Source organism: Zosterops lateralis (genome assembly GCF_965231275.1).
Source record: "Zosterops lateralis genome assembly, chromosome: 9".
NCBI lineage: Eukaryota > Metazoa > Chordata > Aves > Passeriformes > Zosteropidae > Zosterops > Zosterops lateralis.
The window spans coordinates 280207-349518 of NC_139769.1; the positions used below are offsets into that span (position 1 = coordinate 280207).

General features: G+C 49.5%; 4 protein-coding genes across 5 annotated transcripts in view; 2 read left to right on the plus strand and 2 right to left on the minus strand.

The window, feature by feature from the left end:
- Nucleotides 1-9055: 9055 nt before the first annotated feature.
- On the minus strand, nt 9056-13763 carry TYW3 (tRNA-yW synthesizing protein 3 homolog; the record flags this gene model as incomplete). Its single annotated transcript, XM_083867335.1, has 6 exons — nt 9056-10766; nt 10954-11087; nt 11359-11430; nt 12240-12338; nt 13093-13173; nt 13605-13763. 6 exons carry the CDS (start codon nt 13761-13763, stop codon nt 10562-10564), a joined length of 750 nt encoding a protein of 249 aa, XP_083723461.1. The 3' UTR covers nt 9056-10561.
- Nucleotides 13764-13813: 50 nt separating this feature from the next.
- CRYZ (crystallin zeta) lies at nt 13814-21094 on the plus strand. 2 transcript variants are annotated; one of them, XM_083867333.1, is made up of 9 exons: nt 13814-13898; nt 14734-14858; nt 15196-15348; nt 17593-17756; nt 18343-18394; nt 19509-19658; nt 20045-20146; nt 20328-20423; nt 20685-21094. In XM_083867333.1, exons 2-9 carry the CDS (start codon nt 14748-14750, stop codon nt 20844-20846), a joined length of 990 nt encoding a protein of 329 aa, XP_083723459.1. In that variant the 5' UTR covers nt 13814-13898; nt 14734-14747; the 3' UTR covers nt 20847-21094. The 2 variants fall into 2 exon arrangements, with proteins under 2 accessions (XP_083723459.1, XP_083723460.1); XM_083867334.1 differs by having other exon boundaries at nt 13830-13898; nt 14664-14858.
- Nucleotides 21095-27263: 6169 nt separating this feature from the next.
- Nucleotides 27264-40559, plus strand: ERICH3 (glutamate rich 3; the record flags this gene model as incomplete). The annotated part of the gene is made up of 12 exons (XM_083868152.1): nt 27264-27277; nt 27706-27799; nt 28393-28518; nt 29139-29198; nt 30949-31172; nt 31741-31801; nt 33552-33761; nt 34812-34986; nt 35723-35909; nt 36735-37018; nt 38411-38635; nt 39991-40559. 12 exons carry the CDS (start codon nt 27264-27266, stop codon nt 40557-40559), a joined length of 2229 nt encoding a protein of 742 aa, XP_083724278.1.
- Nucleotides 40560-48741: 8182 nt separating this feature from the next.
- Nucleotides 48742-69312, minus strand: part of LOC310912664 (serine/threonine-protein kinase TNNI3K) — a gene marked incomplete at both ends in the record, with an annotated part of 28605 nt that continues 8034 nt past the window's right edge. Inside the window, 20 exons of the mRNA XM_083867406.1 lie at nt 48742-48815; nt 48928-49007; nt 49901-50070; nt 50436-50495; nt 52062-52171; nt 53041-53173; nt 54311-54363; nt 54529-54581; nt 58399-58503; nt 58841-59035; nt 59150-59207; nt 59292-59384; nt 60999-61055; nt 61426-61512; nt 62631-62780; nt 63355-63449; nt 64454-64558; nt 64655-64799; nt 67243-67381; nt 68366-68464. Coding sequence (XP_083723532.1) covers nt 48742-48815; nt 48928-49007; nt 49901-50070; nt 50436-50495; nt 52062-52171; nt 53041-53173; nt 54311-54363; nt 54529-54581; nt 58399-58503; nt 58841-59035; nt 59150-59207; nt 59292-59384; nt 60999-61055; nt 61426-61512; nt 62631-62780; nt 63355-63449; nt 64454-64558; nt 64655-64799; nt 67243-67381; nt 68366-68464 — 2061 coding nt within the window. The remainder of the gene's footprint in view (nt 48816-48927; nt 49008-49900; nt 50071-50435; nt 50496-52061; nt 52172-53040; nt 53174-54310; nt 54364-54528; nt 54582-58398; nt 58504-58840; nt 59036-59149; nt 59208-59291; nt 59385-60998; nt 61056-61425; nt 61513-62630; nt 62781-63354; nt 63450-64453; nt 64559-64654; nt 64800-67242; nt 67382-68365; nt 68465-69312) is intronic.

The window sequence follows — 69312 nt, forward strand, 5'->3', positions numbered from 1 at the left end:
CTGATGGTTTGTGTTCGTGGATGTGTTGAGAACTGGAAATTGCTTCAGGCTAAGCAGAACATTAATTTAATATTAGTAAGGAAGACAGGCCTCTGACTGCATTCCAATTTTTTTTTTCTACATTGGAGAGCAGGAATTTGTAGTTTTTTCACTCTTTTTAAGAAAGATTTTTAATCAGTTTTTAGGTTGGTAAAGAAAAAAAGACAGTAAATGGTCCTCTTTGTAATGTTGTTAAGTGGGGACATCAATGTAGTTTAACACATTAGGTAGGGAATTAAATAAGAGTTTTGGTTGGCAAAACTTTAGGCCTCTACTGTCTCTCAAAACTCTACTGTCTGCAGATGTTTATTCTCCTAAATACAGATACCAAATCTCTTCAGATTCTAAAGGCTCTTTCACACTTGTTTCTCAGTTTCTAGTACTACAGAAAACTCCTTATGAATATTGTCTAAAATTCTTCCGTTTTGGCCTTCACTGGCATATTTAGATCCCAAAATGTATTGATCATACCTTTGTGCGGGACTGGAAACAAATTACCCTGGGTCAAGTTCTGTTTATACAGTGGACTGCTCTCGCAGAATTACCTCCTTGACTTAATAACTTCCTTTTGGATGACATTTCTGCCAGAAGGAGGACAAATTGGCCGAGGTCAGTGTGGGATCAGCTCAGCGTGCAGGAGGAAATTGCAGCGGATCAGTGAAATTGCGCCGGGTCTGCCGAGCGTGGTGGGCACGGCCCCAGAGCCCGGAGCCTCTCCAGCAGGTCCTGCTGCACTGTGGCCCTTCCAGCCTTTCTGCAGCCGAGGGAATTCAGCTGGAGCAGTGGCTGTGAGTCAGACCAGCTCAGGGATGCTTTTGGATCTGCACTGAGGTGCAGCAGCCTTTCAGACGCCTGTGGAAAGTGCAGCGATACCCAAAGGGCACAGGGGTCCCTGCAGATGTCACACATGAGATGCTCCTGCATGTTCCTCACTCATCCCTGCAACCTTCTTGGAAATTGTTGTCTCACAAGTAGCTGGGGGCTGAAAGCCTGCAGCTGAGCCTGCTCTCATCATCCACAGCGGCAGGGGGGAGGATGCTGAATTTGCTCCCTGATGAGTGACATTGAGGCACAGGGCTGGAGGATTGGATGCAGATCCCGTAATCCCACTGGTGATGAGTGCCTTGGTGCTGCTCCTTGTAGATCTGTATGTTACAACAGGACACGTTATGGTAAATAAACACGTTATATTATACAGAACATACTATATATTTGTGATGTATTTAACATTATTTATTTTACTTATACATGTGAAGCCAAACAAATCTGAGCTGGTGAGGAGCAGCTCTGCTGAAGTCAGTGGCTTTATAATGTATGGAACTGATGGTAAGAGAGCAGTGGCAGCTGCAGGCACTGGCCAGAGTGGCACCAAAACCTTTGCAGAGCCTTTGCAGAGGTGCTGGAGAAGCTGAGCTGCCCCTGGGCCCCCTGCCCACCCCACAACGTGCCCTGTTCCCTGGGGAGGGGCAGTGGGGCCACCCCTGCAGTGCTGTCACTGCACCTCAGCCTCCTCCAAAGTGCACCCCACAGCCCAAGCACAGAGGGGAAAAGCCAACAGCCAAACTGCAAAACGTTTAAAATGGTGGCGTTTCATTTTCCCTTTGCAAATTCTTCTATTTCTTCTGTGTTCTAAAACAGAAGAAATGTAAAAGCCTCCTTTTAATTAAGCTCTTTATCCTTTGAAGTTATTTTGGATTTTTTTTTCACATTGGTGATGTAATTTATGTAAATAATCATCTATCTATGAAAGGAGTGTGTCTGTCAAAAGCTGAAATAAAAAACATCCGTCATTTTGAAGTGATTAACATTCTCCAGATGTTTAAATCATCAGATTTCAGGAGTTTCCCTTTGTTGTGATAATGATATAGTATCCAGAACAAGAATGTTTACTTTTTTGTAGGGGTCAAACATAGATTTTTCACAATCCTATTAAAGCAAGCAGTTTATTGTAATTGTATGTGCAGATGAAAGCATACGCAGTTATTATTATTTCCCTTAATTGTAAACTGCTGCTGGTAATTTTACTGTAAAGCTAAAACAAAAGGAACATACTTGAAAGGACCACCACTGCCCACTTATGTAATCAATTTATAGATGTCAAGTTTGTACCGAGATGGTTATCCCTCTCCTGGAAGCGCCGGTGACAGGCTGCCACCCTGCAGCGCAGCCGCTGCTCTGCTCGGGGCTGCAGGAGATGTAGCTGATAATGCAAAGTGACAGCTCCAACCACTGCACTCCAAACGTGCTCAGCTCCGGGCTGCAGGGAGGAAGTGAGACACACTTTCCTTCCTGGGGCTGGACCTTGGGGCTCACCGGGAGAGTTTAGCCTGTCCTGTGCCGGTGACTGGAATCGCAGCAGCCTGATGGAAAAGGAGGGGTGAAATCTTGGAAAATAGGTACACGTGAAAAATGGACCATTTCCTTTTGCTCCCATAGTCCTTGCAGAGCAACATCCCTCAATCAATTCATAAAACTGGCCAAAGCACAAGGCGTGTGGGTCTGACAAGTCACCCCACTGGCAAACTCCTCAGAGCTGACAAAATACAGCTGGAGAGGTCTCTGGGTGGGCTGGTGGGGAACAGCAACTGCCCAACCCTTCCCAGTGTTTCCTTTTAATGGAACCTCTCCTGAAATATAAATATGGAAAAATGAAATCCCTGGAAAAATAGTAGATAATTGTTTTACACAAATAACCACAGCATCTACCCCAAGATTTCAATTGGGCTGAAGCTTTAACTAAAGATGGTTCAAACAAGAACATTTTTTCAGTTGATGGAAGGTTCTTGTCAGATGAGCAGACACACCCTGGGGGATGTTGCAAAGACAGGGGGAAGTTGGCCCTGTGACCATTCTGCCTCTGTCCCCAGTGTCCCCTCAGGGATGGTTTGGCACCCATCCCCTCTCTGGCTCCAAATGGGCTGTTCTTAGAAAGAGACACAACATCTCTGAGCAATTTCTTCTGTGTCCCACCCAGATGAACTGGTGGTGGGGCTGATGTTAGTGAGGCACCAGACCCTCCAAACTGACACTTTGAAAAATGTGTCTGAGGAACAGGTGAGTTACAGACATGCACTAAATTCCTGTTCTGTTGCATTTGCAGTTTCTAGCACCAGGAAACATCACTTTTATTATTTTTTCACTGCCTGTTTTTGTACACAGCCAACAGCACTAACCTTCTAATGCAGCATCACATCACATCACATCACATGGTGCATGTTACAGCAATTTCCTCCATGGCATTGCATGGCACAGCCTGGTCCCAGGGCCTGTCACATCACTGGAGTTGGGGATTTGGTGCATTTCCATTCCCCGTGGTTGTAGGGATGTGCCAGTGGCCCGTGGAAGGGTTTTACTGAGTTATCTGACACAGCTCCTGTCTGCAAATGGACTGTGAGGCAAAACTCAGCTATTTCAGAGCAGTGACAATTAAAGGGATGAGGCTGATGCCTGTGGCTTCCTGCAGCTGTGCTGGTGTGCTCCTGAGCCCAAACAGGATCTGGTGGTTCTGTGTCTGGCCTGGAGCAGGGTGGCCCTGGAGTGGCTCTGCTGCCTTTTCTGCACAGGCTGCACCAGGAATGGGCTGGGGCCAGGGTGAGCCCTGGGGTCTGCCAGGCACCAGCCCCCTCACACCTCCAGAGAGAGCTTGGGAGGAGCTCTAAAATACAGTATGCTAGCAAAACAGGTAATTTCTGGAAATAAATGGTGTAAATGCAAATTCTTGGCTGAACTCTGAGTTTCAGGCAAACTAAACTCAACTCCAGCACCCAAACATTCACCAGTGCTTCTGGCTTACTTCAGTTCTGGAGCAAATTTCTTCAGCCCTATTTTTCATGTAACTGCAGATCTGAAATGCACCTGAAATGCACATGGAGCCAGATGACAACCAGAGCCAGCTTCAGCTGCCTTCTTTCAACTTCATTCTTGGAAGTAAAGTTCACACGATATTTTCACAGACATCTATCCCTCCCCACCTCTCCCCACCAAAAAGCCCGAAGAACCGAAAGGGGAAAAAAAAAAAAAAAAAAAAAAAAAAAAAAAAAAAAAAAAAAAAAAAAAAAAAAAAAAAAAAAGGAAGGCAATGGAAGGATAAACGACAAACACAAAATGCAGTTCACTTAAAAATATCTCTGCTTGATGGAGGCTAAAAGGTGGCAGCTGTGCCAAAGTAGTGGACCCTAAATCACTGAGCAAAAAAGAGCAGGGAAGACTGATTGCTCCCAGTACTGTGGTGAATGTGTGCTCTCAGCCACAAATCAAGCAAGCTTAAAAAAAAAAAAAAACCCAGAAAAAAAAAGACTCAATCAAGGCAATAATGGCCTCCACTTCACAATCAGACAAGTGCTTCTACTTCAGAAATCCTACCATTTATGGCTGATTGCTAACCCTGGCCTCATTTCTAATCTAAAGGGCGAGTAATAATTTGGAAGAGGAATTATAACAACTTCCCAACCATTTGGTAAATCGTCATTACTTTAAAGGGGTGTTGGGGAGCTGTTGCTGTTTGTCAGACATTTTTTTCCTGCTACTGCTCTCCCACTTCCACCACCCCTTTTCTCCTTCATCTCATACTGGAAGGGATGTACAAAGGAAATATGTGAGAAAGAAAAGTCTGGAGGGATCCTTTGGCTGTGGGACTCTGACATGCAGAAGTTTACATGGAGCACAGAGAGGGGAAATGGCTCTTCCCTTTGCTGCTGTGAGGTGCCAGGGATATCAGTGGTGCACTGAGCATTGCTCCCAGCCCAGGGGCTCCTGTGTGGGTTCCCTGGAGTGGGAAACCTTCTGCATTAGGGATTCCCAAAGGAAAGGAAGAGGATCACCCATGCAGGTGGATGGGTGATGTGGGTGCTGGTGCAGGAGGAGCTGCTGCCCCCCCAGGTCAGGGGCCACCCAGTGGGATGGAGCTGGTGCTCTGCTGTCCCAGCCCTGCCTGCCCTGTCTGGAGAAGGCAGAGAGACACTGACATTTCACCCACAGGTTGTCCTGGTGGGAAGTACCAGGTCTGGAACCTGAGCTGCATTTATCGTGTTTGTTTCCTGGTTCAAGCAGGGAGAGCTTAATCTGTAAATATTTCAGTATTTATGTGAATATTTTTTCCAACATCTTCTGCAGGTCTGTTGTGATTCTCACATGCCCATCAGAGTTGGTCTTAGAAGCTTTTCCAACCAAAGCAATTCTGTGATTCTAGGGTTTTCTAGGGAGAAAACAGCCAAAGAGAGGACTTGGACAATGCTCCTCCTGGCCATCACCTGTGTGGGCTACAGCTGCCCTGGACAGAACTGGGGACTTCCCCTGGTGCTGGTGTTCTCCATGACAGAGTGTTTAAAAACAGATAAAACTTGATGCAGAAAGAAGAACCAGGGGGGACCTGTGCTGGGGGAGACCTGTGCACAGCTTCACCTGGGTTATCTATTCCAATCCTGCAGAAATCACGACAGTGTTTTGATAATAGCAGGCATTTGTGATCAAAATACCTCTTATTCCAATGATTCAAGGGCAAAATGGGATGCCATTGTCTCCCTGGATGAATGTGAGATGTTTTGTGAAAGGTACGATCAGTGTGTTTGGAGAATGACAAAATTTCCTCCCATCTTGGGAGGTAACTGCAGCACCAGCTGTGCAGCACCGAGTCCCTTGCTCCTGGTTTGTGCTGTGCAGGGATCTGTGTCACAGTAATTTATGTCTGGGTTTTAAATATGGTTTGAAAAGAGACTGATTCAAAAAATTTTCAATGACCCAGTGAAATCTGAACTACTTATAGCAAGACAAGGAGTATAATGCTTCAATCAAAATAGCAACTTGGAATGTGTTTTATTAAACAAGAGTTCATGTAATATTACCCCAGAGTGCTGTGGATGTGCAAACACATTCTTGAATTGGAACTTTCATATCTAGGTAATAGGAATGAAGGGAAAATTGGTCATTTTTAATATTGCACATTTTGGGCCAAATTCTGATCCCGTGTAGAACTACCCACAGCATTCCTGCGTGTTTCCCAAAGCTGGTGTGTCCCTGGATCCTGGATGTCACCACGAGGTGAACAAGTTGCAGGAAAAACAAGTGGACCCTGCACAGAGCTCTAAGTAAAATCCTAACAGGTTTAACTCCCCCATCCCTCTCTCTGCAGTGTTTTCAAGGTGTTTCCAGTGAGAGAAAACAAAACAAGGCTCAGGCTAAGTGCAATTGAAGAAAACTCTCAAATAAGGCATCAAGGGATGTAAAATAACAGAAAAAAATAGATTATATGCACAAACTCTGGGCGCATTTCCCTTGTAAATATTCCTTGATTTTTTTGTTATCAATGTTATGCAAAAATATTCAAATGAGCAGATTATAAAGAGCAGCGCTGCCCGTGTAACGCGGATACCGAACCTGTCGGGGACGAGCAGTGGGAAGCGACGGGAGCGTTTCTATCTCCATTAGCGGAGAGCTGCTGATCATCCCGAGAAAACAAAAATTTCCTTGCCAGCTGCCGTTCGCTATTTCGGGCGTTCAGATTTTTCCTGCTTATCAGGCGGAGCGTGAGCGGAGAGAGGGACAAGGGCTGATTTTCCCCCGCAGAGACGTCGGGCGAATTCCCCGGGCCCGAGCCCCGGTCCCGACTTCACCGGCCCCCCGGCCCCGGGCTCTCCAGCCCCGAGCTCCCCAACCCCCGGCTCCCCAACCCCGGGCTCCCCGGGCTCCCCAACCCCGGGCTCCCCAACCCCGGGTATGGGGATTCACGAGAGTAAGACAGACTTAATTATCATATCTAGTCTGGTGACCAGGATGCCCTGGGAAGAACAAAGAGAACTTTGAGCTCATGAGAAGATGGGATTGGAAATCTGCTTAAGAGAATAAGATTCAATCAACTCCCTAGATGGATATGTTGAAAAATGTATGAGTTGTTTGTATGATCTTTTAACCTAATTGTTGTAGCAGAAATTATTAACCGTACTGAAATGGTGTGTAAGTTATTGGAAAACCTGAGTAAAATGGGATTCTGATCATGGTCAGTCTCTGATCATGGCCAGTCTCCCCGTCTCTCCTTCAATCGCCGATACCCGAGTTCCCCGGCCCCGACTTTACCGGCCCCAGGTTCCCCGGGCTCCCCGAGTTCCCCGGGCTCCCCGGGCTCCCCGAGTTCCCCGGGCTCCCCGGGCTCCCCGAGTTCCCCGGGCTCCCTGGGCTCCCCGGGCTCAGGGGCGCGGGCCCGGCGGCTGCGGGGGCTCAGTGCCCGTTCGGTTCCGCCGCCCGGTGCCCACTCTGGTCCCGACCCCCGCCCCGGGTCCCGCCGCCTCCAGACCCCCCCCGGGACATGGAGCCGAGGAGGGACCGGCGGAGCAGGGCAGCTCCCGCGGGGAGCTCCGCTCGTGTTAAAATCGTGTGTTAAAATACCATAAACCAGAACTTAGTGGGTCTTTATTCAGAGAAACGAAAAATCGCGTTCTGTCACACCCGGAGGGAACTCCGCTGCCTTAATCCATGAATCCTCACCCGCCTTCGGAGCGGGTCGTGCGGCACCTTCCACCTGTGCCCGAACCCCCGGGACAGAGGGGAGTGTCACCGGCGCCCCGAGGGATGGGCCGAGCACCGGAACCGGCCCGCGGAGCATCGCCCGCTGCCGCCGGGATGGGAGAAAGGGAGTGCGGGATGGGAGAAAGCCGAGAAATTCGGGATGGGGCAGAGCCGGGCGGGCCGGGATGGGAGAAACTGAGTGCGGGATGGGGCAGGGCAGGTGTCCTCTTCCAGCCGGGTCAAGCACTCAATAACTGCGCTCTGAGCTGTCAGAGTTACTCTGCAAAAATCGCAATCACAATTATAAAAGCTGATTCTAAGATTTCTCTTTTCTTGGGATCCTGCAGAAAATGAAAATAAGCTTTTTCCCCTCCAGTATAAAATATACCAAAACAGCCTATCTGCTCAGGAACCATAAATAAATTGCATCCAGAAAGCAGAATAAGATCCTTCATGTAATCTCTATACGGAACTTGGGAGTCATTCTCTAATTAATAATTAAAAAAAAAAAAAAGAAAAAAAAGAAAAAAAAAAGAAAAAAAAAAGAAAAAAAAAAAAAAAAAGAAAAAAGAAAAAAAGAAAAAAAGAAAAAAAGGAGCTGAGAATCCTCTGACCTTGATCCCAGGTGCTGCTGCTGTCACCACTGCCAGCACAGCATGTCTGACAGCAATTCTTACCGCCTTTATTTTCTCCTGGTATGAAGGTATGAAGTGAGCTGCTCAGGAAATTTAGGCATCTATGTAATTTTTTAGATACAAATTACTTTTTAAAGGTTCTCTCACAAAACATCCAGCGTGCTCCCCTGGGGTAGTTCCAACTATGGATAAATCAGATCAGATTTACCCAACTATGGGTAAATCAGGAGTAAAACATTTCCCATAATATCCCACTACATAAAATCAATCTGACAAGGTATTGCAAAATAATTGTGTATTTTTGGTAACCAAAAGTACTGAAGAGCTGCTAAACTTCCAGTGCATGATACATTTAATATGGTAAATTAAAAAAAACCCAAACAAACAAAAAAAACCCAACCAAACAAACAAAAAAACCCAAAAACAACAACAAACCAACAACAACAACAAAAAAACAACCCCCCCCCCAAAAAAAAAAAAAAACAAACAAAAAAACAAACCCAAAACCAAAACAAAAACCCCACAAACTTGAGACTGATTAAATTCAAGTTAAATTGAGACTTGGTTAAATTCAAGTGAAGCCCTGGCAGGAGTGGAGGCTGAGAGCTGCAAAGCTGCCCTGGTCCAGAGAGGTTTAACCCCACATGAAAACACTGATTTCACTGCCCTCTGCAGCTGTTACTGCCATGCTCTTGTAAAGCAATTTAAGTACCTGAATTTCAGAGGAAGAAGCTGCTTCAAGCAAACACTGGTGCTCCTGACATCTGTGATTTGCATGAACAGAATTATCCCAGTGAATCGGTCAAGTGACTTTGTGCCCAAGGGCAGGATGTGCTGGGGAGCACAACTGGCCCAGGACCTGTGGCACAACCAGCTGGGAACGCTGCAGTGCTGATTTGAGCAGTTCCCTGGTGTGGATGGGAAATGCTATGGGGTGAGAAATGACAATCAGTTCCCTGAGTGAATGAACCCATCTGCCTCCCCTGAAACAACTGAGTGCACAGGGAGTGAAACTGTAATTTTAAAAAAATTAACACAGTGAGAGCAAGCACAAAAATACCTTTTAGATTAATTAAGTGGCTATGCACACTTAAAAATGGTAAAGATTTCAGTTCTGGAGTCTTGTTGCTTATTGGTGAATTTCCCTTCAGCCACAACCCCCAGAATCCCCTTTTCAGGGGTGCTGCCTCTGGCTGCTCTTCCCAATGGCTCTGCACATTTGCAGCCCAACAGAATCCCATACAGCAGCTGGAAAGAAAACACAGCTCAACAAAATTAACCTCAAAATGAGCTGGTGGAACTCTGTGAGGTGGGACAAGGTGTGCTGATCCCTGGTGTAAGGGCAGAGGGGAATGGAGGAAGGGGTTGCTGCTCCCAGAACAGTGTCAGGGTGGTGAAACCACTCACCATCACCCTCTGCCACCTTGGATGGGCTGTAAAAAACCCAGAAAAACCTTGCAAAAACTGTTCTACATACTGAAGTAACATGTTTCCCTGATCTTTGTTTATTTTTCTTGTTGTAGGGTCTTGTTTAGTTTCAGTATGAGGTTCCCAACAGTCTTCAACCCTTGGAGATGAGTGGAATAAAGTAACAAGATACCAACATTTAGGGTAACGTTTTTGTGTTAAGATGCCAAGAAGTCTTCCTGAATTTTTCATCATTTTTCAGAGGAATGTGGATCACAGCACACATCAGGTCCTGACAAAGTGTATTTCTCAGAATGTAAACGCTGCAGTGCTGTCACACAGGTGATGTTTGGGCTGGTACAGTGTCTGTGGGCAGCCCCTGTGCTCGGTGCTGGTGCTGTCAGTCCCCTGGGCCATGTCCAACAGACCAGCACCGGACACTTTAAGAACTGCCAGATGCAGAGGAGGGCTCAGACTATTCTGAACAAACTCCCTGAAATCCACAAGCAACAGCTACCTCCTCTGTGTGCAAGGACACAGTGTCACTTTGGAAGGTTTCTGTGGCATTTCCCCCTCATGTACTGGCTGTCCCACAGTAGATGGTCTTCAGTCTTCAGTGCTTGTCCCCAGCACCTCTTCCCCTCCCTGAAGGAGAGACCTGCAGAGCCACCTGGCTCTGCAAAACCCAGGAAGCTGGAAATGAAATGCTGCCACAGAAAGGCTGCAGCAAACCAGTTATTCCTGGGATAACTGATGGAGTACCACATGGTTAATTCAACAGTACACGTAAAAAACTCCCAAAACATTCTGTGGCTTTGTTCTCTGTGTCCTGTAGCTACACCTGCTCACTGTTCTGTTAATGACATTTTTTTCTGGTCAATGTCCATGGGACATTACTACTGGGAGCACAGGACTATATAAATCTCTTAGAAAGAGCATTACAGTCATTTTTCAGTTCGCCATTTGCTTTCAAATGCCTTAGTCTATATCGTGATTTCAGCAAACAGATCGAGACTGCTGTCAGTATCATCCTGGGCTCCCATCTCTGTGCTGGGCCCCCCCTGTTCCCGAGCAGTCCTTCTCTTTCTCCTGTGCACGTACACAGAGTGGCTCTTCTCTGGCCCCTGGGGAAACGGAGGCTCTGCAGGGTCAGCAGCTTCCAGGGCCAGCTCCAAGCCTTTGTGGAATCTAGGCAGAAACAATTCCGTAGTTACTGTTTTCATAGATTTGCTCAGGATCTGCAAATTACTCTGAGAAACTAATGCTTTTAGAATGTAATCAAAACATGCAAGGGGAGAAAAGTGGTTACTAATGTTTTACTTAATACTGAAGAAAAATTAGATGCCATGAACAGAACTGGTGTATTCTTACAAACCTGTCAATCCTCCTTATGTTTTCTTCCATTTTCTGATTGGCTACACGTACCAGAAATTCAATATATTCTTCAGACACCATCAATCTCCCTTTGTGGCTCAATGGAACTTCTAAGCAGTGAGTGCTCCGCACAGCCTGAAAACACACACATGTTTTACCTGTTAAAAAATAACGTTTTTTAGTTTATGAAGGTTATTTAAATAATGCAGGGAGCCCATTATAGTAAAAAACCTGTCTATCCATATGATTATTCAGGTTGCTGTCACCTAAAGCAGTGAGCTATTTCTTTGCTATGGCACGTCCTGTGACAGCTCCTGAGCACCAGCCAAGTCCTGGCTCATACAAAAGTCAAGGGACACTTAACAATATGACTTTGTTACATCCCTTCCAGCAGCAGAGTCCTTACCATTGTTATTTTTCCTCCTTTGCCAACTGTAATACCAGAGTTCCTGAATCCAGAGTCAATAGCCACCGAATGCTGCAGAAAAAATAAATGCTTTAACAGGTCTTATACACTTTTTCACAGCAAAAAAAATATTTATGGATGGGTTGCAATGCAATGTACAATCTCAGTTTTGCAAAAAGCTTATTAAAATCCTCTACCCAAACTTATTAAAAAATTAATTTTAATTTTTTTAAGCTATATTAAAATACTTTTCAAGATCAAACCCACAAATGGCGGGTGGTTTTCAGAGGCCCAGGGTGGATCCTGGTTGTCTGAATGCTCCAGAGCAGGAGGGATGTAACGTCTCTCTAGGAAGTGAAGTGTTTTATCCCAGTGAGCTGGAGCTCCAGACAGTCCCCTCACAGCTGTGAGTGCCCTGCACTCCTCACGAGCTCCTCAGCTCTCCTGTGCTCATGACAAAACAGGCACAGCACACGCTGCTCTCTGCAGCCCCACTGGAGCAGCAAAGGCAGAGGCATCATCCAGTGCAGTGAAAATGGAGCCAAACAGCCTGGCTGGTACCAAAGTTCCATCTAAAATCCATCCCCTTCAGCCAGTGAGGGCAGCCCAGGCCCCTCAGGGGGTGTTCCATGCTGCACTCTGCTTCAGCTCGAGGCTGAATTGCAGGTGAGTCATTTTTCATTCTGAGTACAGTAAAACCCTCACCAAGTTTAAAGCTGTGTTCTCTCCTAAGCTTATTTTACTGTTCTAATTAATAAATATACAGAACATCTGGGACTGTTTCTAAGCACAACTGCTCACCCAGGAGCCAACATTTTTATTTTTTGCAGGCAGGAATGTAAGAGAACAACAAAGCCACATTGTATTTGAGGTGGTTTTACCAGCAGCTGTGCATCCTGCAGCTCCCGACACAGCACGTGAAGAACAAATGGCTCAAACTTGAACACAGCATCACCAGTGGCTTTCTCCAGTGCTGTCATCTGGAAAATATTTATATAAAATTACCAAAATATTTATATAAAAATCAGAATATTCCCTCTCCTTAGAGTTAACAACACCCCACTACATCCTCCTTGGCCTGAAATTTTCTGATGGAAATTTCAGCAAGCTTTGCTTTGCTGAAACAAATAGTAATGGGAACAAATATTCTGGAGGAGACTTTTGTGCATGTGTGAGAATGTGTATGTATGGTAAAATGAACTATAAATGGAGAGAGAAAATGTTGATCTTGCAACTGCTTCTTTTGTGGGACAAAACAATATATGCAAAGCACAGATTATTTTGAAAGCACACTAAAAATGAAAAACCCTGCACACTACAGAGTTTTTTAATTTCAGAGGACTTATTGATACTAAATTAACAATGCAGTATAAGAGATTCCCCATTACAGCACTTTCAGGTGTCTGTCTGCTTCCTCAGCAAGCTGGGGTCAAGGGTTTTTGTAAGTCAAGAATTTTAAATATGACTCCAGACAGTGAGAAATTACATAAGTGTCTGGAATATCAGCTGCATTTATAACTATGCAGGGAATTTGATATTGAATTTAAAAGCATTCTTTTAAAACGGGTCTGAAATATTTATTAAGCAACACATCTAAAGAAAAGTTAATTATGAGAGCAGAATATGAATTTATCTCAGTAGCAGGAATAAACCCCTTGTACACGACGTGTACTCCGTGACCCCAGGAGCATCTCCATGGACACACCTAAAGGCCGTGTCACACCGTGCCCTTACCACGTCCCCCTTGTCACACGGGTCGTGTGTCACCAGGAGCCACGTGCAGTTCTTCTTCTGCACCCCCGCGCCGCCGGTGTCCTGTGGGCAGAGACCGTGGGAACGGCCAGGTTTGATCTGCTGCTCTTACGCAAATCAATAAATATAAATATAAGGAATAAAGCGCGTTCCCGTGAAACAGCAGCGCGTTCACACCGTGCCCGGCCCGGCTGAGCCCCGGGAGCGGCGCCCTGGGGCCCCCAAAACGGCCTGGAGAATCCGGTACGGACACCGGGACACCGGGAACAGCAGCGGGAGCTCCGGGACCGCGGCCCCGGGCCGGCAACACCCCGGGAGGGGAGGAACCTCCACCCCGGGAACCGGCACCCGGTACCCATCCTGGGGCCCGGACACACCGCCACGGTGACAGTCCCGGTGCCCCCCCCCGGTCCCGGTCCCGGTCCCGGTCCCGGTGCCATACCCACCGTCAGGGTGCCCCCCCGGTCCCGGTCCCGGTCCGGTCCCGTACGCACCGTGAGGGTGACCCTGCCGTCGCAGGAGCTGGCTGTGCAGAACCGTTCCCGGGCGTTGAGGAGCCGCACGAGCCCCGCGGCCCGCGGGTCCAGCGCGCGCTTCCGGCTGGGGTCCGGCCGCGCGAGCCGCTGCGCCTTCCGCCGCGCGAACGCCGCCATCGCCGCCCGGGCAACGGCGGCCCGCCAGGGACAAACCTCCCCGCCCGCCACGGAGGCGGAGCGAATGGTGGTACGGCCCCCCACCTCGGGTCCTGCCCCCCTGGGTCCTCCCCTGCCCGGATCCGCGCTCCGCAGGTAGGCGGTGGGCACAGGGATCCCCGGCGTTCGTCCGGGGGAACGGGACGGGACAGGAAGGAGGCGGCTCTGCGCTATCCGTACCGGGCTCCACAGCCACGGCGGACACGGCCGGGCCTCAGGCGGCGGCGGCTACAGGGGCGGCCCGTAGGGGCGGGGCCTGACAGCAGGGAGCGCTTCCGGGGCATGGCCTGACATGAGACGGGTCAAGGGGCGGGGCCTGCCGGTGGGCGTGTGTTAATGGGCGGGGCCTGGAGGAGCAGGTGTGTTAGTGGGCGGGGCATAGTGGCGCAGGTGTGTTAGTGGGCGGGGCATAACGGGACAGATGTGTTAGTGGGTGGGGCCTAACGGGGCAGATGTGTTAATGGGCGGGGCTTGGAGGTGCAGGTGTGTTAGTGGGTGGGGCCTGGAGTGCAGGTGTGTTAGTGGGTGGGGCCTGACGGGACAGGTGTGTTAGTGGGCGGGGCCTGACGGGACAGGTGTGTTAATGGGCGGGGCCGATCAGTGTCCGTCATGCTAGGGCTGCATCGTGCCGGGCACGGCCCCGATCCCTCTCACCCGGCGCTGTCCCTGTTGGCTGCGGGGTCCAGGCTGTGCATTCCGTCCTCCTCGTGCCCGGGATCCTGGAGGGCGCGAGGAGCCCCAGAGCAGCTCGGGGCCTTCCCTTGCCCTGCTCCCTTCTCTCCCTCTGGTTTGGTTCATTACCCCAGGATGGATCTGCACCTGGCCCTGCGGTGTGTGCCGTGCTCCGGGCAGTGTCCGCAGGGATCACCTGGGGGCTCAGGCTCCCCGTGACGCGAACAGGTCGCAGGGATCTCGTTGTTTCCTTTACCAGATCCTCTGCTCGCCATGGCAGCCACCAGGAATGTGATGAGAGCGGTCCGAGTGTTTGAATTTGGTGGCCCTGAAGTGCTTAAACTCCAGTCAGATGTGTTAGTTCCTGTTCCAAAGGAAAACCAGGTATATGTGAGCTCTGTGAAGGGAAATCGTGATTATGAATGTTAATAAGTGCCTGCAAACAGAATAAAGGATACAACCCAGAATCCGACACCTAGAGTATGTGAGATTTGATCAGTGTGTTCATACTACTTGAGATATCATGCTTAACAAATGTGGCCTCTTTACTCTGCAGTGGACTATATATTCCACATCAAGATTTTTGTGAAATTAGCTTTGGTTTGACCCTGGCTTGTAACCAAAGCTGTTTCAGAATTCAGTAAAAATGCTGCAATGCCCTGCTGTGAATTCAAGGGCTAAATCTTTTTAGTTATTGCTTAAGAAGTGTCTTTTCTTTTAGGTATTAATTAAAGTCCATGCCTGTGGGGTAAATCCTGTGGAGACATACATTCGCTCTGGGACCTATGCCAGGAAACCGGCTTTACCCTACACCCCTGGCTCGGATGTGGCCGGGGTGATTGAGAGCGTTGGGGAGCACGTCACTGCGTTCAAGGTATTCACACACTGGGGCCTGATTCACTATTGTTTAACGGGTCCTCTTTGGCTGGTTGCTGTGCTGCTCTGCTGGTTTTGTTACTTGTTGTGGGGAGCCAGGCCCCTGAGGTGCTGCACAGGGGGTGGTGGGTCCGGCACTGCCCTGGAGGACTCGGCTCCCTGCAGGGTTGGTCAGTCCCCTGCCGAGAGAACATGCTTATTAAATGTTCCCACAGGTTATAATGTAAGTAAAGACACTGTAAAGGTGTCAGGGGCAAAATGAGAAAGTTTTACAGTTCCTGTTATTAAAGATGTGGTGATAGAAGGTGAAACTAGAATTTGGATGGGAGATGTCTTATTAGTCCCTGGGGCAGGTAGTAATTTATTAGGGAGAGATTTACAAGTAGAATTGGGAATAGGGGTCATACCACAAGAAGGGAAAATGACAGCTAAAATTTTAAAACTTGACCAAAAGGATGAGGATAAAATTAACAAAGAAGTCTGGGCTGGAGAAGGAAATAGGGGAGGATTAAACATAGACCCCATAAAGGTTACCCCAGTTAAACACTTCCTGGTACCTTCACTGTCTTGTTTGTGATTGGATGTTGCTTTGTACCCCAGTCCTGTCCCCTGATTGGCCCGTTTTGAATCCCTTCCCTGATTGGTTGGTTTCAGGTCTTTCTCTGATTGGTCCAAATTTCAATCCCCTAATTTGTTTATTAATGTGCCCTCTGATTGGTTCTTTTTCTCAACCGCTAATCCCATTGGCTGTTTATGAAACCCCGCCCCTTTTGTGACTGTATAAAACCCTGCTGAGGGAGCACCTCGGGGTCTTTGGGGGTGGAATAAAGAAGATTTTCGGAGATCATCGTTGGCTCCCGAGTGATTCCTCTGCCTGAGATCGCCTCCACCAGGGAGAGCCATTTCGGCCTAAAGCCCAGTTAGAGCTGACGGGTTTTTCCCTCAAGTAGAGCTGAAATCACTGGTCTTTGCCCTCACAACTGAGCTGAAATCACTGCCCCGGGGTGCCTGCGCCACCTGGACTGAGGTGCCTCTTTAGAGGTGACTCGCCAGGGAAGGTCGCTGCCCCCAGAAGAGCCGGCCAGTAGCCTCGGTGGGGTGGTGACAGCTTATAATCGTATATTCTTTATCAAGGGGGGAATCTCCTTCATGGCTGGTAAAAGCACACGGTGGGTTCCCATTGGCAAACCAGTCTGAGGAGTGCTGTGCCCTCCTCACGTTCAGAGGTCTCACAAGAGGCACTGCAGTCTGTCTGCTCAAAGCAGTGACATCTGGTGTGCCAAACTCGGGGTTTGGGGCTATTTTTCTGCTATTTTCATTGCAGAAGAAGTTGAGATTGGATGGTTTTTGCTGGGTGTTGTAATTACAGGCAGAACTGATTTTTTTTCTGTAAAGTATTTGGGAAATGGAAGTTGCTTACTTTCAAAGCTCCATAAATTCTGTTATTTGTTGCTCAAACTGTTCAAATACTGTATTGCTCCCGTCTAGTAATTTTACGTGGATTTCTCAGTGGGAAAGCAGAAGGCAAATATCAATTTGATAAAAGATATCTATGACATCAATTTAGTTTTTAAATTGGTTCTATCATTTAAGTCATTAGACATTTGATCTCAAACAAACATTAAAATTTTAGGTAAAATTGGGCTGTAATTTCCTGATTTGGAATTTATGTAACAATTTTCGGAGACCTGAGAGATGGGGTTGTCAAGAGAGAAGAATCATCTTTGTTCTTTTTTTTTTTTTTTTTTTTTTTTTTTTTTTTTAATGCTGTATCTGCTGTGCGTGACTTTTTACTTCCTCTGACAATTGTGATGCTCTTGGCTTGAGTGAGAGAGACATGGCTTAGGGTATATTAAGAGGATACATATTTCCACACTGAAATAATTTAGAAATGTTTCTTTTGTTTGTAAAAGCTTTTGAGGTTTTGCATTTGGAATCTATGGATGGAATTCCTGACTCCCAGTTCATTAAGGTTCATATTAATGAGGCAGTAGGTTTATGTGTTACACTGCAGGGTTATAATTATGATACTTAGATTTAGGTATAAGAAATTATATAATTTGTGTTGCATGGATGGTATGTATCAATATTTATAAAAAGTTCTTTGACAAATTAAACTGGTTATTTTTGATAGGAGAGCTGTTAACAATAGCCTAAACCTCTGTAAATTTCTTCTTAATCTTTATTAAGGAAACAGTAAGGGAAATAATTGATTTCTCTGTGTTCTTTCCCTCCATTCTAGAAAGGTGACAGAGTTTTCACCCTCGAAACCCTTTCTGGAGGATATGCAGAGTATGCAGTTGCTGCAGCCAACAGGGTCTACCCTTTGTCAGACAAACTGGACTTCAGGCAGGGAGCAGCGATTGGAGTGCCCTACTTCACTGCCTACAGGGCCCTTTTCCAGAAGTAAGTCACCAAACCCACCTTTGTGCACTTTAATCTTTGATGTTTACAGTACCAAAGTTCATCTTTTCACTGTCCTGTGAAATGGGGAGGTTGGTGAGTGGGAAATGTTTAAAAATGTTTCACTGATGGAATTGTCAGATAATTGTTACCTAGAAGCTTGTGGCTGTGTTTTCCTGTTAAGTGTTTTTTCTTGAGAAAACCTACCTGAAAAGGATTCATGGAATAAAACGTGTGGCTCCCTTGCAGCACTCACTGGTATTTTGGCTGGGGAAGAAGAAGAGCAGTGGTTATAATTTCCCCTGTAAGCAGACGGGTGCTGTGGAGCAGAGCCACTGCTTTCCTGTGAGGCCAAAGTCCTGAACTGAGGCTCTCACTGCTGCTGGCTTTGTGGTGCTTCGAGTCATCAATCACAAGATTTATTTTGCCTCCTTGTTCTCCCAGAAAGGCTTATGGTGTCTGTTTAGCTGTAAATTGGAATATAATTGGATCATAAATTGGTATCAGTGCCGAGTGAACAATGAGGTTTGATGCTCAGTCAGTACGTGCTGCAATCACAGTGCCAATATCTCTTGTGTTCTTCACTCAGAGGCTGTGCCAAGGCAGGGGAGAGTGTGCTGGTGCATGGTGCTAGTGGGGGGGTAAGTATGCCGAGGGGGCAGGTGGTGGAGAGCACTGCTCTCTGTCCTTGCTTCTTCCTGGGGTGTGAGTTATTACCAGATGAAGTTTTTATTTCAGATGCTCTGGGATACAGTTTCTCAGAACAAACCCTGTTATTCCCAGTGACTGTGGGACTGCACGAGTGCTGGTGTGAGATCCCCAGTCAGAGGATCACACACAGAACAGGTGTTTGCTGCAGGTGGTAGTTGGTCTGCAAGTTTTGTCACTGAGAGCAGAAAGCTCTAATTTTCCAAAGTGTACAAGTTGTTCTCAGTCCTCTGAGAATAAGTCACAGGTTCAGGGGGACTGTGCATTTCTGGGATGTTTTTACCCACGAGCCAACAGCTGACTGCACAAGGAAAAGTACTGGAATATATAAACCTGTGACTGAATACTGTGTGAAATTGCATTTCTAGTTCTCTTTGGGTTTTCATGACAGACTTATTTTAGATCTCTATGACACAATATTCTGCTTTATCTCCCACACTCTGCACTTGCTCAGTTTCTGGTGATGCACCAAACAACTGCTGTGAACAGGCCAAGTTTCCCTAATTATTTGTTAGACAACAAAAAGATGAATTCATATCTTATTCTGAGATACTAGAATGGCATCATAACTATTTTTTAAAAATTTTCATAAACTAAATGTAGTGCTTCTGTTCTTACTGAAGTGCAAGGCTGGTAGGAGACACTCAGAATTTACTTTCTAAAGAAGTAGTGTTAATAAAATTTGTACCAGCAGATTTTCTTAGCAATGTATAATGCTGGTATTAATAGCAGGTGATTCTGTGAAGAGAAGAATTTCCTTGGGTTTGTATCAAAAAAATATGTCCCAGCTTTGACAGATACTCAGCATTCTACATAGATGTATGTCAAATGCTGATATCTATAAAAAACCTCAAAAATCATGTCTCTGTAAATGTCTTTTCTTTTTTAAAGAGTATTTGGCTTTCTTTAAGATCCAAATTATTGGCTAAAATCACACATTACCAGACTAGCTTTTTAAATGGGGAAATTCCAAGTCACTGGTAGAATATTTGAAATTTAAAATTCTAAGAAATAGGTAAAATATTTTTTTTTTCTTTCTCCCCTCAGGTGGGACTAGCAGCATGTCAGATTGCCAGAGCTTGTGGTTTGAAGGTTTTGGGTACAGCAGGAACTGAGGAGGGCATGAATATGATCCTGAGAAACGGTGCTCACCATGCCTTTAATCACAGAGACCCAAATTACACTGAGAAAATTAAGGTAGGCATGTGTCAGCACTCAGGAATGCAGGTTGTGTTGTTCTTAACAAAATGTGAGCAGTTGCTTGCAGAAGACTTTAAAGTAGATTTGTGTAGGAGCAATAATGTTCTGCCTTTTTCATTTCTACTCAAGGAAAAACTTTCTCAGGCTGGAAGAGCCTCAGGCAGTGGCATTTAGAACTTCTTGCATTCAGCAAATTCCAGTGTGGGATCACATCATAAGTTAGCACAGCAAAATGTGCCACAATTCAGCTCGTTAGCTGTCAGCTGCAGCACAAAGGCTGTGGTGAAAATCTGAACAATAAGCTGTAGAACGGATACCTTCTGTAGTGTTTAAAATAAATGGTGGTACCCAAGGGCTGAGATAACATCCTGTGTCCTGTCCAGGCGTGCACAGGGCCGGGGGGAGTCAATATCATCATAGAAATGCTCTCCAATGTCAACCTGGACACTGACCTGCAGCTGCTGTCCTGCGCAGGGAGGGTGATGGTGAGTGTTTGTGTTCTGTGCAGGAGGGTGACAGTGAGTGTCTGTGTCCCTGGGCAGGGAGGGTGACAGTGAGTGTCTGTGTCCCTGGGCAGGGGCTGATGATGGGGCCTGTGTCACTGGTCTGTGCATTCAGCATCACACTGAACAGCTCTGACTCGCTGCTTTGGGCTGCTCTGGGCAGGTTGTGGGCTGCAGAGGACGCATCGAGATAAACCCAAGAGACACAATGAGCAGAGAGTCCAGCATAGTTGGAGTCAGTCTGTTTCTTGCAACTGAGGTAAGAAACATTTGTATTTTAAGGTATGCTTTATTGGCTCGTTCCAGCATTCCTCTCTTTATGGTTAAAATTATTTGTAGGAATGAAAAAATAATTTCACTGTAATAAACTTGTTAGTTCATTCCTTTGTGTTTTGATTCAATCTCAGAACATCATAACATATTTTCACGTTGTGGAATTTGCTTTAATTCTTGCATAGATTGTCAATACTATTCTAAAATGCAAAGACCTTGTCATAAACACTGTGTTTGTTCCATGCAGGAGGAAAGGCACGAATGTGCCACAGCAGTCCTTGATGGCATCGAAGCTGGCTGGCTGAAACCTGTTGTGGGCTTGGAATATCCCCTGGAGAAAGTGGCCAAGGCTCATGAAGACATTATTTGTAGCAGTGGTGCCCGAGGGAAGATGGTGCTACTTGTATAAAGGAGCACCTTTTCCCGTTTATTTTGTAGCTGTTCTAACTGCACCTTTGCTTACATGGCTTACTGGATGTATGTTATAAACATACCTTTGATCATGTTTGACAGCAGCAGAAAATGCTCACTTGGATGAATTAGTTAACATTTTTTCTTGTAATGAGCAGAGTTGCATTTACTGTAAAGTAATTTTGGTAGCTTTTTTGATTGATGGGGAACGAATAAATTTTCTCTGCTGGTGAGTTTTGTGCTGCAGGGGATGGTAGGGTTTGGTGTGGTCCCTGTGAAGGCAGAATGAGGCCACTGTGGGTAACACAGAATGAAGCTGCTTCTTACAGATGCACAGAATTAAATAACTCACTACATGTGTTAATTAGAACTGTAAATTCTTTTAGCCACAAAATTTGTACTCAAATTTTTACTCAAATTTCGTTACTTAATTTACTTGAAATAAAAGCTTTTACTGACAAAGTAGTTCACATTCCAGCTCAGAAGATGGGCAGACTCTCAAACATGAACTGTTTGGAGCAGAGGCAGTTCTGCTTGCCCGTGCCCCCAGGGCTGAGGTGACTGTCCTGGCTCATCCACAGGGACTGTCACCCTGGGGCTGCGTGCTGGAATTTGCCTCTTTGGAACTGATGATGGTGACTGAAGCAGCTGGTTCCCAGATGGTAAATGGCTGGTTGTGAAGATTTCAGTTCTTCCTATAACCTTTATTAAAGTCTCCTGGACTCCTGGCTGCATGGGGAGCAGAGACTGCATTTGTGGCACGGAGAGTTCCTGTGAAATTCCTGAGCTCCATCCCCTGGAGTGGACAGGGCACAGCCTCAGCACTGGGGCTCGTGTGCAGGTGTCTGTGTGGGGTCACTTTGCCTTTGGGGTCATTTCATTGTGCCTTGTTCTCATAAACCTTAAATCCATTGCACAGCAGACGGTGTTGCCAGGAAAGCTGATGGGATGTTTCTAGAGTTAATGATTTCAATTTAGTGGTTCAGTGAGTGGTTTCAGAAAGCTGCCTGGGGGGAGAAGGATGAGGCCAGCTCAGCTGTGGGAAGGCAGGGAGCCTGTTTGCCAGGGTGCACTGGAGTCCTTCCTCCCTCCAGGCTGCCCTGGGGGAATGAAGCTGATTTCCTTGTTTGTAGCACTTCCCACAGGAGTAGGGAGCTGTGCTTTTTATGTGAAGATTTAAGTGATGTGTGTCGGTAGTGTCTCAGCTGATTATCCGGGTGAAAGGTGCTGACTGCTCTGTTGTCTCAGGCAAAGTGTGGCCTGAGCAGTGGTGCCGTGTTGGGAACTTGCTGTTCCTCTTGACAACACTGCCAGAGAACGTCGAACATCCCTTAATAGCAAAGTACTAAACAGAGGCTGAAAGCAATGGTTAACGATGGATATGATTGTGGAGATGATGTGCATATCAAAGCATACACCTTTTGTCTATATTCTGTGTTTAAATATTAAATTATTATTAACTTAGTAGCGTGGTTTGCAGTGGCTGCTTTCTTGCTCAGTGCTGCCACGGCGTTGTGGATGATGTTCAGAGGAAAAATTCTGAGCAGTCTCTGTTCTGTCCTCGCTGCTGTGTCGAGGGCCGGGCTGTAACGGAGTTTGTCACCAGAAGGTGTCAGAGCAGTTCTGTGGTACCGCGCTGTCTCTGCTCTCTGCCAGCTGACCTGGCAGAACGGCCCAGCAGGACTGGGACTGGCTTCTTGGGAATATCATATAACGTTTATTCTTCTGTCCATTTCCAATGCGTTGCATAAATAGAAGTGGGTGGTTTGTTTTTTTTTTTTTTTTTTTTTTTTTTTTTTTAATTTTGGAAGAAGCAGTGTGAATAGAACTAATGAGGTCGGACTCAGGTGTGTCTGACTTGTGCAAGGCGCCCAACCAGAGAATGTGTCACCCTGGAGAGTCGTTGGTTTGGTTCTCCTTTAGGGACATGCTGCCCCTTGGCAGTGCAGAACAGGATGGAGGAAGAGATGGGGGCCACAGACCATTGAATTTGGCAGAATAATTCTCTCAGTTTGTTAAGAATCTTCTCCTGATTTGACTGGAAGGAATTTGGAGGCAGCGGTTCCCAGTTGCAGCCTGCTTGGTGCTGCCATGGGTGGTTGGAAGGGTTGAACAGGCTCTGGTGTTTGTGCTGACTTTGGCATCTGCAGGAGGGGTTTGGGGGTTCAAAGTGAGGAGCTGTGTAGAATGCAAAGTCCTGGAAGCTGTTCTGTGTGTTTCTAAACAGAAAAGAGTGGATTGTTCTGAAAAGCAGCTGCTCTTGGTTAATCGCATTGTGCCCCAAATAAATGCTGCCCACATTTTCTAGTCATTAGGAGTGTAATTACCTCTCTATTGTGATTGTCCTGTGTCTCTGTCCATTGTTCCTGACCTCTTCCTGTGCTGCAGGATGATACAATAAATTAGTTTGAGACTTTAATTGCAGAGCTGGGAAGATAAAATATCAAAGAGAATATTGATGTCGTTAATAATTGCTCCCTTTACAGAAGGCAGATCAATATTGAGTGTGGGTGGATAATGCCACAGAATACTTGGGGATGGTGAAGTCTGACACTTTGGAACAGATGCCTCAGGAGGGAAGGTTGTCCCTGCTCTTCCTCACTGCAGGGATCTCTGCTCAGATCAGTCCCTCTGTGTCCCCAAAAACATCACCCTGTGGGTTTGTACTTCAGCTGGGACTCACAAGAGCTGCAGGAAAAACGAGCACGGAAGGATGGTTGTAGCTCCTTTATTTCAGTAAATGGGGTGTCCATTGCCAGTGCACACTTTGGAGCTTCCTGTCACCTGGGCTAAGTGATGGAAACCAGGATTGATACTGGAAGTGCATCCTGTCACCTCGTGATACATTTTTAAGTTCCCGGGTCTGTGTTGTGTGAAAATGCCTTTTCCAGCCCGGGGTTGCTGCAGCACCAGTCCCACAGCCCCACCCGGCCCCACCCAGCCGGGGTCCTGTGGGCAGTGCTGGCTGCTCAGTGCAGGAGGGACAAGAAGCTGCTGCAGAGGCTCCGGGGAGGGTCTGGAGGGTGATGAGGTGTCTCCATCTGGAACACCCCCCTGACCCCGAGACCTGCCCCGGCTGGGCGTGCTGAGTCCGGAGAAGAGACAGCCGAGAGGGGCCCTCACCAATGCGAACAAACATCCCCAAGGGGGGTCAGGGGACGGTGCCGGGCTCTGTTCAGTGTCCCCAGCGACAGGACGGGGAGCAATGGCCGTGAACTAAAGCACAAGTTCTACCGCAACACGGGGAAGATCCTCTTTCCCTGGAGGGTGGCAGACCCTGAAAGAGCTGCGGGGGAGGGTGTGGAGACATTCCAAACCCGCCTGTCTGCGCCCTGTGCCACCTGTTCCAGGTGACCCTGCCTTGGCAGGGCCTTGGACTCCCCGGAGGTCCCTTCCAGCCCCGACAATTGTGTGGTTCTGTGAGTCTGTGTCCCCGCGGGGCGGCGGGCGGAGCACCGGCCCCCTCCCTTCTCTCCCTCTCGTTTCTCCCTCCCTCCTGTGTCTCTCCCTCCCTCCCTGCGGTCCGTCCCTCCATCAGTCCCTCCCTCCCTCCCTCCGTCTCCTGGCGACGCGGGGACGCGGCTCCGGCCCCGGGCAGGGCTGGGCTGGGCTGTTCCCCCGCCGCCGCCGCCGCCGCTGCCATGAGCGCCCCGCAGCCCCGGTGAGTGCGGGGGGCCGGGGGGTCCGGGGGCCGGGGGGTCCGGGGTCCGGGGTCTCCCCTCCGTGCCGGCCCTTCAGCCCCGCGGGAACGGGAACAGGGTCGGGGCCGGCGGCGGCGGCGGCGATCCTGCAGCCCCCGGGGATGGGGGATCGGGGGGCTCGGGGGGCTCAGGGTGCCCTGAGACAGCCCCGGGAACCTGCGGGCCTCCGGGGTATCCGCTCGGGAAGGCCTTGTTGGCCCAGCGGTGATGGAGCGGCGGGAACGCGGCGAGGGCGATGCCCTGGTTACCCGCCCCGGACCCTGGTTACCTGTCCCTGGTCACCTGTCCCCGGACCCTGGTTACCTGCCCCTGGTTACCTGCCCCTGGACCCTGGTTACCTGTCTCTGTACCCTGGTTACCTGCCCCTGGACCCTGGTTACCTGTCTCTGTACCCTGGTTACCTGCCCCTGGCTACCTGCCCCTGGTTACCTGCCCCGGACCCTGGTTACCTGCCCCAGACCCTGGTTACCTGCCCCTGGTTACCTGCCCCGGACCCTGGTTACCTGGTTACCTGCCCCTGGTTACCTGCCCCGGACCCTGGTTACCTGCCCCAGACCCTGGTTACCTGCCCCTGGTTACCTGCCCCGGACCCTGGTTACCTGGTTACCTGCCCCTGGTTACCTGCCCCTGGTTTCTGCCCCCGGACCCGCCGGGTCTCAGTTTACAGAGCCCCCCCGCCCCGGGCTGATGTCACAGACACAGGATCCCGCGGGTCTCTGTGACACAGTCTGGCACATCCCGTACCGCGGGCAATGCTCTGAGCCGTGCTGGGACTCGCTCCGGGGCCGCACAAGAAACCAGCAGAGCAGCCCTTGGGCCCCCAGCCCGTGCCTGGGTGTGAGGCTTTAACTTTCCTCGGGGGGATAATGACAGGTGCCAGGTGGAGCACAGGTCCCTGTGACTCTGCCAATTCATAACTTGGTGCTCTCTCACATCATTTATTTGCTGATTTAATTGCACTGTGAACTATTCACTGTGAGGATTTGCTTTACAAAACCCAGAGGATGCCTCCTGTGGCTTTGTCTTGATATCCTTCCAAATGAGTGAGAGGGGTCTTAAAATTTACCTTTTAATTTACCTTTACCTTAAAATTTACCGTGGCACACAGCTCTGGCTGTGAGTGTGGTGCTTGGGGCGAGCTGCCAGCTGAGAACAAATACACTGTTAATAAATAATAGTGTCAATGATCGTGGCATCACAGAATTCCAAATAACCCCAAATATAAAATTACTGATCTAAGAGTGACGTGTTGCCACTGGCTGCAGTGCCAGGGAAACAAACATGACACTCGTCTTGAGAAGAGCTTCAGACACACTCCAGGAATTTACAGATCAGTCGGTTTGGGTTCTGTGCCAGGAAAATTGTCTGCTGCTCTAATAAAACCCCAGCCTTTTTAGAGAGAAGGATGAACAGGATAAATGGGCAGGGGAAAAGGAGTCCCAGGATACCCAGAAAAGGGATGTGATTACTGTGACACAGTAATGTGTTTTTCACAGTTTGATGTGTTTTTTCCTGACGTGGATTTTGTCATTCTGCACTTCTGCCTGTGCAGAGGTTTTAGAGTTGATGTTTGTGTTGATGTTTGATAGAGCTGATATTCTTTCCAGTGATTTAATGGGGTTTGATTCAGGCCCAACACATTTCCTTATTTCCTCTAATACCCTTTTGAGCTTTCAGTTTAATTCAACGTTTTTGAGGGTCAGCCTGTTCATGATTTAAATGAGGAAATACATGTTCTGAGACTTTGGTGAGACAGAAATTGCCACATTGCTGTGTTCAGGTGGGAGCTGCCTTTTAACTGGTTATAGGATATCTTTATCTAACTAGTTTTGACTAGTCCAGGATATCTTAGATGGAAGGAAGTGAATGAAAAGGGGTTGGATTGAGTTTCTCCTCTGCCTCAACAGGCAGTTGCCATGTGACACCATAAATGGGTACTTAGCAAAATTGGTGAAATCTGATAGTTTCAAATGCAAACTGTGGATAAAAAAGTAACACAGAACAGTTGCTATCATACCAGGGTTTAACTAACGGGCATAAAAGGGTAACCTACATTGTTTGTTTAAAGTTTAATTTATTGTTGGCAGCTACCTTTGAGGTTATTGTGAAACCCCACATAAAATTCCTGTGAATCCATGATCGCTTTACTTTAAAAAAAAATTTCCTTTCTTGCCTTGAATATGCTTTTGTGTGTGTCAGATCAGCACAGCAATAGACATATTAACTGAATTATCCAGCTGGAAGGGATGTTATAGAGGCACAGTGCATTTAAATCTACAGCCAAAGAAAACAAGAGAGATCAGTCTCTTGTGTAACTAAAGCACATCCTGCCCAGAGAGGTCAGGCTGAGCATATCCCACAATGTGCACCTGACTGTGTAAACTGTGCAAATGTGAAAGGATTTAGAGTATTACAAACTGCATCCTAGGGTCACTGACTTCTCTATTAGTCCTGCTTTCCAGAGGGTGGAGTAAGATATGGTTGTGCTGAGAATGGTTGGAAAATATAACTGCTAATTATGGATGCTTCAGTTTTTGTGTTCAGCTTTCACATCTGAGGTTCAGTTTTTTGAAGCTCTGATCTTTGGTAACTGTGATGGTTGTAGTGAGGCACAGGCTGCCCAGAGCAGCTGTGGCTGCCCCATCCCTGGAAATGCTCAAGGGCAGGTTGGATGGGGCTGGGAGCAGTGTGGGATAGTGGAAGGTGTCCCTGCCATGGCAGAGTGGCCGTGAGCTGGAATCAGCTCCCCTGTCCTGCCCGTGGCCAGGGCTGGTCACCCAGGAGCTGATCACCCATTCCAGCTGTGTCTGTGAGCTGGAATCAGCTCCCCTGTCCTGCCAGGGCTGGTCACAGGAGCTGCAGTGGGAGCTGCTGTGCAGGAGCTGCCAGGGCTGGCCTGTCAGGTCTCATGCCAGGGTGGTGGCAGTGCTGCTCCACGCTCAGCTCTTGGCCTTAGGACAAGTCACTGATATGAATTTCCAGCAGGCAACATGATATTGCTTTTACATAATCTAATGGCTATTCATCTGACCAAATCCAAGATGATTTAATAAGGCAGCATTTTGTGTAGGAAACTATTGGGTAGCTCTGTTTACCTTAAACTGTAATAGTTTGTCAGTCAAGGGGATTATAAACATCTCCATTTTTTTATTGCAGGCTTCTTGAAACCTATAACAGCCTTACAGACAAACACCTGGTTGGATATTTCAGCAATGCCAGGATAAGAAGACATCTTCAGAAATCAGGACTGGTGAGACTGAAAAGTTTCCCTCAATTCCACATTCAGTTCAGAATGCTTTTATGCTTTTTTCCCGATATCTCCTTTTGCTGACTGGAGTTTCCCTTTGCAAAGTGTTTCAGTTTGCAGATATACAGCATCATATTGATCCACTCAGGTTTTTTATACTGTGAGATGTAAACATCTTTGACTTGCTTAAATAGCTTCAGTGTTAATTTTTGAAAGTGTTTAATGGAAAACCAAAGGGTTTGGTAAAGGTGAATATGCTGAACATTCTGTTAAACCACTCCTAGGTGTGAGTCCCCTTTGCACAGGCAGGTGCAGCAGGGAGGCAAGTGTTTAACCCTTTCCATCCCTTTGGGCAGTGGCCTGTGAAGGGTAAGGCTGGGCCCTGGGCTATCAGAAATGTGGCTGCTGCTCCTTCCCTTTGGCTGGTGGAGCTCGTGGGTCAAAGATAATACAGGGCTGGAAGGTGAGTCCCAGCACCGTGACAGGGGCAGAGGTGGAAACTAGCCAGGAGGAGGAAGTGATCTGGGAAATGGTATTGCTTCAAAACATCCTTTATTTCATCTCCTTTTCAGTAACGTTGTATTTGTGCATTGCAGATCTCCAGGAGTGGAAGGATAATACCTGAGAAAGAATATCGTCTGAATGCCATGAGGAGAGACCACCAGGGACACGTCCTGAAGTGCCTGGCTGATGCCATAACTCACAAGATCCTTGACCTGGAGGTATGTGTGCCCTTACTGAGGATGTGTGAGCCTTCTCAGGGGTTTCCTTCCTTCCTTCTCCAGGGGCTGCTCACTCGTACTGGACTGTTTCCCATCTGTGCCCTCGTGCTCCCCTGGGAGGCTCTTTCCTGCTGGGAAAAAGGACATTCTGCTTGACATTCCCCCATGAAACCTCCATGGGGCCTCTCACTGTCAGACCAGGCTATTGTGAGAGCAGGCCCTGTCCTGGCCTCCTTATTGCTTTTTGACAGCTCTCAGGTTGTGAGATGATATTCACAGGGCTAGTTTGCTTAAAAAAAATCCTGATAGAAACAGACCGGTTTGAACATGTTTATATATATTGTCTGAGCACAAAATATGGGCACATTCCTGTATGGGGAGCATCAGGAATGGAGTTGGCTCCTGCAACTTTACCAGTGCCCAGTTGTTCCCTTGGCTGTGAGGATATATGCAGGTAAAATGCAAACGGATTCAAACCTCAGCAGTTTTATTACAGGGCTCAGTGAGGGGAGTGGCCAGGGAGAAGGCATGGGACAAGCAGGGCAGAAGCAGGAGCTCCTGCACACAGTGACATCTCACAGTGCCCAGTAATGGGATTTCTCTTCCTCTTGTGTTGGCAGCGTCATCACCAGCGGGAGGCAAAGAGGAGGCTGGAATATTCCACCAGGAGCGACAGGGAGGTAAGGCTGAGCACTGCTGGTGCTGATGGGGCCTGGCAGGTTTGCCTGTGTTGAGTAATAACCATAAGCCTGACCAGGGATTCATTGAGACAAATGCTCTGTCTCTGACAAGGAAAAGTACAAGAAACAGGGAAGTAGAGGATGGTCCTGCCCCAGTTGCATCTCCTTTGTCATTTGTCCAGAAGCTCAGGAGCTTCCATTTATGCATTTAATTCCTTCTGAGTCTAGTTATTCTTTTACTTCTGCACTGTTCTTGGTTGGGTGATTTAATCATGAGTTGCATGAAATGGTACCTCCTTGCATTTCTGCACAGTAATAAGTGTATGTGCTGTCTGATATGTCTGCGCGATGCTCCTTTGTTCTCGGCATGACAAAAGTTATTAAATGTTCTCTTTTCCCAAGGCATCTGTGGTTTTACATACATTCTTCACATTCCTTCTCAGATTTCCAAGCTGAAGGTCCTCAGTCTGATTTTTTTTTTTTACCTGAGCCATTCCAGGCTCCTCATTACTGTTGCTATTTTTTTTTTTTACCTTTGCTCGTTCTACTATTTCTGTTTTGAAATGGGGAACCATAACAGAATGAATAATTCAAGATACATTCTCCTCCTAGTAATTCTAGCCCTCTGCTTTTGGCTGCTGATGAGCACTGAGCTCACGTGCTTGACTGTTTGCCTCTCCACAGGATTTGGGCAGAACTGGCATGTGAGTTATGAAAGAGGTTTTAGGAGTCTTCATTTAGTGTCATGTAGAACTTGATTCTGTAGTTACAGTCATGGAAATCCCACAGAAGTCAATAGTTCTTCTCCCCATGCAATCACCTGAATTCATATGGGAAAAGTCACCCTCATTTTGTCAGAAACATGCTCAGCATTTTATTTCTGTGTTAGGAACCTGAGTGCCTTGAGAAGGTGTCTGCTTCATTTAGCAGCTGGTAAACAGTGTCAGATCTGTTAAACTGTAAATAATACATCTATAAGCAAGTCACAGGGCAAAGAGAGGAGGAGGTTTTCCTGAAGGACACTGGTCACTATGGAAGTTGCAGAGGTGTTGTTTGCTGGTGGAACTCCTGTGGTAGGAATTCACCCCTTGGAAGCAGTGATTTTGGCACCCTGCCAAGGGATCTTGGGCTTTGGATAATTTTGGAACGTCAGCCAGAAGTGCTTCCTTCAGCAAGAGGCCTGCAGATACCTGATCTGCGTGTGCTGTGCTGGGGTGCAGGAGCCTGGCTGGAGCCAGCCGTGTAATTCAATTCTCACCTCATCCATTCAGTGAGTTCATTGAGTCTCTTGTCTGAAAGGAAAGGAGAGAGGCAGATGGCTGAGCAAGGGAGGGTGGGAGACAGAGCTGCCTGTTTCCAGTGGGGCAGCCATCCCAGCACTGGCCTGCTGGGAAGAGGAGAAGGTGGGGAGAGGCTGCAGCCACAGCAGGGAAGTGGCAGGTGCACTCAAATTTAAAATAGAAAGAGATCGTCAAACAAACAAAGAACTGTGAGATGCACAGAAACAGACAGGAATTGAGTCTGGTGGGTCAGCAGCTGGAGGGAGCTGCAGGAAGATGAATCAGAGGTGGGGACAAGTCTTTTTACTTGTCCCTCACATTTCCCCATGATTTCCTTTCCTTCTCTAACCAGCTGTTCCACGGGGTCCAGCCCAGCTGATTGTCTCAGCTGTCAGTGAAAGGCAGACGTAATGAGACAATCACTGTGCTTGGACCCAGAGCCTCAGGGACGTAAATTCCTTTTCTTCCAGCTGAAGCACAGAGGCAGATCCACGGCAGAAATGGCCCATGTGCATTGCCCACATCCACCACTGGCCCCGAGGTGCCACCACGAGCTCTGCTGTCCCTTGGCAGCTGGAGAACGAGCTTGCTGCCCACACTGGGTGAGTTTCATCAGTTCCCCGTGGGCTCTCGTGGGAGCACAGACAGCTGGAAGTGTGCAGGTGGACCTGAGCACAGAGCACTCGCTCCCTCAGTGCAGAGCAGTCCAGCACCCACTGGATCATTCTGGATTAGGGCCTCATCCCTGATCCCTTGGGGCTGATTTCCTGTTTGCTGAGTACTGTTAAAGAGGAATCTCCAGAAGCTGGTGTTGCAGGAATGGCACACCAGAACCTAGAAAAAAAACCCAAAAACTTTGCTCTCTGATAAATCTGCTTCAGTCTTTCCCTTTTACTGCCCCAGGACCTCAGGTGGGCAGGATCAGTGTGCTGAACTCTGTCAGTGGAAACAGGGGCTGTAGACATGGTTACACATGTGGTAAAGCCCTGAAAATCATGGGGGTCTTTAAGAAAACAGAGTTGAAGGGGTGAAATCAGACTGGAGCTCATCTCAGAGGGCTGTGGTCTAGGAGCTCTGGCTTTTGCTCTTTGTTACCAGCAAAGAAGGAATGTCAATGTACTCTTGAAATATAATGGTACTAAAGCCTATAGTCAAAGGTCAAATATCTAGCTCAGTTTCAACTGGTTCTCTATATCAATAATGATAATTACTGCAGATTGAAGAGAAACTTTTGAGTCCTGAATGACCTTCTCCCCGTATAGAGATCACCTGGACTTGGAGTTGATTGTTGCTGTGGACATTATCCTCATCAGCACCCAACCTGTGAGCCTGCCCCCTCCAAGGTGGTGAGTTAACCTCAGAGAAACAGGTGTTAACATTTTAACTTGGCATTCTGAGGGCTATACAAGGAAAGCATGAAATAAAACAGTCAGAAAAAAGCTGAATATCGAACAAAAATAGGTATGTTTTTGTTGTGCACTCTCAGGGTGCATGTGCTGAAGTCTGTAGCAAACTGTGAGTTCACTGTGTTTGCCCCAAGGCTGTGTGGTGGAGAGACAGTAGCAAAAACCTTGTATTTATGGCCAGGAGTTGTTTTGGATGGTCAGTTTAGAGGTGCCTAAGGGGTCTGGCTCTTTGGAGGCAAACTAGAAAATGTCATGTCCTGTGGGTACCTGAAATCACTCATCACTTCCAGATTATCCTCATCAGTGCTGTTATTTTTCTTTGTGGTGCTGCTCTGTGCTGGAATCTATACACTGAGATTCTGTCATTGTTTTCTTTCTCCTTTTTAGAGTTCCTTGCGGCCAATCACAGCTCCGGGAAAAATCCAGCAGCTCCCTCTCCTCCAGCCCCCTCCCGGCTGGGCTGCAGCAAGGTCTGTACCAAAGGCCTCCAGACAGAAGTGCCATGCACTGGAACATGATCAGCACTTTGCCCGTGGGGTGAGGCTGTACCTCCTTTTGAAAAAAAAAATCATTTTGGGGACAGTTTGATAATATTGTTTAAGTCCTCTAGTTCCCAGAACTGTATACAACAGGGAACATCCCTTTCAAATGGCATCAACTTTTATTTAAACTGTTCTTTTTCACTTCCCCGCAATTTTCAAGACACTGTCTTACTGGTCTAATGCCTAGTTCTTGATCACAGTGAGTAAAAAAATATGGTGACTTACCTTTTATAGTATAAAATCATATATATGATTTATATATATATGACAGCTATAGTGGGCTGGGAGAATGAGGGTCAAACATGGTCTTGGTATATTCACAGTTACTGTCAAGTGATATTTGGACTTGTCTTCTGTTCTAGAAAAACAGAACATAATCGGTTTTGTGATGGGGTGAGAGTGTTTTGGGGTGGGACTGTGGCCTGCTAGCAGAGGCTGCAGACACTGTAAATAGCTCCTTCTGGTCTGTGTTTGCTGTGCAGCAGGATGGCCACGATTCCTTCTCCAAGAATCTGCTGCTTGGTCCTGTTTATGTCTACTCACATTACGGGTGATTTAACGGTTTCTTTAGCGCTCACAGCTGACAGAGCAGCTCAATCAGGTGTCAGTTCTGAGAACACGATGCAGAACTCGGAGCCACAGCAGGCAGCATTCACAGAACTCGTTCTCTAGTGATGTCTTTCTCTCAGGGGCCGTGGTCCATTTCATTCTGCAGGAGGACTAAATCCCTGTCCAGAGGAGCAGGCAGCATTGTGAGGCTCATCTTGTATGACTGATGCCAAGTGATGTTTGTGTTGCTGGCTGCTCTGGGGATGTGTTCCCAGCTGCAGGGGGGCCCTGCAGGGCTGTGCAGGCTCTGTCTGGGATGGGGCTGCAGACAGGGCTCTCTCCATCTCTGGGGGTGACATTTTCAACCAACATGAATGTCGCCTTGCAAATTAAAAATAAAAGGGGTTTAGCCCAGAAATATTTCACTGAGGAAAGTTTCAGGCCCCGAGTTTAGGAGCTGTTTCAGGAGGATGGATGTTGCTCAGTGTACCAAGCAGTCACACCATGCCCAGTTCCCGACGCCCGGGAGCTGTTTCTGCACAAGCTGCGCCACTTGGTTAAAATGTTTTTTCCCAGGCGGAGAGGAAGGAGCTGAGGCTCCTGGGCTCCGTGGGGCGCATGGCCGGCGTGTCCCCGTACCGCCTGCCCGTGGTCAGCCGGGCCCTGGTGCCGCTGCCGCCCCGGGGCCGCAGGAGGCGCCGGCGGCCGCTGATGCTGCGCCCGGAGCCCTCCACGGACACGCGTTTCTACGCCACCACCGGCTTCAACGAGCAGGTGCTGATCAAGGTGAGTCCTCTCTGTCCCTGGGCAGGTCTGTTTAATCCCTCACTGGCGTGTTTGCCTCGTGCTGAAACATGAGCGTGCCGACTTTGCATGAAGAAAGCGTATAACTATTAAAATACGTGATTGCTGTGCATGTCTGTGTAAACTAAAACATTTGGTGGTTTTCATCAGCTGGGGTGAAAAAGGGTGCTGAAGAGCAGCCTATAGCAACTGTTATTGAAAGCCTTCCAGTTCAGTCAATCTGATCCTGCTCTGGCACTGGAATCTCAGGGGTTTGTCAAGTGCCTTGGGAGCATGGACACTGCATTAGGAGCATGGACAGTGCATTGAGAGCATGGACACTGCCTTGGGAGCATGGACAGTGCATTGGGAGCATGGACACTGCATTGGGAGCATGGACACTGCATTAGGAGCATGGACAGTGCATTGAGAGCATGGACACTGCCTTGGGAGCACGGACACTGCATTAGGAGCATGGACACTGCCTTGGGAGCATGGACACTGCCTTGGGAGCATGGACACTGCATTAGGAGCATGGACACTGCCTTGGGAGCACGGACACTGCATTAGGAGCATGGACAGTGCATTGAGAGCATGGACACTGCCTTGGGAGCATGGACACTGCCTTGGGAGCATGGACAGTGCATTGAGAGCACGGACAGTGCATTGGGAGCACGGACACTGCATTGAGAGCACGGACACTGCCTTGGGAGCATGAACACTGCATTAGGACTATAAACACTGCATTAAGAACATGAACACTGCATCACTGACACTCTCTCCAGCCAGTTTTAACTCCAGTGAATAAAGCTGTGGGAACCCAGGACTGGGAGGGGTGATTTGGGTCATTAAACCTGGTCCCTGCAGTTTAGGGCTATTCAATGCATTGGGTTTCCAGCTGGAAATACATCCCAGACCCTCTGCATGGTACAAACACTTCCCAAATTTATCAGCTCAGCACTTGTTAAGTGAGTGCTGCACAGATGTGAGCTTTGTTTTCACCTCCTGTTGGAGCTGGAAGCTGAAGGCATTTCTGTGCATTTTCTGCTGCAGAACACCAGAGGATACCCCAAGTCCCCGTTGTGCAGCAACGCCTTTGTCACCATGGTCTACCGGGGGAAGAGCAAACACGTGTCCCACCGGGAGTACAAGGATGAGATCAGAGTCTACCAGCAGCACTGTGGAACAGAAAACATTTGTGTCTACAAGGGAGAGCTGTTGGAAGGAGGTAAGGACTGAGTCAGGGAGTTCCTACTGATCCTGGCAACATTGTTTTTGCTGAAACTTTGCCCTGACATCAGAATGATTTCAGCTCAGCTTGGTCAAGATACGTGCATCCAGGGATGTTTGTACCATCTGCCTCCACATGAAAGTGGAGGATCTACTGTCCCATGATTGAAAGTGAGGTTACAGTTACTTTTGCAATGATGCTAGAAGAATTTAGAGAATTGATTTAACAAAACACTTGTGGCTTAGGTTAATTTTCTATACAGAGGTATCATTAATAGAGCAGTTGTAGCAATAAACTGTCCTTAAAAATGGATCATCTGCACTGCTAAAATACATCAGTGAATGTTATTCCAGAAGGAGAAGTATATAGTGGGAGTCCAGTTCCCATCTCTTTTTATGTGAGCACAATTCCATCACACCAGTAAAGGCTGGATTTTGTTCTGGGAAACTGGACACAGGAAATGGCTGGGGGGCCTGGCCTTTGCCCTGCTGCAGCAGTGAGTGGCCAGACTGACAGAGTGACACTTGTCCTTGCTGTCCCACCTGAGGATCCTGAGACCAGGGCTCTGTGTGTGAGGGGGAGAGTTGAACCAGCTGTTGGACAGAGCTGAGAGCCCCCCGTGCCCGTCCACAGAGGGCTGGGGCTGTGGTGGTGCAGCTGATGTTCAGCAGCTCAACAGGCTGATAGAGAAGTGTAATGTCTTCCTTTGAACCCTTTCTTTCTGTGATTGCAGACACCTTCCAGTTCACCTCCAAGAGGCACCTGGGTTTCCCCTTCAGCCTCACCTTTTATCTCAACGGGCTGCAGGTTGAGAGGCTGAGCTCCTGCTGTGAGTACAGATACCTGAGGTGCTCCCAGCTGCGAGGCACAAACAGCTACTTCAGGGTTCTCCATGTCACCGGAGCTCCTCCTTGCTACAGGTGGGGAGAAAGTTTGTTCCCTGGGACTCCCTTTGGAGAGAGTTCCTGCCTTGTTTCTCTCCTCTCATCATCTCTCTGGCCCCACACAGCCCTGGGGAGCCTCCCCTGCTCTGTTTCTCAGGGCCCCGTGGGAGGTGCAGGATGGGGGTCACCTGTCAGGTGTCCCATCCCAGAGTCCCTGTGGCTCCCCGTGGTGTGGGCACAGCCTGGGGACAGGGCTGGTGCTGGAGCAGGGGACAGTGGCTCCGGGGGGACAGGGCTGGTGCTGGAGCAGGGGACAGTGGCTCCAGGGGGACAGGGCTGGTGCTGGAGCAGGGGACAGTGGCTCCGGGGTGGGGCACGTGTGCCACCCGTGTGGCAGTGGAATAAATCCTGACATGCTGCTCAGTCAGCTGTGGTTTCCAGAGGCTTTTTTGGTGATAATTGATTTTTAAACAGCTCTGCCTCTGAAGTGAGGTTCTGTTGTGATACCCCCGGCTTCAGAGTAAGGCAGCATTGAGTATTTGCCATGATTCAGAAACTAAATATGTGCAGAAAGGTCTTGGTGCAGCTTCACATTAATGGGCACCTGTAGTAAATTTGGTTCTGTTTGTGTGTCAGTTGCTGCCTGTAAGTGTGGGCAGCATTTCTCTCCTTCAGGGAGGAACTGCATCTGTGTTAGGGGAGCTCTCTGGGATTTCAGGGTGTTTTTCTTTGGGGTTCATGGTGGCACTGCAGAGGGTGCTTGGTTCCACTGCCGACAACAATCTGAACTCGCTGTGTCTGCTGCCCTCCATCGTTCAATGAAGGAAAATGTGATCCCTCCCAATCCGTGTTGTTCTGCAGGTGCATTGCTGCCATGGGGCTGGACAAAAAGCTACGTCCCCCCAAGAAGAGGAGGTCTGTGTGCTGCCACAGGCCTGTGTGCTGCTGGGGCCGTGCCCTGCCCTGTCACCCCTGTGGCTGCATTGAGCCGAAATGCCCGGAGGAGTCAGTGCCAGTCATGTTACCGTGTCGTGAGGCGAGTGTGGAGGCCGTGGAGGAAACACCAGAGGAGACCAGCGAGGAGGAGATGATGGAAGACCCATACAGCGAGGAGAGCGAGGACAGCCAGGCAGACACCTGTCACAGTGAGCAGGGGATGGGAAATGGGAGAGGATGTGGTGATGGCTGTGCCACATCACACTCACAGAGAGATTTTAATTCCTACTTCCTATTCCTATTTTTTGCTTTCACAGTTCTGCGGTGTTGCTGCTCATCTGGCACTTATTAATCCCTCTGGCTGTGTGTTTGGGATTAATGAAGCGTTTTTCCTTCAGGAGGAACTGCCTTTCTGACAGTTACCTAAAGAGACCTCACTGCTAACACTGCCATTGATTTTTAATACAGGAAAATAAATCTCCTCACTCCCTTAGTTCTCATTGTCTTGGTAATTGTTTGTTTGCCTAACTGGTTCTGCACCAGGAACTCTTCATTCCTGTCCTTGCTGTTCTGTCACTTCAGTGTGTTAAAAGCCCTGATGGAAGGCAAGGAGGGCAGCAATTAAATCTGCAGAGTGAGGGATGATGGGCACGAGGGACAGCTGGTGTGGCAGCAGGGACAGCTGGGCTGTGTGTGCAGGTGTGTTCCCTGCCTGTGCAGGGAGCAGTGCAGTGTCTGGATTTGGGTGGGAATCCCCAGCATCCCTGTGCTGGTGCATCCCTGGGATGTGCCCAGCACAGCTTTGGTGGGGAAGGGGAGTCTTCTCCAAAGCATCTGCATGAGGAGGGTGTTCACCTGGAGAGCCAGAAAAGTGCTGTGACTCGAGGATCCTGGTGGGTCCCTCCCAGCTCAGCTGCCTCTGTGATCTCTCAGGTGTCACAGCTTGTCAGGCTGGAATCCAGAGTGTGGATGTGAGTGCCTGCCTGGAATCCAGACTGTGGATGTAAAAATAATAATAATTCTGTGCAGGCTTTGCTGGTACTGGCTTTTCCCCTGGAGGAGCACGCTGGAGCAGTGTGATAACAGGGGGCCTCTGCAGTGCCCTTTGGCTGCAGTTCATTAAATTCATTGAGCTTAAAAGACACTTCTTTGCTATTTAGCCATGTCAATACACATTTATCCTACTCTGTGCTACAATAAGTTACCTTTCTCCAGCTTTCTCAATTGTCTGTATTTTTTTTTCATCACAACCAGTTTTTTCTCCTGTAATAAGAGATTCTTACATTTAATTTCTGAGTTTGCCCAGCACTAATTTTTTCTAGTACTTTTCATGGCTGGTAATTTTGTGTTTTTTTTTAATGTATTAATCAAACTTATAATTTTGCTGCATTTTTGGTACTCTATGAAGAACACAATCCTTTTAATGATAATATGCTCTTACAATTCCTATCTGTGGTCTTAGATTCTCTCATGGCTTTAAAAGGACTGAGCAAATTCAAGGGAAAAAGGAGATTAATGATGCTAACTTCTATCTGCTTAAAAATAATTTTATTAATTGTGAATTCTGTTTCCTGTCTCACACTACAATTCTTCTGTTTTAGAATATGATGATGATTTTGAACCAGATGAAGAAGTTAATGAGGAGGGACAGACTGGTGATCAAAGGAATGGAATGTCAGAGTCCTCCTCAGATGATAAAACCCGTAATTTAGACTATGGAAAGGAGAGTGAAGCCTCATCCCAGAAGGCACTGCAGGCCTCTGACAGTGAGACAGATGACACTGATGGGTATTCTGGTGGCAGGGGCTCTGCAGATGCTCAACAAGGTTAGTTTTGTTCATAACAAGGCCTGGAGAAGCTGACCTGATGCCTGTTTTACAGTCTGTGTGTGCCCAGGATGTGTTGAGCCTGCACAGGGAATCCTGTGCCCTTCCCACTGAAATGGTGACAGACGGCTGTTTGATGTGTTATTAATTCTGCCACTGGAGTGCAGGCAGCCCCTGGCAGTGTCAGCTGGGCCTCTCTGGGCTCTTTGGGTGCTGAGGTGGGGTCTGGCCCAGGCTGGCCCTGAGAACCCTGGCAGGACAACCCTCAGTGCCTGCAGCCTCCCACAAAGGGGAATCCGTGACCCCTCACACCTTCTGAGGGGTCCCAGGAAACCTGACAGGCCACCCTGGGGGTTAAAAGTGCCTTCTTTAATGGCCCTGAATATGAATATGGCCCTAATTTATTTGGCTGTGGCAGAGATCTAGAAATAGTTAAATTGTCTGAAGGGAAAGGTGATGGTGCAGGGCTGGGAGTTGGACTTGATCCCCGTGGGCCCCTTCCAGCTCAGCTGATTCTGTGATTCCGTGATTTTGTCTGTAGAGGAGCCCTCCTGGATTTTCCTGTGATGGAGGAGTAGGACTCTGAGTGGGAATCTTTAATCTGGGGCTGTAAGGTTTCTCGGTGCAACGTTTTTCAGAACGTGCACTTCTGCATGGGTTATAGTTCTGACACTTTTATTGACTCAGCCTGACTGGATTTTTTTTTTTTTTTCTGCCTTGACTTAGACCAATCTCTTCTTGAACCCATGCAGATTGTGGACAGCAGCAAGGCTTGCAGCAGTGAGCTCTGCTGTTCAGCTCACTGTTAGATGAAGGATTCCAGCCTTTTTCCCCCTCAAATTTTCCTTTTAAGTATTTAAAATTATGATGTCTGTATGTTTTCTTAGAGGAGACAGTGAACTTCATCTCCAGTTCAACCTGAAGGGTTTACACATGGTTTTGGGGATCTTTCTAATATTCAATGAGTTAATAGAAGGGCACTGAGGGATTGTTGCTGTGGTTGAAATCTTTTATCAAAGTGACATATCAAAAATGAAGCTGCTGGTCTGTGCTAAACCCTGTCTGAGCTGTATTTGGAGGTACATTTGGAGGTGCATTTGGAGGTGTATTTCTGTGTGATTGATAGAACTACTCTGGTTTATTTCCATTATCAGAAAAAAAACCCTCTGCATTAAATGGCTTTAATTTTAACACTTCATACATCTGGGCAATGATCTTGTATTTGCACTTTCTGGAATTTGTCACAGCATCCTGAGCTGTGTAGTTCAGAGAGTGCTGTTGGATGGGATCGTGTCCCTTTGTGAGTGAATGCAGAAGTTCAGTGACAAATACTGAACTAAGTTTGCTGTTTCCAGAGGGGAGGCCTGTGGATTCTCTCTCCTCCATGAGTGCCCAGTGCAGCCCTGACACTGACCCTGGTGCTGACACCATGGCAGACAACGGGAATGGCAAAGAGGACTCCAATATCAAAACTGCATCTGATAGTGCAGCACATGCACACCACGGAAATGAGAACAGGGAGAAGAAACTGCTCAGAATGGAGGAGAACCAGGAGGCTTCTGCACTGGGAAAGAAAGGAATAGATGAAGCAGAAAAGGCAACACCAGAAGCTCTAACAGCAAGGGAAGATACTAGAATTTTTCATGAAAACATAATGGCAATGCAGCACGACAGTCCTGAGGTTAATGGGGGATTGAAACAGACTGAGTTGGGAGAAAGTAACACCAATGAGGAGCAGAAATGTCCTCCAGTGCCTTGGGAAAGCAGGGCCCTGAAGGTGGAGGATGGCAGTGAAGAGTCTCCTTGGTGTGAGGAAGGGGCTGGTGAGTACAGTCCCCCTGCATGGCCCTGCATTCCTGTGCTGCTGCTTTTGCCCTTGTGCTCGTCCATGGTGCAGCTCGGGGGCTGGCTGGAGCTGCTGTGAGCTCAGTGTCCACTCAGAACATAACACTGGCTCCGTGGTTCTCTAAAAGTGTTTCAAGTGTGAGGAGACTTCTCCAGAAATGAATTTTAAACCATTTTAAAGCTGAGATGGCTGGGTGGCTTCTACTCCCCTTCTGCTCTTTAATGGTTTCTCTTTCTTGCTTCCTCTTTTCTTTGTGATAGTTTTTGCAGATTGCAAACCAGTCCGGGAGGAAATAGCAAAAGCAACTGGAAATGATCATCCTGTGAATTCTGAACCTGGTGATTTGTGTGCCAGTGAGGAAGAAAAGAGTGCAGCAAATACAGAGCATGATGCCAGTGGAGGTGAGATTGGCTGTCAGTCAGGGACAAGGGTTAAATTGCTCACCTGAGGTGTTTGCCCTTTCCTTTGGCTCTCAAAGTCTCCTTGGGCTTTTTTCTTTCCTAACTTGTAAAAGATCAGGTGATGACTCGCTGGGATCTGTAATCATGTATAATTAATGCTTTTCTGGCAGTTAAAGGGTTCTAGGAGATGAACCCAGGCCATGAAAAAACTGTGAGTCAGGAAAACAGCCACAGAAAGCAGGAGTGTAGGGGGGTTCCATGTGATTCCAGGCAATGTGCAGCCCCCTTGGGAAATGCCTGGGTTCCCAGGGGCAGAATCAACCCTGTATTATTCCCTGGTGTAATTCCAGAATGCACAGGAAGGTGGATGTTCCTCCTCCTTTGTGTGCATGTTTCACATGAGGAATTTGCCAGCTCTTCCCGACTTTCTGGGTGTCACTGTCAGCTCAGAGGCGCTGCACACACACACAGGAGCTCCCTGCAGGAAGGGAGGGAGGCACAGCAGGCACGACTGGCCTTGCACCAGCATTTTTACTGACATTCCTTATGCCAGAACGGCAGCACTAAAGACACAGCAGGACAGCAGGTTCTCTCTGGGTGCCCAGGCCAGTGTCCCTCAGTGCAGGGCAGAAATGGCACCTTTAGCACCGACCCTGTACAGCCTGCCACACTGACCTGGTGCTGAGTGAACCAGTGTTTGATTGTTTCATTGCAGGGCAGAAATGGCACCTTTAGCACTGACCCTGTACAGCCTGTCACACTGACCTGGTGCTGAGTGAACCAATGTTTGATTATTTCATTGCAGCTCCAGATGGAAGTTCCTTGGCAGAAGGGAAGAGAAGCCTCGGCGTGCAGGAGGCAGCAGGAGGAGAAGGGCAGGGGACAGGGCAGGGGATGGAGCAGGGGACAGAGCAGGGGACAGGGCAGGGAACGGGGCAGGGGATGGGGCAGGGGACAGGACAGGTGACAGGGCAGGGGACAGGACAGGGACACGCCCCGGAGCAGGACGGAGCCGCTGAGGGAGGGAAAGGCAGCAGAGGGAACGGAGGAGGAGCTGCCCGGGCAGGGGATTCACCGCCCCAGGCGGGCACGGGGGATGCGCCGGAGGAATCCACAGCCCAGGAACAGCCCAGGGGAAAGGGGACAGGGGAGGAGGTGAGGCTGGGCTCACAGGTGTCACCTGGGGAGCAGGAGGTGCCGGGGGAGGCCGTGGGGACAGAGGTGGTGCTGGGAGAGGCAGCAGCGGGGGGACAGGGGCCAGCCGGGGCACGGCCAGGGCGGGGGGCGGACAGAGCCGGGCCCCGGGGGCGGGAGGGCGCTGGGGGGGTCAGCGGGGAGGAGGAGGAGGCTGCAGAGGAAGGGCTGGAAGGAGCAGAGGAGGAGGGTGAGGCAGTGACCGAGGCAGGGCAGTCCCCGGGGCACGGGAAGGACGCTGTGATGGGTGCACTGTCCCAGGGAGAAGAGGCTGTGCAGGATGCTGTGTCAGACGGAGAGGAGGCTGTGGCGGATGCTGTGTCCCAGGGAGAGGAGGCTGTGCAGGATGCTGTGTCAGACGGAGAGGAGGCTGTGCAGGATGCTGACAGGGCAGCAGGTGGGACAGCCAGAGCTGTCGGCCCTGAAGGAGAAGAGGCTGTTGAAGAAGACACTTCTGAAGGGCAGGAGGGTGTGGGGAAGCCTGGGGCTCTCCGGGAAGCGCTGGGGGATGTGGGAACAGGAGAGGCAGGGCCTGCAGGGGAAGGGCTTGTAAAGCCAAGGGAGTTTTCCCAGCTGAAAGCGTCAGGGGAAGAGGGGACGGGGATGGGGACGGGGATGGGGACGGGGATGGGGATGGGGATGGGGACGGGGATGGGGATGGGGATGGGGAAAGCCGCCGCAGGAGCAGCAGCACTTGAGGGCGCTCAGGCACGGCAGGTGCAGGACACGATGGAAGGGCCTGTGGAACCCGGCGAGGGTCCTGTCCCGGAGGGGGCACCGGGGGCTGCCCGGGGGGATCCCGCCCCGGGAGGGTCGGAGGAGGAGGACACTCCGGCAGCGCAGGAGGAGGAGGAGGAGGAGGGTGCAGCAGAGGCTCTTTGGGGTGGAAACCCTCCCGAGGGCAGCAAAGCAGAGACAGAGGGAGCAGCGAGAGGAAAAGCCGAAGGGGAGCTGGCGGGAGGGTCCGCAGGGCCGGCCGGAGCCGGGGCGGGCTCGGGACGGGAAGAGGAGCCCGCAGAGAGAGCGGCCGGGACAGAGCAGGAGGCGGCAGGGACAGAGCAGGAGGCAGCCGGGACAGAGGAGGCAGCCGGGACAGAGGCGGCCGGGACAGAGCAGGAGGCGGCCGGGACAGAGCAGGAGGCGGCCGGGACAGAGCAGGAGGCAGCCGGGACAGAGGCGGCAGGGACAGAGGAGGAGGCAGGGACAGAGGCGGCGGCAGGGACAGAGGGGCGGCCGGGCCGTGGAGAGGGGAGAGGGAAGGGAGGGTCCCCCGGGGAGGGAGCGGGGGGCGAGGCGGGGCTGAGCGGGGCCCGGGCCGGGGAGCCGGGGCTGGTGGCCATCGCTGTGCTGGGCGGCCAGGCCGGCCCGGGAGCCCTGCCCGGGGGGCTCAGAGTGTCCGGGGCGGGCACAGGGGCGGTGGCACAGGAGGGTCTGACAGGAGCAGAGCTGGGGGCACAGAGCGGGGCAGTGGCACAGGAGGTGGCAGCACAGGAGGTGACAGCACAGGCGGTGACAGCCCGGGAGGGGACAGCCCAGTCTGGGGGTGACAGGGACAGGGTGGCCGGTGGACCATTGGCCGGGGGGCGGGCGGAGAGCCGGGGGGCGGCAGGAGGGGGCTCGGGAAGGGCAGCGGAGCCCGCGGGGTCCCGGGGCCGGGCCGGGGCGCTGCGGGGGGCGGGCGCGGGGCTCGGAGCGGTGTCACCGGGGGAAGAGCCCAGGGCAGGAACCCCCCCGAGCAGCCCGGCCCGTGGGGACGGCAGAGGGTCCACGGGAGGGCAGGGGCCGTGCCCGGGCACCTCGCCACCGCCGGCGGCTCCAGGGACAGGGACAGCGGGCTGGGGCGGGGTGGAGCAGGCAGGAGAGACAGCCCAGGGGGGACGGGCCAGCCCCGGGGAAAACACGGGGGACAGCGAGGTGAGGGATGTGCCGGGGAGCGCCGGGGGCGCCGCTGGAGCCGGGGAGCGGAGCGAGGACAGAGCCGGGGAGTGGAGCCGAGACAGCCCCGCCGGGGCCGGGGAGCGGAGCCAGGACAGAGCCAGCCCAGGGGTCCCGGCGGCCGCCGATGGGGGCGGGAGGAGCCACAGCCCCCGGCAGGTGAGTCCTGGGTCAGTCACTGTTCCCGGCAGTGCCCGGGCTGGTCCTGTCATGGACAGAGCCTGAACCACCTCGGCCCGTTCCTTATCATCCATTCCTTACATCTCTGCCGGTGGTGGCTGGGCCAAGGGGTGATAAATCCTTTTGGGTGGCGGCTTCTGCAGTGTTTCCTGCCCCCAAATCCAGTGCAAATCAATCTCTCTGCTGTGGCATTAATTCTCACGGCCCCCGGCCCTCCCTCCGTCCCCTCCGGCCGGGCGGAGCCGCTCTCCCTCCCCCCCCCCCCGGGTGTCGCCGCTCTCCCCCCCCCCCCCCGGGTGTCGCGTTCTGGTGGCCCCGGGTGATCCCCGGGAGCCCTCGCCTTCCCCGGGCTGTCCTTGCGGGAGATGCCACAGCAGACCCTCAGCAGCCCCGGGTTCAGCACTGTTGCAGTGTGCAATTTGGGTTTTCTAAAGTTTCTGTCATTTTGGTATTAAGTTTCTGTAAGTGTTCACTTACCCCACCCCGCTTCCCTTAATGGCTGTAATCAACTCACATAACAGGCCGGGCCATCCCCATTGTGTGTCTCTGATGGCTCGGCCTGGGCCAGTGTGGATCCATTGCAGACCCATTGCAGACCCATTGTGGGCCCATTGTGGACCCATTGCGGACCCATTGCAGACCCATTGCGGACCCATTGCAGACCCATTGCAGACCCATTGCAGACCCATTGCAGACCCATTGCGGACCCATTGCGGACCCATTGTAGAGCCATTGTAGAGCCATTGTACGTTATCTGCGGACACTCCCAGGTACCCGATGGCTCCCCAAGCCAGGTGGCTCTGCCAGGCCTCGGGTATCATCCACACCCCTTTTCCCCTCACATGTCCAAGTCCAGCCCCCTGTACCTGACCCACTCCCCCTGATTTCCACCTGTAACGCCCCTGTTGATAAGGGCAATCAAGAATTCTCACACTCACTCACGCTTTGACCACCTGGGCCTTCGCCCTGAGTAAACCCCCTCCAAAGTAACCCCCAGTGTGAGTCCGCTCCGTTCTTCCAAGCAGGGTCAGGTCTGTGTGTGAAATCTGGATTAACCCTTTAGTGTGGTGTCTGAAGAGCAGAGCCGGCGGGACAGCCAAGCTCAGCAGGGCCACACAGCACCTTTTCTGTCCTGTTTGGTCCCTGTTTTGCAGGACGGTGCGAACCCAGACCCGCCCATGGCATCCTCAGAGCAGCCTCGGGATGGGGAGGAAACTCCACTCTGAGGTTTTCCTGCGGCTCCTCAGCGCTGTGTCTGCCCCAGGCCCCCCTGGCCGTGCTCTGGGTGTCCCTGCTCTGTTCGCTCTGCGGGAACCACACACACCTGTCAGTTCACTGGAGCGGCTCCTCGGGGGCAGCGGACAACCAGAACCAGCCCGTGTTTGCCCCCCGGGACACAGCGGCCTTTGCAAGGGTGAAGACAGAAATCACAGGGGTTGTTCCACAGGGTCTGGGTTGTTTTTCTCAAAAACTGGAGAAATACTGGACTGGCTGAGCTTTCCCTCCTCGCCCGGCACCCCTCGGTCCTGCAGGTGGGCAGGGCTTTTATCCCGGGATATTCCCCACCCGGGAAGAGGGATGTTTATCCCTCCTGCACGCCCAGTCCCCCCTGTGCGGGAGCCCTGGGGGTTTCCCTCTCCTGGGGATCCAGGCTCGCTGCTCCAGGGCATTCCCGGCAGGTGGAAATGTTGAAAGTTGTCAAATCAGAACAATTCTAACGAGTATCTATAAATGCATGAAGCCTGGCCGCCTGCCTTGGCTGGAGCCCCCCAGGAGGGTCCATGGAGCCTCAGCCGAGGTGACAGGGGGGTTTAGAGTTGTCCCAGCCTGGTGCTGGCTGCCCAGCTCTGCTGCCCCAGGCTCTTCCCAGCTCTGCTGCCCATCTCTGCTGCCCCAGGCTCTTCCCAGCTCTGCTGCCCCCCTGGCAGCCCTGGGCCCCTTTGGGCAGGCACCTGCTGGGCTGGGGGTGCAGCAGCTTCAGGCACTCAGGGCTTGGTGGGTGCAGCAGACTCAGCCCCACACCCTGGGGGACTGTAACTGTATTTTTGAGTAGGGAAAATATACTGGAATGAGCAGGACTTTGAGTGGATTGGTGCTGTGAGTCGCTCCAGATCAATATCCACGGAACTGGAAACTCAGATGGGATCAAGTGGTTGCCGTGTGTTTGCTCCTAGAGACACTCCTGTACTAGAGAAGCTTCCCTTTGTACATCCAGTCTGCACACTCGTGCTGAGGGCTGTCAGAGGTTTGTGTTTTCTGTGTCCATACCCACACCTAGTTCACTCAGGTCTATTAAACACCTGTACCAGTCTGTGCAGCTCCTTCCATCTGTGCCAGTGCTTTAACTGCAGGAACAGCCCCTGCCAGGGCAGCAGGGCCTGAGCCTCAGTGTCTGTCTGTGCTTGCCAGAGGGCTGACGGATGTGGGGCTGAGTGTTTGTGCCTCTAAAGTGTTTGTACCTTGTGCAGGTACCTCCTGCCCAGGGCTGGGGGTGTGGCCACACCTGGGCTGGGGATTCCAGGTGAGCAAAGACAGGGAGGGATGCAGGGATTTGCCTTTGCAGAGATTCCCTGGGAGCCCCCCGGGGGCTGCAGGAGACCCAGGACAAGGAGAAGGCCTTGATGGACAGAGCAGCGTGACTGCAAGGAACTGCACTGCTGACAGTTCATTATTGAACATTCTGGAAAGATTTATAAGTGACACTTATGTGGATGGTTGTAACAGTTGGAGGAAAGAGTCCTGTGGTTAGGAACACATACGTGGACTTCCAAAACATCAGTGTCCCTGTCATTTGAGCAGGCAGAAGTTTGGTAATAAGCAAAATCAGGGAAATGGATAATTGTATAGGTTTGGAAAAGCTTCCCAAGGTTCTTTCTGCTCTCCTATATGGTGCTAATTAGTAATTAACTTCAAAGTGAAAAGTAGGCTGCACTTAGGGAAAAACAAGATGTGCAGCAAAAAGAAAAAAAGACTAATTATTAAAGTGAGCATATGTGAGCAAAGCAAACTATCCAACAGTGTTGCCACTGGCAAAATCCATTCTTGGCTCGTTTCTAACTCCCTGAAGTGTCAGGAGTTTTCAGCTGCCTGTCACTGGCTCCTGATGGTTGTGTCTCAGACGTGTCTGGCACAGCTGGAGCCTGGTGACATCCCCAGCTGAGGAGATGCATCTCATCAGTTCAAAGTCATGCCAGCTGTGCGCTGCAGACACAGGGTGGGAAGAGTTCACAGTCCAGCTCCTGGGGCTGGGCACCAAGCCCTGGCATTGCTGGCAGAGAGGGGAAGGGTGACTCACAGACACCACCGAGGTGCTGGGTGTGCACAGCACGGGCAGCTCATCCTTCTGTCTGAAACGAGGGCTGTGAGGTGGGCTTCAGGCTGGGAATTGCCTGAGTGGTTTTGGGGCTCAGCTGCACAAACCAGACATGACAGACCCCTCTGCCTGCCTGTTGGGGCTGAGCCTCTGAGGTGGCCCTTCTGTGGTGTCCCAGCTGTGCTGTTCCATCCTGTTCTGTCCTGTGCTGTCCCAGCTGTCCTGTGCCACTCTGTGCCAGCACTCCTGTGCTGTGCCCTGCTGGGGAATGTTGGGACCTGCTGCAGGGATGCTGAGCTCACTTCTGGCCACTGCCCAAACCCTTGTCTGGTTGGACACCAGATGGTTTTAATCTGGATCACCTATTGCTGATATGTTAAACAATTCAAAATACCACTACAGCTTCCAGGCTCTGGCAGGTCTCCAAAGCAGGGTAGGAACCCTCTTAGCATCTCATTCTTGGTAAACATTTCGGTGTGTTGGGGCTTCTCTGGGAACAGCACAGACTATTTGCAGTCCCACAAACTGCTTTGGAACATGGCCTACCCATTTACATGTTTGAGAGCTTTTGTTTGTTTTATTAACTGATCACTCCTATGAAACACGTTTTCCCCCTGAGCCTGATTTTCTTCTATAGAGAGCAATTAGAAAAGACATTGTTTCCTTCAAGGAACCAGTAATTTTAATTTAATTAGTATTAAAATTTTAATTTAATTTTTAAATTTAAAATTCTACTACTGGAGTAATGGCAGGTGTGTCAGAAGTGTTGCCAGAGCCCACCACGCCCAGCCCATGTCTGTCACACTGCTCCAGGCCTCAGTGCAGACCTGCTCCAGGGATCACAGCTGCAGGAAAACAACCCTCACTGACATCCCAGAACCCTGCCGTCAGTGGGAAACACTGATCCCTGCTCAGCTCTGCCTGGGCCACACACACAGTACTGCAGATAAATATTGTTAATCTGAAAGAAGACCCCAGAAAATAACAGTGTGATTAACTCTGTAATTGCTTCCAGAGGGAGAGTTCAGCTCCTGCTGCCCTGCCTCTGCTCTCTGTTTCCGTGCCCCGTGGTCAGAGCTGCTCAGTCAGATGACTCAGCTGAGGGAGACGCAAAGGCAGCAGGCAGGGCAGGGACGTTTGTCACCACACTCAGGCTGGTCACTGCAGGGATGGCAGGGTGACACTCATACCCGTGGTGGGGTCGGTGGCAGGGCTGGGGCAGGGGGCTGCTCCCCCCTCAGCTGCTGTCCTCAAAGCTGCTGCTGCCACAGGAGTGGAACCTCATGGTGCTCAGGGGGTCTGACACGTACCCTGCAGGGGGGCACAGAGGGGGGTGCAGCTGGCACAGAGAGCTCCTGCTCCGCAGGGGCAGCGCAACCACCTGTCAGTGCCCCCTGGGCCCGGGGAGCCCTCAGCTCCTCACCGTTCTTGTCCACGGCCGGGTACTGGAAACTCCTCCTCATGTCATCCAGAGACAGCCCCTGGCAGTGGGGCTGCCCCGTGCTGCAATTCAAACAGGAGCTGTCAGTTTGGGTGATGGAGATGATGGCACATCTCCAGACCACGGGAACTATTTTTCCAGAGTGGAAGGAAAGGGCTGCACCATGAGACATCAGCCTGAGGCCTGACCACAGCAGGTGAGTAAGGAAAAAACAAGAATAAGTCATGCAGTGAGACCATGACCCCCAGGGATGCTGCACTCAGTTACCCTGCTCAGATACCTGCCCTCAAACACCCCACTGGGGCCTCACAGCTCTCTCTGGGTTGCCACCCTGGAAACAACCCCAGGCATCACCCCAGGGTCACTGACATGTATTTTACATGTCACTGCTAAAGGTCCTTGCAAATACATTTCTCAGGCAAGGAAGATGGTGGAATTATCTTCCAGTCGTGGGCCAAACCCACTGTCCTGCCAACACGTGCTTCATCCCTGATCCCAGAGATGAGAGTTGCTGTGTTTGCCCTTGAAATCAGTTCTCCCAGAGGCAGGTACAATACCTCATTAACAATAAAATAATATAGAACCCATTGTGTCCCTGCCTTAAAAACCATCAGGAGTTTTTCTTACTGTTCTGTAGCTGTGCAATGAGCGACACCCAGCTTTTGGGATGTGCCCTGGCACGACCAGTCCCAGGAATCCTGACTCCCAGAGACCTCTGTGAGGCCCTTCCTCACACACCTGCCTCTGAACCTGCTGGGAGGCTCTGGATTCTGTCTGTCCCTCTGTCCTTCCCTCCCCAGCAGGGCCCTTTGCCCTCCCTGCGGCAGCCGGGGCTGTGCTGGACGGGGCGATGGCAGGGATGCTCTGTGCGGGTCCTGCCCGTCCCCTCCAGCAGCACAGCCCCTCCCGCCCTGCAGCCCCCCCGGAGCCGAGCAGAGCCCGGGGCCGTACGCACCCCTGGGGGGCGGCGGGGAGGGCGCGGGCGTTCAGCGCGTACTCCAGCTCGAAGCGGGTGCGAAGCGCGGCCACGTGGCTGCGGCCGGGGCCACCCCGGGCCACCAGGCAGTCCGAGGACGAGGAGGGCGACAGCGACCCGCTGCTGTTGCTGGAGGCTGGGGACATCAGCTGCGTTGAAAATGATAAGGGTATTGTTGTGTTTACAAGTCCTTTCTCGTCTGTAAGTTTGTCCCGCTTTTCCGCGGAGTTTTCCAGCAGCTCCAAAGCCACCGCTGTCCTCGGCTGGTGATGGTGTTCCTGTCCCCACCTCCTGTCCCTGTCCCCTCCTGGTGTCCCTGCCCTCACCTCCTGTCCCTGTCCCCTCCTCCTGTCCCTGTCCCCTCCCGCTGTCCCTGTCCCCCCCCGCTGTCCCTGTCCCCCACCTCCTGTCCCTGTCCCCCCCCGCTGTCCCTGTCCCCCCCCGCTGTCCCTGTCTCCCCCCACTCCCAGCCGCACACACACACACAGCTCTCCCCCCCGGAGCTGGTCCTCACCTCAATGTTGCACAGACACTCCTCCAGCTTTGTGACGACTTCTGAGAACTCTGGTCTCCCCTGAGAAACAACAGGAAAACCTGAGCCGGGTTAAAAAGGAAGGGGGCAGGTGTGGTGTGGTTGGATTGACACCCAGGAAAGGGATGAGTCACTGTCCCCATCGTTTCCCCTCCCTGAATTGGTGTCAGAGCTGTCAGGGTCAGTCTCTTTGGGGATCTGATGAAAGCTGCAGTTCAGTGCTGAGCTACAGCATGAAATGTGTGTGCGTGTGAGCTTTAGCTGCAGTCCATCTCTTTTTCTGTAACAATTCGCTTTGAGCTAACAACACACAAAAATACTATCAGTAAATGGTTGGCTCTGCTCTTCAGGCTGATTTTCTCTTTGCCCATGAAGAGGAGCTCAGACACAGCAGCAGCAGCAGTGATGAGCAGTGGACAAGTTCCTGCCCATCCTCCTCCCTCCCCTGTCCAGGAGAGTCGCACTTAACAAAACGAAATGTTTACCTCTTTACAGAGCTCAGCCCTAGGCCCTATGGCGAATTCTCTGGCTCTAATTAAAGCTCACAAATCCAATTAGCCAATGAAAAAGGCTCCTCGGGAGATGCTGCTAATCTTCTAATCACCAGTTTGCCTTTAGAAACAGCTGCTGTCAAAAGTTTCTGGGAAACAGATGTTCAAGTGCTTGATAAACAGAAACAGGGACACGGCACAGGGGAACCAGTTTACAGCCTGGGATGAGCCTTGAATGAAATTAAAGACAAATAAAAGGATATATTTTCTAGTTTGGAGGCATTTCATGGCCATCCAGCAAACCCCCTACAGGTTCACTCCATCTTCTGCCTTTTTTTTTTCTTTAAACTGAGGAGACCTTGTGGAGAATTTTGACTTGTGAATGCCCATTGGGCCCCCAAACTCATCAGTTTTCCATAAGAAATGGTAGCAAAACACTTTTAGTAAAGCAAAATAGAGCCTAATAAAGAACGGTGTCCCTGCTCTTTATTAAATTTATTATTAAAGCAAAAAACTTTTAATAGAAATAGTTTTGACAAGTTTTTGCTCATGTCATGTGCAAAGTTCTGGCCATCCATGGGCTGACTGAGCCATCAATTGTTTTATAGTTCTGTCCTGAAGCTCTAAAACACTGGCAAGATGAAGGGACATTGGAGTCACACTGATGGGTAACAAACTGCACTGGGACCCTGAAAAAATGGTTTCTCCTTACAGGGGCTGAGTGGCTGTGGGAATGCTGACCAGACCCAGGGACTGCACCCACCTCTGTACTTGCCTAAGTCAGCGCTTTAACATGACACCTGATTAATAAATTTAAAACGAATGTGTGCTACATTCTGTCATTAGCCATTCCTTACAAAAATCTGAGAGCAGCAAGGAATTTTTCTACTCATTCTGTAACAGCTCAAGTCGTAATCAGCATTACGTGATTCATTAAGTTTTGTTGAAAGGCTAAATGTTAATTTACTTTCCTCCTCAAGCCCCCAACTCTCCTGTATTTCCTGACACCCCCCATTATCTGCCTGGGGCTGTTCTGCAGGGGCCCTCCCATGGACAGTGTGATTTTGGGGGTGTCAGCAGAGCAATGTGCCCATTTCCCTCTGCCAGGGCCACTCACCTCAGGACAGGCGTTCCAGCCCCTCATCAGCAGGGCAGAGATGGGCTTGGGGATGGAGTAGCCGATGGGTGGGCGGATGTGGTGATAGGCCATGTCAGCTGCTGCTGCTGCTGCAGGGACAGACAGGCACAGACACCGTCAGCACCCACGGGGACACCCAGGGACACCCCTACCCACTGCTGAGGCACCTGTCAGCACCCACAGGGACACCCAGGGACACCCCTACCCACTGCTGAGACACCCGTCAGCACCCACAGGGACACCCCTACCCACCACTGGGACACCCATCAGCACCCACAGGAACCAGGAACACCCACAGGAACAAGGAACACCCATCAGCACCCAGTCACCCAAACCCCAGGGACACCCTTACCCACCACTGGGACACCCGTCAGGTGTGGATGGAAACCTCCTGCTGAGCCATCCAGCCAGTGAATAAAGGAGGCCGGGTGCAGGCTGGAGGGTAAAGGAGGCTTTTGCCATCAGCCCAAGGGCAGACTGCTGTGCCCATCACCACAGGCCCACCTGTGCTCACAGCAGGGAGGATCTCACTGCCAGAGGGGGCTGAGCCCTCCCTCCTCACCTGTGCTGGCTCTGAGCATCCTCCAGCACTCCTGACCTCTAACAACCCTTGTCAGACATGCAGGGTCACAATCTCAGGAGGGCAGCCCTGGAAATGTTGCTGTGCTGTTGCACACCCCCTTCCTCCCCCGGTGTGTGGGTGCTGTCCTGGGCCACACCAAGGGGGTGTACCAAGGAATGGCTTTGCAATCCCAACAACTGTGTGAGACAGACACCCTGCAGCCAGAGTGCCTTGTTCCTAATCCTAGACCAAGATAAGATGGTTCTATGCTTTCCACCAAATGCAGTGTCTTAACACTTAATAACACACTTCAGTAAGACTCTGGTTAAAATTACACAGCTTAGCTACTTCTCGAGTTCAGAGAAATTTAAAGCATTAATTCACTGAGCACGTTACCTGGTTTGAGGTGAGCGAATGGAATTTCCCCTGTCAGCAGCTCCCAGAGGCACAGGGCGTAGCTGAAGACGTCGGCTTTGATGGTGTACCTGGTGCACTGGGTGAACACCTCGGGGGCCATCCAGCGCAGGTTCTGCCCCAGGACACAGCACCCACACATCAGCACTGTGGCTTCCTCACACCACCACCCATTCCCGTGTTTGCACGTTTGTTTTCCTTTGTTTCCTTATTTCCTGCCTCCATCACTCCACGAAACAATCGGTGATCTGCCAGGAAGAGCTTTCACCTGGCTGGCAAGGTGTGGTCAGGGTGTCACAGGGCATGACATGTACCTGCTTTAGCTTGGCCTCAGCTCCACAGAGCCAGGCTGGGCTGGCTTTGAACATCACAGCAGGGTGAGAACAAAAACAGAACCCCAGGCTCAAGGCCTGGAGACCACATCATATGGTGTCAGAGATATATGCATGACTGCCATATAATGGGAATTAAGTACTGGCAGAAGTAAAAGCTGACAACAGCTGCATTGGGCCCTGCTCTCCTGGGGTCTTGCTGCCCTCTGCAGACCCCCAGTTCTGAGGCTGCCTCACAAGTGACCCATCCCTCCCTGGGGTGACAGTTCAGGGTGGGTTTTCAGAGTCCTTGTGCTCCTTACTCTGCACCCACACACTGAGTGCCACTGCAGAGGGTTAAAGAGCTGGTTGCCAAGGCCTGGGGCAGCACCTCCCACCCTCTGGCACTGCCCACCCCATCCCATCCCTCACCCATCCCAGCCCACATTAATGGCTGGGGTGATGTGACCACTCCTGGCCGTGGAGTGGCACACAGGACACATCTGGGCTCAAACCCATGGAAACAACAACTGGCTTGTAAATCTGCCTGTGAGCAATGGGCTGTTGTGAAGAAAAGAACTGTGAAATAAGGGAACCAGTGCTGAGTAACTAATTCCCTGTTAGAAAAAGGAACCACCTGCCAACAGCATCTGAGTGGGGAAGAGGGGATTAAAAATAACTCTTTAGTAAGGAGTTGGAGCTATAGAGCTCCAAAGACAGCCTTATAAAGCATTGGTTTATGCTGCAGATGTTATATATTCCCTCATCTCTGCTATTAAAGACAGAGGAAAAAAATAAAACCAAGACAGACAAACACTGAGAGAGATGAAATACTACACCAGTCCCTCTTTTCCAGCAAACATTTCCAATGTCTTCCTCTCCTAAACTGTGCCTGCCTGTCTGTTTGATATTAATTGCATGGAACAAAACAAGAAACAAACCCCAGGTTGTTTTGTCATGTTGTCTTCATCCAGGGATTGCAGAAATCGAGATTCTGAAACAGCAAGAAAAAGAATTACCCTCAGGCCAATACAGACACACACCTTATTATACAAAAGTCCTACCTTAGGTACAATTCCACAGGACCCTCTCAGACAGCACATGTTTAGTTTTAGAGAATTGGGGGTTTATTTATAAGTGTTTCATAAAAACTCCTTACCTCCAAAATCAGCAACTACTGCGTGCCCATCCTCATACAGGAGAATATTGTGACTGGGGAAAAAACAAACAACTGTAGGTAATTGTTTGATAGTGTGTTAAAGATGGTGAAAATGTTATAGTTTTTGGGTCATAGCTAAACATTTCAGTTTAAATCACCTCCTTGGGTGGCTAAATGTCTATAGGAACGTCTCATATTTATGGTTAGAAAGTACCTGTTACCCCTGAGAGGGCAAACCCACCTCTGACTGATCTGCAGCACCAATTTTACCAGGTAACAGTTCTAGGACAGAGAAAATTTAAGTTCTCCCAAGCAGGACTCCTACAAATCACTGTCTTTGAGATTTCCACCTTCACCTAAACCCAACCCTTGGGATGATAAATTTAATCATAAAAATGTAACCACGACTCTCTTGATTTATATTCTATCTGATTTTAGCTCTCATATGTACTTTCCATCAAAATATTGATGTGATTTCAGTCTGACATGTGGAATTGTTTTGAGACCCAGACCGTGTGCCAGATGAAAACATGAATCAAACACAAGGCTGAGCTGAGAGACTCCTGAGGGCTGTGCCCCAGGCTGGGTGTAGGGACACAAGCCATACAGACTTTGCAGTGGCCTTTGCTCAAATCTGGCCTCTGTCAGTAGGGACAGAAATTATCACCGTGTCTCCATGTGAATAAACTGCACTGAGCCCTCCCTCAACTTCAATCTATTCCAGGATTGGGTGGGCTTGAATAAATCCAACCCGACAGGTCAAGACACAATCCAGACCTCGGCTGACGGTTTTTGTGGAGGAGCAGAGAAATCAGCTGAAATTCTCTTTCTCCTCATGGCATGCGCCAGCCTTTCACAGAATCACAGAATCTCTGAGATTGGAAAAGAAACCTCCAAGACCTCCAAGAGTCCAACCTGTGACCTTGTCCCAGAGCACTGAGTGCCGTGTCCAGTTGTTCCTTGGACAGCTCCACCACTGCCCTGGGCAGCCTCTTCCAGTGCCTGACCACCCCTTCAGTGGAGAAATTCTCCCTGATGCCCCAACTTGACCCTCTCCTGGCCCAGGGTCTGCCAAACAGGGCTGAAATGTTCATCCTGGTGCTGAGTGCATTGATGGGCACATCTGAGAGCAGGGAGCAGGCTCTGGGTGGGTTTGCTCAGTCTGGCACCTCTAGGGAACAGTTACTGATTTTTACACTTACAGGGAACTGTACCCTTACACTTACAGGGAACACTTACTGATTTTTCAAGTAAAAAATGCACCCCACAGAAATAAGGCTTGGAAGGTAGATGCCTTAAAAATGCTGTTATTGCCTCAGGGGCACTTGAGAACCTCAGATGAACAGATACTCTTAAGCTTGTGCTTTGAGAAATGCAGCAAGAAAAATCCAGGCTGAACTGAGCTGGCAGAAGACTAACACTGAGTCCAGCAGAATAGAAATTAATTGTCTTCTGCTGAGGTCAGGCAGGGATTGCAGCAGTGAGGGCAGGCGTTGTTCTCTCCATGGAGGAAGACAAGGAGGTAAGCAGGAGGAGTGTGCAATGATCCTGGCCCTGAGAAAGGACACGGCTCTGGGCTCTGCCAGGCACGGAGGCCTCTCTCTCCCATGGCAGGTGACAGGCTCAGCACGTCCCTTTCCCAGGGACTTGGGCCATTAAAAGATCCCCCTGCTTTTCACACGCTGTGGGTGTGATGAAAAGCAGTGGATATTTTAAGATTTCGCAGGGGATATTTCAACAAAGAGGAGTCGCAGGCTCCGTCCCCATTACCACCAGGCTGCCATCCTCCCTTTCATCTCCCTCACCGAGCAGCTCTCACAAGTGTTCTCAGATAGTTTAGAGTCATCAAAAGCAGGTCAGTTGCTCAAAGGCTTCCTCCAGCCATGTTCAGCTGCTGTGGCTTAAATTAAATGGATACTAAAATGGTCTCTCTTTTATTAAAGTGTATAATCATCGTGGCTGCCATCCCTCACCACGGTGTAAGTGGTAATAAGTTGATGCACGTCACCATTTCTGATGGCTGTCAGAAGTGAAAAGCAAAATAAAACTCCCAATTATTCTTCAAATGGAAGGATAACCCCTTTTCCAGGGTAGAGAGAGACACGAAAGATTAATTTTCTCCTCTATTCTGTCAAGCTATATTGCGGGTTTATTTAATGCATTATGTGCAGTGCATTAGACTTCAGAACTCACAAAGGTGGTTTTGAGTTATGTGAAAATTTAAGGTAAAAATTACAAGGCTCCTGTGAAGCCACTGGCAAAACTTAACATGGGATTTTACTCTTAGTCTTTCTCTTAAGCTGTTGCAAAGATTTTCATCTGGTAATTGTGCCTGTGGGTCGGCTGGGGCTCATGCTGCAGACACGACTCCTGCTGCTGCCCTGAACTCTCAGAGGTTGAGCTCTCCCAGCAGCAAACCTCAATGGCACCAACAAACCCAGAGTGCATTGTCCTCTGACCCTCACAAACACCTTCTGTGTGAGCCCTGTGGGGCTCTCTGGGAAGACACTGCTTTGGGTTTTCTTTTGTGGAAATTGTGATTTTAAATCCTTCAGTGCAGAGCTGCTCTTCTGATGGCCACCAAGGCGTGGAGCTGCCCTGTGAGGTCTGAGCCTTGTCTGCCCTGTCTGAGCCTTGTTTGCCCTGTTTGAGCCTTGGCTGCCCTGTCTGAGCCTTGGCTGCCCTGTCTGAGCCTTGGTTGTCCTGTTTGAGCCTTGTCTGCCCTGTTTGAGCCTTGTCTGCCCTGTTTGAGCTTTGGTTGTCCTGTTTGAGCCTTGGTTGCCCTGTTTGAGCCTTGTCTGCCCTGTTTGAGCCTTGGCTGCCCTGTCTGAGCCTTGGCTGCCCTGTCTGAGCCTTGGTTGTCCTGTTTGAGCCTTGTCTGCCCTGTTTGAGCCTTGTCTGCCCTGTTTGAGCTTTGGTTGTCCTGTTTGAGCCTTGGTTGCCCTGTTTGAGCCTTGTCTGCCCTGGGGCAGCTCCACAGGCTGCAGAGTCAAGCTCGGGGCTCTTGGCTCATGCCTCACTGCCTCAAGAGCAAGGCTCTCCCTTGGACCAGCACAGGTGTGTGTCCTGAGGGCCTGGGCAGGGATGCAGGGGTGTGAGGGAGGCTCAGAGGACAGTGAGGATGCCATTCCAGCCTGCCTGGCACTCTCGAGGCCTGGCAGAGCTCAGGACCGTGTTTTGGCTTTAGCAAAAGGATCATTTTCATCTCCAGTCCTGCAATCAGGACAGCTCAGGTATTTCATCTCCTGTTGCTGAAATATGCACAAGACAGTTTCCACAGCTGGAACAGACAGAACAGCCTTTCCCTCTATAACCAGAACAGATAGAACAGCTTTCCCCTCCATAACCAGAACAAAAAGAACAGCTTTCCCCTGCAGTTACCGGGGACCCAGTGCTCCCACTGGGATGCCACCAAAGAGATGGAGGAGTCCCAGTCCTGTGCAAGATCTCAGCTCCCAGGGGAACAATCAGAGCTGCTGTTGGCTGTAGCAAAGGAGCCAAGCAAACCCAGAAACACCAAACTCAGTGACTGTGGGGAATTTTACAGTAAGAGAGACAAAGCAAAGGGACGGAGATGAAGTGAGGAGGGAATGTGACCAAGGGGTCTTTGACAGCAGGGGTTAGGCTGAACCTGAGCACTGGAAAACACAGATTCAGAAAAACAAACAGGTGCAGGTAAACACTGGCAGCGACTGCAGCCCTCAAGGACAATCACAGTTCAGCAATTGTGACTTGTGGGGGTTTGTATAAAACCTCTGAGATTATTTTCAGTTGGGTGCTAATGAGACACTGGGGTTGCAGGAGACTGCAGGGTCCCCCTGTGGCTTTGAGCTTTCAAGTTCCCTGAATTTTTAGGTTAAAGAAACTGACCTGTTCAAATCCCGGTGTATGATGGGCTGTGTGAGGTTGTGCAGGTACTCCATGCCTTTGGCCACGTCTACAGCAATGATTAATTTAGACTGCAGATCAAGAATTCTGTATTTCGTAAAAAAAAAATAAAAGATTACTTGAAGTTAATAGCCTAGTTGAAAATTGTTCTTATCTCTAAATCATGGAATGTTTAAAATTGTTTTACATGCAAAATGTTACATAATCTACATAAAGTAAATCTATATATTGTAAAATAATGCCAATAACAACTCTGTGATCATTTATTAATTAACCTTTTACATCCAATAAACTGAACCAAAGCTGAATATTTCCTACTGTGTCCCTTTCACTGTTGCCCTGTGCTGAAATGAGCGTTTATTTACATCAGCACAGATTCCCTAAATTCCTCCAGGTTCTGTGAGCAGGTGGAGGGGGGCAATACCTCTTCTGCTCGTGGAGCAGGGAGAAGAGCGACCCCCCGGAGATGTACTGGGTGACAATGGCAAACTGGCTGGGGTCGTCCAGGCAGGCTCCCACAAACTGGATGACACAGGGGTGGTTCAGGCGGCACAGGATGGAAACCTCGCGGCAGAACATGTCCACGTCCGACTTGGAGCAGTAGGTGTTGGCTCGGTAACTTGCAGTCCACAGGAGGGAAAGCAGGAGGCAAAGGTGCCATAAAATGTGGGCCTTTGAAATACCCCAAACTAGGTCACCATCTCAGCAGGGTGGAAAAGCCTGACAAACTCACCGTTTGATGGCAACGATTTTATTTCTGCATCGCCCCTTATAGACTTTTCCAAAAGACCCTGAAACGGTTTGAAACAAATGGGCTCAGATATGTTTGTTATGGACATCACACATTTAAAGTGAATGCACTTTATTTCTGGTACCTGAGCCGATAATCTCGTGGAACTCGATCTCAGAGAGCTGCAGGTGGAAGTGTGAGGGCAGCCCAGCCCGGAGGAGGAGGACATCGGCCTTTTCTGCAAGAGAAACACACACCCCATGGTAAAACGTGGGCAAGGGCAGCACCAGGGATAAAAGCTCTGAACTTCAGAACCCTCGCACAGGGAAAGCTGATTTTCCCCTGTAAATTGACTGCTGGTCCTGCTCCCTGCTACAGCAAAGCCCAGGGACAGACACAGCCTTGCAATGCCAAGGCTGCCCTGGGCACTCCTGGCTTTGTCACCTCAGCCTTGAGCACTGCCCCACATCCCCAAACCCTGCCTTGAGCATGTCCCACATCCCCAAACCCTGCCATGGACATGTCCCACATCCCCAAACCCTGCCATGGGCATGTCCCACATCCCCAATCCCTGCCATGACCCTGCCCCACATCCCCAAACCCTGCCATGAGCACAGTCCCACATCCCCAAACCCTGCCATGGACATGTCCCACATCCCCAAACCCTGCCATGGGCACTGTCCCACATCCCCAAACCCTGCCATGAACATGTCCCACATCCCCAAACCCTGCCATGGGCACTGTCCCACATCCCCAATCCCTGCCATGGGCATGTCCCACATCCCAAACCCTGCCATGACCCTGTCCCACATCCCCAAACCCTGCCATGGGCATGTCCCACATCCCCAAACCCTGCCATGAACATGTCCCACATCCCTAAACCCTGCCATGATCCTGTCCCACACCCCCAAACCCTGCCCGTGCCATGGCAGCACAGAATTCCTTACAAGGAGAATTAATTCCTTCCTTCTGTGCAGCCAGTGCTCATTGCTGCTGCTGGGGAGGCTGTTCCGGAGCCTCCTGGTGACATGTGGAATCTGAACTTTGCAACTGAATTTAGTTGTCAAATGTCTCCATCTTGTTGATCTTTTTAGTTTATGGCTATAAAGTTTATCAGAATATTTCTAAACAGAGCATTTTGATGCTGCTATGTAAAGGATGTATGGATTTGATTATATCCAGAGTGAGCATGTAGAGTGAAAAAATTGAAAGTACCACCAAAAAAACAAACAAAACCAAAAAAAACCACAAACACACAAAAAACCCCAAACCAAACCAATAACAACAACAACACCCACAAAACCAAAAAACAAATCAAAAAACACCACAACCAAAACAAAATGAAAAAAAAAATCAAACAAACAAAACCCACAAAAAACTAAAAAAAAAAAAAAAGAAAAAGAAAAAAAAGGAAATATCTTAAGACGCCTTAATATATTTATCTGAATGTTTCAGCTGTATTTGCTTCAGAGTAACAAAGATTATTTTTGGACAGATTTTTTTTTTTTTTTTATAATTCAGGCATTTCACAGTGTGATTTAAATGATATTTATTTGCATTCATGGAGAAGTGGGTGTTTCATTAGTGCTATTTCACGTCACAGCCTTTTCTCAAAGAAATAAAAAGAAATTTTTTTTTTTTTAAGTGAATGAAAACAAGGCAAATACAGGAATTGTCATTATACTGAGCAACACAACTAAGTACATTGTTTGTTAAAATTAGCCCAGGGAAATGGAACAATGCACCATAAAAGGTCCAGGAATAATGAACCCTGTGTAGGGTGTTCAGGCTGACAAGCACACGGGATAAAAGGACCAGGAGAGTTCACATTTTCCCCTGCCATTGCAAATACCTTTTGTCATGCTTTTAATCTTCCCTAGAGGGGATGGCACGGACACGTAGGAACCGTCTGGAATAAAGAACAGAGGGAGATGATGGAGTTCAACCACAACATAAGTGATGGGGCTGATAAATTAATGAGTCAACGATGCCAGAAAGAATTAATAAAGAAGGGTGAGAGTTCAGATAAACACACCAACACATCTGATGGGAGCTTTGGCTCATTTCCCTCACTGTACAGGGACAGCAGGCTGGGGTGTTGTGTGGCTGCAGCCCCAAAAGGAATCTGTGTGTGGCCACAAAAGGGTGAGTCCCACGGCAAAGGTTTTATTTGTGCCAGACAGGACTGAGCCAAGGCTCTCTGACATGAGTGGAGAACTGCCAGAGAGTCCAGCTCTCTTTGGATCACCCTTTGAATAAAATGATTGCTCAGCCCATACCTCCCCCAGGCTGGGAGTATTCATTGCAGGGGGATTCGTCCTGGGGTCTCTTGTAGTGCTTCAGGAGGGTCACAATTGCATCGTGACCTGGGAAAGAAAGAGGAAATACAAGGATTTGCAAGTAAATCAAAATACTTTTTTTTTTTTTTTTAAGTATTTATATGAAATCAGGGGATTAAAAAAAAAAGTAAAAATGTGCCTATAAAATATACAAAGACATGGTACTGCCAATCTAAACCTACAGGGATTCTTGATGGTAGAAATATGGGAAATTTCAGCCAGTAAAAGCAAGCATGTTATTTTCATGAGTCCAGCTACTCCTAAAATGCAAGATATGGCAAAAGAAAACCCTGCTGCAGAAATCCTGCAATGGAAGTTGACAATAGTCCTCAGTGGGCCTGACAAGGAAAACCAGTGCCTGTAAAGATTCTTTTTGTAGTCCTAACCCAGAGAAGTTTCTACACCAATTGCTGCAGATGGAATCTGCACTTGCCCCTGCCTCTTGTGAGGCACCAGGTGCAGTGGGGCCACTTGCTCAGGTGTTTGATGCACAAAACTGCCTGGCAGCATTTAAAATTCTTTCCTGAGCCTTTCCAAGGTGAGTTTTCCTTCAGTAATTTCATGTGCATTATTCTGCCAATAACCAGGCTTTGAAAAGCCTTGCAGACTCATGGTTTTAGTGTATTACAGTCACTCTCACAATCACAGGCACTGCAGGGGAATGCCCCAGAAGCCACAGACTCAGGAACAACCTGGGAGCTGCTGCCTGGCTGTGCCTGCAGGGCAGTAGAACAGGAACCATGGGAGATGCCTCACTTGGGTCCACATTTGCAACAGTTCAGGATTACTGACTGATTCATCGTTCCTCACAACGCTCAGCAATAAAATGAGAACTCCTGTGCAAGCCAGAGAACAGCCCTTTCTGCCCAGGCTGTGTCTCCTGTTTTAGCAGCACAGCAACACTCCTCTCCTTGAGTTTGTGCTGGATTAAACTGATGTTTCACAGAGATCTGAGATGGCAAACGGGAGGGCAGGGGTTTGTACCCCTGTGAGCCATCCCTGGGGTGAGATGGTGGGAGCTCTGCCTGCAGGCACTGCCAGGTGGTTTTGCAGCCTTATCTTCCTCCCCTGCTGCCCTCTCCCTCCTGCAGAGCTCTGGCTGTTGTCCTCTGGCTTTTGTAGCAGAAACTAGAAAATCCAAATACCTTTCTCATAAGCCCACATCAAGCAGGTCTGCTCGTCCTTTTCCCCACTGGACCTGCTGGGATCACAAGCTACAAGGTTCATATCAGCTCCGTTGTCCAGCAGGAACTGCACCAGGCGAATGTGGCCGTGGTAGCAGGCGCAGTGCAACCCTGGAACACCAGACAAGTGTGGGGAGCACAGCTGCCAGAACATGGCAACAGGGCTGCAGCAACACCTGTAGAGTGCAAATTGAGCCCCTTGAGAAATAAACGTGTTGTCAAAAAGATACCTGAGGCGAGAAGTGAAAATTAAACACACAGGCTGCAGGGCCTCTGCACAATGTGCCACCATTTCCTCTGCCACCCACAAACCACATTTAACAGCTCTGTGTGTGAGAAAAAGCAGGTGGAAACAAAGGCAGCTGTGTGTGGTGGGGACAGAAAGGTGTGCAGCCCTTCAGACACTACACTCCAGAATCAATCTTCTTGCAGAATAATTGCTAACACTACCTAGAAGCTTCAACATGGGAGGAACAGTTTACACCAGGTTCTGTTACTCATATACACCCCAATGAGCATGACACATCCTCACTGAAGCCTTATCCCTTCTATGTCTCCTGTAAGAATATTTCAAGAAAGCTGTGCTCTGTCTGAAAGGGGCTGGAATTACCCTGGAAATCCTGATGGTGTGTGGCTTCCCAATATTTTGGTGCTGGTGTATACACAGTGAGTATGATGATGTTACCTGTGTGCCCATCTCTCCCCTGGTGATTGATGCTTACAACGTTCTGGTCAAGAAGAAACTTGACAAGTTCTATGTTCTTTCCATAGGTGCAAGCACTGCAGAGGTAAAGGGAGTGGTGAGTGCTAGAGTCCGTAAAAGAATTACTTTGGGTAGCCAAAACTTCACAAAGAATTACACAGAGATAAAAATGCAGTAAGAAAGGATCATTAGAAATGTGAAAATACATGTTTAATCCACCAGAGCATATTAATTTTTATCTTTTCAGTAACATTCTAATTGCTGCTGAATCACCCAATTTTGCACCGTTGTGCAAACAGCCTGTGTTGCAAAGTGCCTCTTAAATAACCCTTTACAAAATCCCAGTGTGCCAACCAAACTGTGTTCTGCCACCTGGTCTCTCATCCAGAGCACCTGGCTCCATCCATCCATCCATCCATCCATCCATCCATCCATCCATCCATCCATCCATCCATCCATCCCTCCATCCATCCATCCCTCCATCCATCCCTCCCTCCATCCATCCATCCATCCATCCATCCATCCATCCATCCATCCCTCCATCCATCCATCCATCCATCCATCCATCCATCCATCCATCCCTCCATCCATCCATCCATCCATCCATCCATCCCTCCATCCATCCATCATCCATCCATCCCTCCATCCATCCATCCATCCATCCATCCATCCATCCATCCATCCATCCCTCCATCCATCCCTCCATCCATCCATCCATCCATCCATCCATCCATCCATCCCTCCATCCATCCATCCATCCATCCCTCCATCATCCATCCATCCATCCATCCATCCATCCATCCATCCATCCATCCATCCCTCCATCATCCATCCATCTGGAACAAGCTCTGACCTCAGCTCCCAAACTGGACAAGGAGAGGAACCAGGTGCTGGTGAACCTGATTTTCACTGCCTGGTTCTGCCTCTTGCTTCGTTCCCTGTCCTGTACCTCAGGACACAAACTCCCCCTCCCTGTGCAGCTCCCTGCTGGCTCTGCCCTCCCCTGGCTGCTGGTGACACTTCTGTCATTCTGGACACCTGTAAGTGGGGCCCTGCTGATAATGGCATTTGAACACCTCACCTGTGGAAAGCTGTTTCACTGAAGATATTTTCTTTAGTGAGACTTTCTGTTCCTGAGAGCTGGATTATTTCCTTGACAACTTCAAACTTGCCATTGTAACAGGCACTGAGGAGGAAGCCAGGACAGAGGAGTCAGCAAAGCCAAGCCCCAGAGCCCTCCCAGAGTCCCAAAGCTGTGCAGCAGCTGCTCTGGGGCACTCACAGGTGCAGGGGGGTGTCTCCATAGATGTTCACCACGTGGGGCTGCACCTCGAAGCTGCTCTGCAGTAAGAACTTCACGATGTCGTGGTGCCCAAATCGAGAGCAGAAGTGCAGGGGCACATGGTCCTCGTTGTCCTGGGCGTTCACTGCCCGTGACCCAGAAAGAGACCACAGAGAGAATTTCATCCTTAACACAGCCTGCCTGGCATTGTTTCAGACATTTAATAGAATTTTTTGTGTTGTCTCTATGCGTTTTGAAACCTCCTGAAAAAAAATATTTGTGGATGTATTTGTTTACAATTGAAATTCCTGTGATCTTTGGTACATCAAGCCCACCCTGCCCTGTGCCATCTGCAGTGCACTGAGATCAAGGTGATTTCCTGGACTTGGGGCATGACTGCTCTCTTCCAGCTGCAAACTTATTGAGTCTTTTGACTAAGCTTTCCATGCAGGAATGTGAGTTATAAACGACCCTTTGAAAGCGCAGTTTTGAAGCGAAAGTAGGATAATAACTCCAATAGGGAATGTCCAGGCAGCACAGAACTGATGGCACCTACCAGCAGTAGCAAAATATTGCAAGGGCAGTTGCACAGAGTGTCCCTGGAGGATCTGCAGATGGGAATGTGGGAGAGTGGCAGCTGCTGTGGGGCACAGCCATGCCAGGGACGCTGCCTGCTCACAGGACAGTCACTGTGGCTTTGGGCTGACTAACTCACATCATCTTCAAAGAAACAGTTCAAGTCTGTGACCCCAATTACTGGTCTGCACTGAGCAGTGCCAGATTTATTCATGCTCTTCCCCCAATCCCTTTCATTCCTGGGCACTAAAGACTTTTCCTCTGCTGCTGCATTTACAGCAAGTTTCAAAGTGTGCTGCTTTAAGAGCAAAAGGCTTCCTGCTTCCAGGCTCCCTTTTCCTTTTTTTCTGTGCTGAAGATTCTGAGCTTAAAGAAAAGGACCTGAAATGGTGCCCCAGATTCTTTCCTTTTGGAATAAACTCTCTAACAGAGAGCAAACCTCCCACTGCCTCGTCATGATGAGAGAACGTCTCTTTTTTCCCCCCTTTGTTATGGTTATATCAGCTCAGTGCACACACATCGAGGCTGGAACACCCTGAGCTCGCCACTGAAAACAGCACCCACACACCTGACCACGCTGCTTCTCTCCAGGCCTTTTTTCCTGCATGAGGAGGATGTGTGACTGCAGGCAGGACCCACAGAGAACATGGTAAATTGATGTATTAAAGAGCACTACCTTTCCAAGCAATGTGCTGTTACTTCCCCAAAATCATTTCTGTCTCTCACTCTGAGGATAAGAAACTCATTTTAAAATACTTTGAAATTTTCTCAATATTTCACAGAATCATGGAATGGCCTGGGTTGGAAGGGACCCTGATCTTTAAGGTCCCTCTCTGTGGGCAGGGACACCTCCCACTGTCCCAGGGTCACCTCCCACTGTCCCAGGCTGCTCCCACTGTCCCAGGCTGCTCCAACCCCAATGTCCAGCCTGGCCTTGGGCACTTCAGAGATCCAGGGGCATCCCCAGCTCCTCTGGGCACCTGTGCCAGGGCCTGCCCACCCTCCCAGGGGAGAATTTTCTCCTGGTGTTCAGTCTAACCCCACACACTGTCAGTGTGAAGTCACTCCCCTGTCCTGGCACTCCAGGCCCTTGCAAATCCTCTCTCTGCTCCTTTCCTTAAGGCTCCCTTCAGGTACAGGTAAGAGTCTCTGCACTGATAATCACAACATGCCTGAGATGTGACATTTGTGTGTCTCTGTGGGATGGGGACACTGTGACACAGGTGTCACTGCAGTGGGGGGTCAGGCTGGGTGTGGGACACTTTGTGCCTGTTACTGAAACAGCAGAAGGAGAGGGAGCAGAGCAGGAGGAGGAGCCCAGCAGAGCCACCAGCTGCACACTGACATCAGTCACAGCAGAAAACACTTTGAATATTATATTCATGCAGAGCATAAGGGCAATGTCCCAGCCCCAGTGACATCCTTGTGAGGCCTCCTGGACAGGGAACCCACACAATGCCCAAAGTGACTTTTGTGTCTGCCCAGCCCATGCAGTCCTCACACAGGCAATTTCTCAGACAGAAAATGGCCCACAGTGAAGAGTGGGAAGCTTGTGGAGCATAATAAATCATGTGCTAAAAAAAACCAAACCCTTTTCTGTGGAATTTTGACCTCCATATGAATTATTTTAAATTACTTGCTGCATAATTTTGACTTAAACCCCTTCTCCTGTAGCTCATTCACCAGTTCTCTGTGCATTTGAGTCTTTAATCACAGATCTCCACCACAAGGCCACACGTTCCCTGCCTGGATCAATGTATAAATAATGAGCCACCTTTGTATATTAATCTTAATTTTGTTTTCTGCCCGTTTTTCAACTCTACCTTATTTCTGAGAACAGAATAAATGTGAGATGACAAACCAGCACACTTAAACAAGGAAAACTCTCCAACTGCTGTTTCAGTTGTCCAAAGATGATACACAGACACACACACAAGGAGTATGTGTCAGAAAGCCAAGACTCTGTCTAGAAAACACAGCATTAAAGATTATTTTTAAACATCTCTTCTTACCATCAGCTTTGCTTCCCTCCTCCATCAAGAGCTTTGTGATGCTGAGGAAGCCTTTGGCAGCAGCCAGATGGAGAGGTCTGTCCCCAACTTCACCACTGGCGTTCACATCAGCCCCAAACTTCAGTAAGAGGTGGGTTACCTAAATATTGAATTGAGGTTAATGAAAATATCACGTGAAAATAAAACTTTGAGAAAACCAGATACAGTATTGCATTGGGTAATACTGTCTGTGAGCATCTCTGTAAAGTTAAAACAGGGAGAAGATATTCAATAGAAAACTAATTTTTAAGTTACACTCCTATAAAAGTATTAAAATTCTCAAAAGCAAGCTCACACTCATTCTGATAAACATTCTCTGTGGTGAAGGGACACCAGCCCTGTCTGTCTGAATGGAGGGGGGAAATGGCCAACGAATAACAGAACCAAAGTGATCCCAACAGAGGCCATTTATTGTTTATATTGCAGGGCAGATATGGATTCTAGGTCTGCTGTCCACGTGGACACACATCTCTGGGTTGGCTGAGCTGCTTCTTCATGGGGGAAATGTGAATAACTGAATTAATATCATTCCAACAGAGGCCATTTATTGTTTACATTATGTGGCAGATATGGACTCTAGGTCTGCTCTCCACATGGGCATCTCTGGGTTGGCCAAACTGCTTCTTCATGGGGGAAATGTGAATAACTGAACCAATATGATTAGAACAGAAGCTGTTTATTGTTCACATTTCATGGCAGATAGAGATTCTAGGTCTGCTGTCCACATGGGCACACAGCTCTGGGCTGGCTGTGCTGCTGAGGCAGGCACACATCCCTCAGGACATCCAATGGGTCAATGTCCATCCTCACCTTGTGCTTCCCCTACCTGGGGTTTACATTTTTTGCAGACATTTTCTTGGGCTCTCTTCTTATTTCTGACCCTGTTGTTTTCTCAGTGACCTCGATGAATTCCTGAGAGCTCCAACAACAGAACTGCAGGTAGTTTCATATTACTCACCGCCAGTTTGGCTGGTGCACCAGAACGGGCTATTTTACAAATAAACTGCCACATCTCAATGTCCCATCAGCACAACACAGGAACACCCTGGTGCCCCAGGACAGGTGTGGAGGAGCCCCTGCTCACCTGCTCGTGGCCGTAGTAGGCAGCGATGTGCAGGGGGGTGAAGAACACGGCGTCCTGCACGTTCACATACGCCCCGTGCTGCAGTAGGAGATCCACGGCCTGCGGGGGGAACATGGGACACGCCACCCAAATACACCATGTACACCTTTTATATATATATATATATATATATATATATACACACACACACATTGTGTATATATGTGTGTATATATATGTGTATATATATACACATACGTATATATGTATATATGTATATATATACATTGTGTATATATGTGTATATATATATGTATATATGTATATATGTATATATGTGTATATACACATACACATTATCTCAGCTGGCAAAACAGGACTCTGAAACCTCGTGCCTCCAGTTTAAAAACAAGCCAAACAGCCCCCAACAAACGAGTGGTAAAGGTGCAGAGCTGTGTAAAAGTGATTAACTTACAGTACTTGAACTGAACACTGAATGTCACTGATGCTTTATAAATGAGCCTGAAAATTGGTGTGCCACTAAAAAAAACTGATTTCTGAAGCACGAGGCACAGAAATGGCTGTCTGCATGTTCTCAGAACAACCTTTAATTTTCTTTTAGCCATTATGAACAAAGAGCTGTAAACATACCAGAGTTTTTAGAAGTGAGAAAGCCACAAAAAAAAAAAAAAAAAAAAAAAGACAGATCCTTTTAAATTCAAATGTGCGAAGGTAAATCCTCAAACATGGGAAGATTTCTTTGTATTTTAGAAGATAAGAGCTCTTTGGCTTCGATAAATAACCCTAAAGTGTTTTCTTTCAAATTTCTACTTTATTTTGGGTCCTTCAGGAGGGCTGTGTGTTTGTGAACTCCCAAGCAATGCCTGCACAGCTGCCAAAATGAATAAAACCACTTTGGGTCCTGCACTGAAGCACGAGGGAGTCTTTGGGCACACAAAAGGCTGGGG

Coding starts and splice junctions, on each gene's coding strand:
- CRYZ (XM_083867333.1), top strand. CDS start 14,748: ATGGCAGCCACCAGGAATGTGATGAGAGCGGTCCGAGTGTTTGAATTT. Junction 17,757..18,342: donor TACAGGGCCCTTTTCCAGAA/GTAAGTCACCAA, acceptor TTCTTCACTCAG/AGGCTGTGCCAAGGCAGGGG. Junction 19,659..20,044: donor ATTACACTGAGAAAATTAAG/GTAGGCATGTGT, acceptor TGTCCTGTCCAG/GCGTGCACAGGGCCGGGGGG.